Source organism: Mus musculus, chromosome 8, assembly GCF_000001635.26.
Source record: "Mus musculus strain C57BL/6J chromosome 8, GRCm38.p6 C57BL/6J".
In the NCBI taxonomy this organism is placed as follows: Eukaryota; Metazoa; Chordata; class Mammalia; order Rodentia; family Muridae; genus Mus; species Mus musculus.
The window spans coordinates 89,991,219-90,063,307 of record NC_000074.6 but is presented as its reverse complement, the minus strand read 5'-3'; the positions used below and the strand labels follow the sequence as shown (position 1 = coordinate 90,063,307).

Genomic DNA, 72,089 nt, shown 5'->3' with positions numbered 1-72,089 from the left:
CACACACACACACACACACACACATATATATATATGCACATACATATGGACCCAAGTATTTTGTACCAGTACATGCAAATAGGCTTGCATAAAACACAAATATATCTTTGTCTAACATATTTGTTCATACCATTTGCTAGAGGTCATACACACTTAAGACATTACTAGCCAACATCTAGTCTCTGGAGTTGTAAGGCTCCCTGTATATATTTTAAGGCTGACATTCATAACACAGTATGCTTGCAAAACATTCCTGTAAGAAAGTGAAGGGCCATGTAAGCCTGGTGTGGCAGAACACCCCTGCATCTTAGCCAAACACACCTGCATCCTAGCCATGGGGAGGATGAATCAAGAGGATCACACGTTCAAAGCTAACTGCAGCGAGAGAGAGAGAGAGAGAGAGAGAGAGAGAGAGAGAGAGAGAGAGAGAGAGAGAGAGAGAGAGAGAGAGAGAGAGACTGTTTACAAACAACTAAACAGCAAAACCAAGAGTAATCCAAACAAACAAACAACAACAAAAAAAAAACAAGAAAAATTCTATCAAACACTTTTACATCATTGTCTACCCTAAACCATATTTCTTTGGTCTTCATTTAAACAAAAGTATAGCAACAAACAAACAAAACAACAACAATAAAAAAACACCTAAAACAAAACAGAAAGCTACAACAGAACATTCTAGGTTGATAGGCCATACCCACATGCCGCTTGCTAGTTTGCTTCCCTTCCAGTTGACATTACCAGTGGCTTCTCTCTCAGGGACCCTTCTTCCTGACTCAGGTCTGCTGGGGTTACAGTCCAACTCAGTGCCCAAAAGGAGGCAAAACATTTTCTGCTATGGCTTCTAGCTTCATAGCACCTTTTGTTTTAAATTTGTTTCTCCTTTCTGTCAAAGTGAGATGAATCTTTTAGTCTCAGACTTTGTCTGACTCCCTCACCCCATTTTATGCTCTATTGCTAGGTGAAACTGATCTAATGGTGGAAAGGGGAATACAAGCTAACACTTCAAAATGTAACTCTTATTAGGATTGATTAGTTAAGAGCAACTCCCCCATGCTTCCAAAGACATAGGGTAACTGAGGATAGGAAAAGTTCACAGGAAACGTATGTCACACAAATTAAAAATAGAAGACACAAAACAGCTGAATGCTAAAATAATAAGCTTTTCCACGTCATTATCAAGGCAAAGTCTTTCTCTGAAACTAGAACTTGCCAATTCCAGCTAGTCTATTTAGCCAGCTTGCCCCCAGGGATCCCCTGTCTCTGCCTTCCAACTGACATGATTACATGTGAGCCCTACACCTGCCAGGCTCTTATCTTTCACTCGGGTCTGGGATTCAAAATTTAGCCTTCCTCCTAGCAGGAAAAGTGAGCCTGTCTTCCCAGCCTCCAAGATGGAGTAGTTCCTCTCTGTCTGTCTCTGTCTCTGTCTCTGTCTCTCTGTCTCTCTCTGTCTCTCTCTGTCTCTCTCATTCTCCCCTCCCCCGCTTTTGGTTTTGTGTTTTTTTAGACAGATTTCTCTATGTAGCCCCAGTTATCCTGGAACTTGCTCTGTAAAGCAGGCTAGCCTTAAACTCAGAGATTCTCTTGCCTCTGTCTCCTAAATGCTGGGATTAAAAGTGTGCACCCACCACCCTCACCTCCCCCCCCAACTGTGCTCCAAGGTGGGATATTTCAAGTGGACACTATGGAAATAGAAAACTGCAATGAGGAAAAAGCAACACTAGAACACATGGAACTTTGTTAACGAAATAGTTATTCTATCTAGCCAATATAAAAGACACAAGAACCTGGGCATTTATTTACAAGCTGTAAGCCCAGATTGGGCAAGTTCGATGCTACTGTTACCTCTATCCAAACCACATGCCCCTTGTTAATTGTCCTTTGAGGACTGCGTTTGCTCCCTCAATCTGTCCTCAGGATGCTGTACTCCTCTGGACCATGAGCTCCTGGTCCGTCTCATCTAATGGAGACCTCCTGTTTTTTCTGTCTTGTTTTCCCTTCTCTCCCAAGCCCATCTCACTCCTGTGGTCTCTCTTAAGCCCATCACTCAATTCTCAGGTCTCTCCTTTTTCTCTCTACTGCCCAATCCCAGGCTCTCGCCTTTTATTAACCAATAGCTTTAAATTGGGGGGCAAGGTTTACACAACAAAGGCCAGTGTACACGAGTATGTGTTCCTCTGGACTGCAACCAGATCTTGGGAACCAGTATTTAACATTCGAATACCTAGCAGCACCAGACCCACCGGATGCCAGGTGAACTCTTGAAAGAAGAAAGACACACATGTGCACACAATAGTACTGTGCTTTAAATTATTGGAGTATGTAGCCAACAATCTGTACAACCTCAGGATAACGAACATGGCCTGCATTGAGGAAGGAATTCATCTCGCAATGGCTGGTATATGTATAGTATGCCGGTGTGAAGTGTAATCACAGTGCCCACATCTTAAGACTCTAGGCTCAGCACTCTCCATCCTCTTGGAATTTTCCTCGTGAAAGAATGGAAGAAAGGAAGCTCATATAAAAATGATTAGAGCAACAAAGTCAAGGAAATGATGTTTAATTACAGCATGATTTTGCCTAAGGTTTTAGGCAGGGTTATGCACATATGCTATTTAATTCTTAACAGAGATGTATAGATTTGCTTACATTTATTGATGTTTGAGGAGAGAGTTTGGTTGTGTAGGAGAAGAATACTGGAGCTAGTTGAGAGAAGGAATGTTATTTCAAGGACGGGATAGCTGAAATCAGACATACCTAGCCCCATAGGAATTAGAAGTTAAAATCCAATAGAAGCCGGAGTCCCACCCTCAGTGTCAGAGGCTACTCAATCCTTTTTTTTCTCCCCGCTGGAAGCCACATGGTTTGTCTTAGCTTTGTTTATCTCGGTGACCTCTTTTTGAGTTAGTCTGTATGTTCACAACTCAATGATGTCACACATCATAAGTCTACAAAGTTGAGAGAGCCAGGACTGGTGACAGACCAGCTACATTCCCTGACTCTTCTTTCAAAGCCCCATGGACAAGAGCTCCATGTGTTATTGGCCTCAAGATCCAATCCATTAGCCAGGCTATCCACAGAGAAGGGTGTGTATCCACAGCCTCCCCATCATTCACTGTTATCCTCACCATGCTATTGTTCACTTTCTTTTCTGAGAAAGAGAAATACTAATTGGCACTACATTCGGTGCCATGGACACTATATTAATTCTAGTTGGCTCATGGTTGATCATGGCTCACTGCTGTGGTGGTTTAAATAGAAATAGGAATAGCCCTCAAGTCGTGTGCTTGAAGGCTTGGTCACCAGAGAGTGACACTATTAGGAAGTATGGCCTGGTTGGAGTAGGTGTGGCCTTGTGGGAGGAAGTGTGTCACCAGGGTAGGCTGTGAGGTTTCAACTACTCAAGTCAGGCCCAGTGTCTCTCTTTTCTTCTTCTGGCTGCCAATCTAGCTAGATGCAGGACTCTCAGCTCCTCTCCTTTATAAGCATCGCAGCGGCCATGCTGTCTTTTCACAGCAATAGAATACTGACTAAGACACCTGCCTCAGTTCCTGAGGGTTTTGGGTTTTGTTTTGGTTTGTTTTGGTTTGGTTTGGTTTGGTTTTTGGTTTTCATTTTGTTTTATTTTATTTTGTTTTTTGATATCATGCAATGAACCTCTAGCAGTTTGGCTCAGTGCCAGAAACATAATGGCTACACAGAAGACTGGTGATGTTCATCAAAAATACATTGTTACTTTAAATTAGGTGTTTTATTTTATGGTTCTTGGTGATCCCTTCATGACAAGATAGATGGGCTAACTTAAAGAACATGTCTGCATGTAAGCTCTGCATTTTTTTGGTAAGTATCCCACCTTCTTTAAAGGCACTTCCAGGCAAATGCCCTCTCTATAAATCCTTCTCAGTTTTCCAAGGCACAGTCCAGAGACACAGGGCCAATTCTCTGCAGGTTTCTTTAACCACTTGTGGAGAGTAAGGGAGGGAAGGAAGCTCATTTGTGACTTTGCCTTCTGGGATGCTGAATGACGGGGACTGGTTTCAAACAGTAATTGACATTTTCAAAACCAAACCAGCACAGTTCTGAGTTCTCAGACTGAGTAGCCCTGAGAGTTCTGGGTAGCAAAACATAGTTCATGGGATTTTTCAACTCCTCTGGACTCTTGTGACCTGTGCCGCACAGCACAGCAATCTACTGTTGATTCGGAAGGGTGAAGCGGCTTATTCTTGGACTGTTAGCTAGGGTAAAGAGCAGGTGTGCTGTTCCAACCCTACCCTGGATCTCCCTACAAGGAAATTTTCATCCACTTGCGTCTGCGCCAACTAGAGACAGTGTCTCGATCCAAACGGAGCAAACCATTTTCTGCTCTGCAACCACAGTCAAGGGGCTAAGGAGAAATTAACACCGATGCCATTGCTGACAGGATTCAGTGCTCACAGCCCAGGCCTGCTTATTACAGCCTTCCATTGTTTCTTATCTGACCCAGATTTTCAGTGCTGCTCTGAACTTAATTTAAGGAGTGGTTCAGTATAATGAGTTTCCAACTCTGTGCAGAAAACAAATTTGCATTTTTTCCAACTGATTAGTTTCTCTACTGATTAACTCAGCAAGGTCAGCCTTTGGCCACTGATGCTGACGATAGGCACAGCTGAAAGTTCCCAGTTTCAGAGTGGGGAGGTCTACCTTGAAGCCCTGGTTTTCATTGTTGACAGACAAATTACAATTACAGAAGAGAAAGAAGCAGTTGCTTGTTTCCATTTTTGAGGGGCTTAGTAAACCTGAAAATACCCCCTCTCTCTCCCCCCCCTCCCTCCCTCCCTCCCTCCCTTCCTTCATTTCTTCCTTCCTTCCTTCTTTCCTCCCTTCCTCCCTCCCTGCCTCCCTCCCTGTCTTCTTTCTTTCTTCTTCCTTTCTTTCTTTTCTTTCTTTCTTTCTTTCTTTCTTTCTTTCTTTCTTTCTTTCTTTCTTCCTTCCTTCCTTCCTTCCTTCCTTCCTTCCTTCCTCTCTCTCTCTCTCTCTCTCTCTCTCTCTCTCTTCCTCTTTCTTTGCTTTTTTTTTCTTTCTTAAAGGAGGGCAGGGTCTTCTATATAATTGAAGCTGTTCTCAAATTGGATCCTGCCTCATTCTTCCAAGCACAGGAATTACACAAGGATGTACTCACACCCATGTGTTCTCTTCATTCTTAGCATCAATCACAGAGTTTTTAAATGAGAACTGTTATCTCTGTTTTGCTGGAAATAGTGTGAAAAAGAGTGGACTCCAGAAACATAGGACTCTAGAACGAAACTACCATCCTATCATTTTCAAAGCTTGAATTGGTTTTATCTCTTGGTTTACTCATCTGTAAAATGGGGACCATGATAACTTCCTTATGTTTGTTAGGATCAAAAGGAAATGTTGAAATGCTTGGGACCTGATAAGTGAATGCTAACTTTCTGCCACTGTTAAAGTCCTAGATAGATAAACAGTGAGTTAATACAAAAGCTTCACACACTTATCACACATTCCCATGTTTGAACTCTTCTCTAAAAACAACTCAATCATTTCTGCTTCCAAGTCCAGCAGCTAGAGAGCTCTATGTAGTCAAAATGTTCTCAGCTCTCGACTGTTTTCCTCCAGTCCTACATATCATTCCTCTTCCCAATCACAAACAGCATGTCTGTGAGTTGAAGACACCCTCACCTGACACTCTGTTATCATTTTATTCTCAGTTATGTGTTGTACTTTCTACTCTCTGGCAGGTGATAGGAGGTTTCCAGTTTGGGCAGTGTTATCTAGCTTCCTCTGACTTGGGGGCTACTTAAGAAAAGAGGAATGGGGCTGGAGAGATGGCTCAGCAGCTAAGAGCACTGACTGCTCTTCCAGAGGACTTGAGTTCAATTCCCAGCAACCACATGGTGGCTCACAACCATCTGTAATGGGACCCAATGCACTCTTTTAGTGTGTGTCTGAAGACAGCTATAGTGTACTCACATAAATGAAAAAATAAATCTTTTTTAAAAAAGAAAGAAAAGAGAAATGATGTCATTCATAAGACACTGATGTGTAAGGAGACTGAGTGAGGATGGTGTGGGAAAGTGGCCACCGGAAACTCATCCGATTATGTATGTTAGTGAGAGTGAAGAGCGTGCTCCTATTTCACTCAATGGGCCTGTGCCTGAAGGGGCTGCTGTCTGTTTGTCCCACTCTGAGTCCTGTTTCCTCCTCAAATGGAAAGCATATTTCTTAGGAAAGAAGTTGTCTTTCTGCTTCCCACCCTGATAGTTGTATCACTCCATCTGCACAAAAATCTAGCCATTACACGATTTAAATAAGACTATGCAGGGGTGGAGAGATGGATCAGCAGCTAAGAGCACTGTTCTTTCAGAGGTCCTGAGTTCAATTCCCAGAAACCACATGGTGGCTCACAACCATCTGTAATGGAATCTGATGCCCTGTTCTGGTTTCAGATACATCAAATAAATAAACAAATCTTAAAACAATAAAAGATTACTCTTCTTGATAGTCCTATGTACAATGGCTTTTGCTCACAGCAGCAGCATCCAAAGGAACATGCTTATGGTGTGAACAATTAGAGATTATAATAAAACTGAGAAGTGTCCTTCACCCATGCCTGGTTTTCTTCTTTGCTATCATCTCTTAATGCTTGTAGAAAGCAATTTATAACTGAGATCTTAAAAATCATGAGAAGGGCTGGAACATGTTCTGAGTGGATAAGAGATTGAAAGCAAGTTTACTTTTAAGGTTCTGCCAACAGGGTCATGCCTTGTCACTCAGGCGTGACTGGCAGTTGGAGGGAGGAGCATTTTGGTGAGGTGACTCTCATGAGTTCCTATTCATCATTAATATCACTCTCTACTTGGCTATCATGGGAAGAGCTCTAATTACTGTGAGGTGCCAAAGACCATGCAGGAAGTCCTGTTAAATGTATAAGAGCATGCACTCTTACACTCAACAAGGGTTCTTACATCCTCTCCAAAAGAGGATTTGGGGGATAAAAGATTTTTTTTTTAAAATTTGGGTAAAATTAAGTATACTCCTGGTGGGAGGGATTACCTTCTGGGAGTTACTCTTTATGTCATGTGGACATAGCACAGTGGCAATATGAAAACAACCACTTTACTTAAGGTAGCCTTTCTAGAACTTTGTCTCAAAGGCAGGAGTGGCTACATCCTTTCCCTCCAGGGTGCTGAAGCTGGTGTTTCCATCAAGCTGGCTTGTAAGATGTTCTCACAGCATGCACACCCTGGCTGCTCAGCCTTCTCATTCTAGCATTTTGATGTATGTTGTTGTTGTTGTTGTTGTTGTTGTTGTTGTGCTAGGGATCTAGGCCTTGAGTTTGCTCATCTGGCACTAGGCTGCCCAGCCCAGCAGCCATTCTAAATGTATGATATCCTCTTTAGGGTTAGCGTTATATCCTACTCTCTTTTAAAGGTGGATGCAATCCCCTTGGTGTAAGATAGCAGAAAGGTCCTTTCGATTGATGAGCTTGCTTTGCTTTGAGCTGTGTGCTGGGACATGTTAGGAACAAGAGTCACACGGTACCTGTGGACTTGTCTAACTTATGCTTAGCATGGAAGAAGAAAACCATGATTCAAAGAGTGAAATCTCACTATATATGGAATATGAATCTACACCAGATATTATACAGTATTGAACTTCTTTCCTTCCTCCCTCCCTCCCTCCCTCCCTCCCTCCCTCCCTCCCTCCCTCCCTCCCTCCCTCCCTCCCTCCCTTCCTTCCTTCCTTCCTTCCTTTCTTCCTTCCTTTCTCTCTCTTTCTTTCATTCTTCCTTCCTTTCCTCTTTTTTCCTCTCTTTACACCCTAATATCAGACTCCCCTCTCGATTCAACACCCCTTCACACAGGACCTCCTCCATTCCTCCCTCTCCTTTCCCTTTGTGAAGGAGTATCACTTGCCCTACTCCCACTACCCTCATTTCCCCATCCCCCTGCACATCAGGTCACTGCAGGACTAGACAGAATGTTCTCCCATTGAAGCCAGACAAGGCAGTCCATTTAGTGGAGTGGGATTCACAGGCAGGCAAGAAACAGATTCCAGGAGAGCCCCTGCTCCTGCTGTGGGAGACCAAGCTGCTTATCTGATACATATGTGCAAGGGGCCTACATCCAGCCCCTGCTTGCTCTTTGATTAGTGATTCAGTCTATGGGAGCCCCCAAGTTGAGGTTAGTGATGCTCTGAGCTCCATCTAATGTTTGGTTGTGGTTCTCTGCATCTTTTTCCATTGGCTGTTGGGTGGAGCCTCTCAGAGGGCAATTCCTGTCTGTTGTAAATAGTGTCAGGGATTGGTTCTTGCCAATGGGATGGGTCTCAATTTGGGGCAGCCATTCCTTGATGATTCCTTCTGTCTCTGCTCTATCTTTGTCCCTGGACATCCTATAGGTAGGACACATATTGGGTTGAAGGTTTTATGAGTGGCTTGCTGTCTTTATCTCTCCACTGAGAGTCCTACCTGGCTACAGAAGTGCCACTTCCATATCCCCAACTGCTAGAGACACCCCCATAAACACCCCCTCGGTCCTCCTCACATCCCTGGTCTCTGGTACGTCTTAGAGATCCTCCCACCTCTTTTTCCTGCTCTCTCTACATTTGATCTCCCTAGCCCTCCCACCATCCCTTCACCCACTCACTTCCCTCCTTCCATCTACCTCCAATATTGATTTTGTTTCCCCTTCTGAAAAAGATTAAAGCATCCTCCCTTGGCCCCTCCTTGTTATTTGATTTCTTCATGTTTGTGGATTATAGCATGGTTATCCTGTATTTCATGGTTAATATCTACTTAAAGTGAATACATACATACCATGGATGTCCTTTTGGGTCTGGTTTACTTCACTCAGAATGATGTTGTCTACTTCCACCCATTTGTCTGCAAAATTCATGATGTCCTTGTTTTTAATGGCTGAGAAATATTCCATTGTGCAAATGAACCACATTTTCTTTATCCATTCCTCAGCTGAGGGACATCTGAATTGTTCCCATTCTGGCTATTACAAATAAAGCTGCTATGAACACAGTTGAGCAAGTTGTGGGATGGAGGCACATCTTTTGGGTATATGCCTAGGAATGGTATAGCTGAGTATTGAGGTAGAACTATTCCCAATTTTCTGAGAAACTGCCAAATTGATTTTCAGAGTGCTTGTAGAAACTTGCTCTCCCACCAACAATGGAAGAGTGTTCTCCTTGCTCCACAGCCTCACCAGCATGTGCTCTCCTTTGAGGTTTTTATCTTAGCCATTCTGATGTATGTAAGGTAGAATCTCAGAGTTCTTTTGATTTGCATTTCCCTGATAACTAAGGACGTTGAAAATTTCAAGTGCTTCTCAGCCTTTCAAGATTCCTCTGCTGACAATTTTAAATTTAGATTTAAATTGTGTACCTCCATTTTAAAAATTAGATTATGTGGCTTGTTGGTGTCTAACTTCTTGAGTTCTTACTATATTTCAGATATTAGACCCTTGTCAGATGTAAGGCTGGTTCCAATGTATAGACTATCCTTTTGTCCTAATGATGATATCCTTTGACTTACAGAAGCTTTTCAGTTTCATGAGGTCCCATTTATTAATTCTTGACCTTAGTAACTGAACCAGTGGTGTTCGGTTCAGGAAGTTGTCTCCTGTACCAACGAGTTCAAGGCTATTCTCTGGTTTTACCTTGAGGTCTTTGACCCATTTGGACTTGAATTTTGTGAGGGGTAATAAATATGGATCTGTTTGTATTCTTCTACATGCAGACATACAGTTAGATCAGCACCATTTGTTGAAGATGCTCTCCCTTTTCCACAGTATGGTTTTGGCTTCTTTGTCAAAAATCGGGTGTCTCTAGGTATGGGTTTATTTCTCTGTATTTGATTTGATTCCATTGACCACCCTGACTCTATACTAATACCATGGAGTATTTATTATTATTGCTCTGTAATACAGCTTGAAGTCAGGGATAGTGATACCTACAGCAGTTTTTGTATTGTTCAGGATTGTTTAAGCTATGCTGGGATTTTTTTACCTTTTCCATATGAAGTTGATAATTGTTATTTCAGGATCTGTAAGGAATTGTCTTGGAATTTTGATGAGGATTGAATTGGATCTGTAGACTGCTTTTGGTAGATGGCCGTTTTAACTATGTTAATCCTACCAATCCACGAGCATGGGAAATCTTTCCAACTTTTGATATTTTCTTCAATTTCTTTCTTGACAGACTTGAAGTTCTTGTCATACAGATCTTTCACTTGCTTGATTAGAGTTTCATGTAGGTATATTATACTATCTGTGACTATTATGAAGGGTACTGTCTCCCTAACTTCTTTCTTAGCCTGTTTATAGCTTCTATAAAGAAGGGCTACTGGTTTCTTTGAGTCAATTTTATATCTAGCTACTTTGCTGAAAGTGTTTATCAGCAGTAGTTCTCTGATAGAATTTTTGGGATTACTTATATATACACTATCATATCATCTGTGAATAGTGACACTTTTTGTCTTCCTCTTTTCCAATTTGTATCCCCTTGATCTCCTTTAGTTGTCTTATTGGTTTAGCTAGAACTTCAAGTATTATATTGAACAGACAGGGAGAGGGTGGACAGACTTGTCTCCAATGTTATTGGAATTGCTTTAAGTTTCTCTCCACTTAATTTGATGTTGGCTATATAAACAAAGGCTTGCTGTATGTTGCCTTTATTGTGTTTAGGTATGAACCTTGTATTGCTGATTTCTCTAAGACTTTTAACATGAAGTGGTGTAGGATTTTGTTGAAGGCTTTTTCAGCATCTAATGAGAAGGTCATTTATTCTTTTTCCTTCATTTTGTTTTGTGGTGGATTAAATGGGTGGATTTTCATATACTGAATCACCCCTATAGCCCTAGGATGAGGCCTACTTTATCATGATAGATGATATCTTTGATGTGTTCTTGCATTCAGTTTGGGAGTATTTTATTGAGTATTTTTGCGTTAATGTTCATAAACGGGAATTGGTCTGAAATTCTCTTTGTGTGGTTTTAGGTAACTGTGACCTTATAGAATAAGTTTGATAATGTTCTTTCTGTTTCTATTTTGGTGAATAGTTTGTTGAATAGTATTTGCATTGGCTCTTTGAAAGTCTGGTAGAATTCTGCATTAAAATCATATGGCCTCAGGTCCTTTGAGGGGATGCTTGGGAGACTTTTAATTACTTCTTTTTTCTTAGAAGTTATAGGGTTATTTAGAGAATCCATCTGATCTTGAGTTATCTTTGGTAATTGATGTGTGTCTAGAAAATCATCCCTTTCATTTTGATTTTCCAATTTTGTGGAGTATAGACATTTGAAGTAAGACCTAATGATTCTTTGGATTTCTTCATTGTCCATTTATATGTATCCCTTTCCACTTCTGATAGTTTGGGTACTGTCTACCTGACTTTGACTTAGTTTGTGTAAGGCTTTGTCTGTCTTCTCAAAGAACCAGCTCTCGGTTTTGTCTAGTCTTTGCATTACTCTCTTTGTTTCTAATTGATTGATTTCAGCTCTGAGTTTGGTTATTTTCTTGCCATCTACATCTCCTAGGTGTGCTTGCTTCTTTTTTTCTCTAGAACCTTCAGGTGTACTTTTAATTTGTTAGTATGAGAACTCTCCTATTTCTTTATGAGGGCACTCAGTGCTATGAACTTTCCTCTTAGCACTGCTTTCACAGTGTCCCATAATGTTGGGTATGTTGTGCCCTCAGTTTCATTGAATTCTAAAAAGTCTTTAATTTCTTTCTTTATTCCTTCCCTGGCCAGTTGATGATAATTGAGTAGAGAGTTGTTTAGTTTCCATGAGTATGTAGGCTTTCTGTTGTTTCTGGTGTTGAAGTCCAGCTTTAATTCATGGCGATCTGATAAGATTCATGGGCGTATTTCAATCTTTTTGTGTCTGTTGAGGCTTGCTTTGTGACTCATTCTATGGTTAATTTTGATGATGGTTCTGTGAGGTGCTGAGAAGAAGGTATATCATTTTGTGTTTGGGTGTAATGTCCTATAGATATCTGTTATGTCCATTTGAATAATAACCTCTGTTAGTTTCATTATTTCTCTGTTTAGTTTCTATCTCCATGTTGACCTGTCCATTGGTAAGAATGCAGTATTGAAGTCTCTAATTATTATTGTGGTGTTTGATATGATTTAAGCTTTAGTAATAGTTTCTTTTATGAATGTGGGTGCCTGTACATTTGGGGCATAGATGTTCAAAATTGAGATGGCCTGTTTGTGGATTATTTCTTTGATGGGAGTGAATTGTTCTTCCCAACTCTTTTGATTAGTTTTGGTTGAAAGTTTATTTTATTAGATATTAGAATGGCTATTAGAGTTTGTTTCTTAGGTATGTTTGCTTGGAAAACCTTTTTTCAGCCCTTTATTCTGGGATACTGTCTATCTTTCTTGTTGAAATGTGTTTCTTGTATACAGCAGAATGGTGGATTCTGTTTATGCATCCAGTCTGTTAGCCTGTGTCTTTTTATTGGGGAATTGAGTTCATAGGTTTTGAGAGATATTAACAACCAATGATTCTTACTTCCTGTTATTTTGATGTTTGTAGTAGTAGTAGTAGTATATGTGTGTGTGTGTGTGTGTTTCTCTTCTATTTTTTTTAATGGTGTGAAATTACTTCTTGTGTGTGTGGTTTTTTTTTTTTGAGTGTAGTTAGCCTCATTTGGTTAGAGTTTTCCTTCTAGAATCCTTTGTAGGGCTGAGTTAGTGAAAAGGTGTTGTTAAAATTGGTTTTGTAATATATATATATATATATATATATATTACTTAGCCCTTTGCTTTCACAGCTTTTAATATTCTTTCTTTGTTATGTATATCTACTCTTTCACTAATATATGATGGGAGGATTTTTTTTCTTGTCCAATCTATTTGGTGTCCTCTACACTTCTGTACATTTATGGGCATCTCTTTCTTTAGGTTACTGAGATTTTCCTCTTGGGTTTTCTTGAAGATGGTTTCTGGTCCTTTGAGCTGGGAATCTTCTTTTTCTACCCGATTATTCTTAGCTTTGGTCTTTTCAAAGTGTCATAGATTTCCTGGATGTTTTGCATCATGGACTTTTTTGATTTTGTGTTTTCTTTGACTGATTTCTTTGATTGTTTTCTTCTATCATATCTTCTACACCCAAGATTCTGTCTTCCATCTCCTGTATTCTGTTGGTGATGCTTATGTTTGTAGTTCTTGTTGTCTTTTTTAGGTTTTCTATCTCCAGGATTGCCTCAGTTTGTGTTTTCTTTATTGCTTCCATCCCCCTTTTTGTGTCTTGGACAGTTTTATTCACACCCTTTACATGTTTGATTCTATTTTTCCTGCATTTCTTTATATTTATTTACTTCCCTTTTTAATGCATTTTGTTTGAATGTATTTGCCTGTATTTCTTCAAGAGATTTAATCATGTCCTCTTGAAAGGCCTCTACCATCTTTTATAAGATTGAATTTAAGATCATCTTCTGTGCTTCCATTTCATTAGCATATTCAGGGTTTCCTCTAGCAGGATAGCTGAGCTCCGGTGGTGCCACATTACCTTGGGTCTTGTTGACTGTTTTGATTGCCCTGCCCTTTAGGCATCTGGATTTCCCTGGTGTTTGCTGAATGATCCTGATGACAGGAGAATTTCTCAGGAAGGCAAGGCAAGCTGTGGGCCAGACAATAGAGTTCAGGGTAAGTGACTGCTGGTTGGGCCTCAGTGTACCTGACTGGGAAAGAATTGATGAAGCAGGGTTCCAAGCTGCTTAGTCTTGAGGCCTCACAGACCTCCATGGTGAAGCAGGATGCTCTCGGTGTCCCATAAGGCTCCAGGAGACTGAAGAGTGAGCCCAGAGCGAGACAACAGAGTCCAGGGGACTGTGCACAACTTACCTCTACCAAGTAGGTTCCAGTGGACCAGTCTGGGAAGCGAGTATTGAGTTTTCTTAATCTTTGTTATTTGGCTGTTGATATTCCTCTATGGAGGACAGGAGCAACTAAAACCTCTTTAAAGCAAAGGCAGACATTATTATCAAGGGTGTTAATTTGAAAAGAGCCATGGTCAGTAATATTTTATGCTAATTTCAATATCCATTTTACACTGGCTTGCAACAAAATAGTGGTTTTCATGTTTTTTCTCTCTGTTTCCCCCACTTTAAGAATTAGCTCATATGGCTTATAGAGTTTAGGATCCTGGCATAAGCTAAGGAGAGACAAGGACAGAGCTTTTGTACTTTCCTATCTGTACACTGATGTTATTCTTTCCAGTTGTAAAGGTATACGAAGTCCAGGGACCATCTTACAGTTCCCTAGGGCCATGCTAGGGAAGAACGCTGACCATCCCTGCGTGGGTCACAGGTGTATTTTTGGTAAATCACTATGTTGATGGAGTCAAGGTCATTTATTTGAATGAACGTCACACTTGGAATACATACTTGCATGCTTTTCTCCTTTTCTATCTCCTTCCCTCCTTCCTTCTTTCCTTCTTTCCTCCCTTCCTTCCTATGATCCATCCTTCCTTTCTCCCTTTCTGCTTTCCTTCCTACTTTTCTTTCAATAGGGCTTTACCTTGCAACCCAGGCTGGCCTCTTACTTTCAGTGCTGAGTTTTTCCAGTGCTGAGCTTAGAGTCATGACCCCACCAAACCTGGCCTTGAAACTAAAATTCCTGGGGGGGGTGGTGAGAAGTAGCTGGCAAGAACAACAATAAACAAACAGATGAAAACATAATCAAAGGAAACATTTAAATAAGCCAAAATACAAATTTTGGCTGTGACATCCATTTGTATGAATCTTAGTGGATGGAGGGAAAAAAGAGAGAAGTTAGAATACTGAGGACATGGAAAAAACCAGTAGGGCAAAAAAATATGTGTTGATGCAGTGTCTACTCAGATCTAAGGTGTCAGTTGAAATGAAGCCTATATTTCTATAAAAAGGGGGGACCCTTAAAGGCAGATTAACTAGGTAGAAGCTCGTTTCTGTCTGTCAGTATAGTCTGGTGGATGTAAAGGTTTCTGAGTTCCGTGTTCAGTCTGTTCATCTAAGAACCAGAGAAAATTCTCTCTTGTTGTCCTGCCCTAGGTGTGGCTTCACAGAGTTAAATTCACATTCACACCCCAACCTGCAGGAAGGGTAAAGGGGGAAGTGAACAGGAACCACACACACACACACACACACACACACACAGAGAGAGAGAGACAGGTAAAAATCAAAATCTTTTAGTTACACACTCAGCTTCTGGCTTCATCTCCTCCATCCAAACATAGTCAGATGGCTACCATGATTTATAAGGGCGTCTGGGGAAAGTGAACTTTAGCTTAATCTTGAGCACAGGTAAAGTTTTGATGGTACTATTGTTACAGATTTTGGAACTCCTTAAGCACCTCTATTCCCAAAAGGTAAGAGATCTTCGAGCTAGTCTACCTTCAGGGATGGAGAAAGGAGAGAGTGCTCAATGTTGTGATTCTGATTAAAACACATAGGCAGAGAGGTGAGGAGCCTGCTGACGTGATGACATGAGTTTCTACACGGCTGTTGCTGGCCATCCCTCCTTGGGACATACACACTTTGCTATTGATGCTGCTTTTCTTTTGTTCTCTGCCTCTTGTATGTTAAAACATTGGTTGGATGGATCTATCTGCCCTGGTTTAGGTGTGAGTAATGCCAGGTTAATGGTGGAGAGTGGATTCCTGAGCATGGAAGCAATGACACACATCCCGGTATCTCTAATGAACCCATTTGGACCACTGTCACTTTTATGCCTCTTCTGTCATGTTTCCTAAGCATTCACCGCAGTTTCCAGGAGCAAGGGAACATTGCGCCCTCACAACCTCTCTCCTGTCTCAGGCGCTGCCAGCCCTCTCTTTCTGAGTCTCCAAGCAACAGAATCTTAAAAATGAAATATTCATTTTCTGAAACCTAATTTAATATCAGTGATGACCAAGTCACTTATCAGAATAAATACTCTAAAATTTTTTGAATTAATAATTCTCTGCTAATGATGGTCATTGTTTATTTTATTATTATCATCCCCCCCATACCTCTCCCCACCCCCGCACACACAAACCCCCCCTCCGCTGCCACCGATTTGTTAAAAATACACACACAGAGCTGTAGGTTTAACCTTGGTTTACCTGGTAGTGATTTCCTCATTTGAGATCTCGGAGTAATGAGAAATATTTCAGGCAATCACCGTCCTGTCAATAAATGAAATACATCACTACTTTTCTAAAACAAGGATTAGTGTTTCTCCCCAGTGTAGCTCCAATTCCGAGTGAGAGATAAGCTAATCTTTAGTTTTATTTTGGGAGCTTGTTCTAACGTCTGGTAGCGAGGCATTCATGTTTCATAACTTCAGGGCTGATGAGTCTTTGCTGACATGGAACATCCCGTTAGAGCAGTGACGGATGTAATTGTGTGCCATGCACCATGGGGGTGATACATTGTGCCGTTCTGAAAGGCGTGTTCTGGTAAATGCTGTTTTGCTGAAAGACTGCAATTACAGCTTGTTTTCAATGGGCTGCCTTTGTTTTAAACACAGGGTAATGGAGTTCTAAATAGAGAGATTGAGTAAAAAGGCATGTCAAAGGGGAGTTTAACCAGGATAGCTCACAACTGGAGTTTGGCTACCCCTATTATTTTCTACCTGTAGCTATTATCTATCCAAATGCCTTCCCCATGGTTATACCTAAAAAGTTTGGCCCAGATGCCTGCGGTTTTCTTGAAATCTCTGGGACCATTGGATGAGTACTAGCTCCTTGATATTATAAGCTCTCAAAACAAGATAGAACCTCAGGAGTCATTTTGAAAGGTTGAATCGATTCAGACAACCAGAAAGTTCTTCCGAAGTTGCCTTCTTCTAACCTGCTTAGCCATTAGATGAGCAGCTGAGTTTTGAACCGAGCAGAGACTTTTCCACCTCTTGGAATAAACCTTCTAGAGTTTTATGGCTGCCACTCTCTTATGTGTAGGTCTGGTCTAGAGTCCAGTCAATCTTGATTTTAGTAAGAAGATTAAGGTAAGTGAGTGAAGATTAAGCCCTATGCATTCTTCTCTTTTTCCATCAAACTAAGTGAAGAATGTGAAGCATTCTCAGACAACTTTAGTACCGAGCAGATGTTTCTTCTTCTTGACGATGGTCATCTTCAGGAAATATTATAAAACATTTATAAAATAATGATAGTAATAGGTTACACTGATCAGGAACCCTGCTATGCTGAAATGATGACAGTTTTAGTGTTTGAAAATTGCTTCACTAAGCAGAGTACATGAACCCAAATATCTCTATTCAGAACTCCACAGTCTCTACCTTTAAGAAGAAATAGAGTGCTATATAAAAGTGCACCCATGTTTCGCTCACAATTTCCAACAATATTCAGATACAAGTAGATTAGAGTCTCCAATGTATTCCTATCAGTAAGATGTTTACTTTGTCACTACGGAGACGGTTTTCACTTCTTGAGCATGGATATGTACTTCACACACAGATATCTAAGATAAGCTGTCTTATAAAGAAAGAAATTAATCTGGGTTCACACACCCTTGTGCCTTCTATCCATGACCGTTTAGCCACATTGCTTTGGGTCTCCTGCCACAGACTTAATTTTGCAGCCCAAGAGGTCCCAGGTATGAGAATGAGAAAGAGACCCAAGCCCCACAATCCTATTCAAGGACACACACTGCAGGTGGCCTAAAATACCTTACTAGGTCCCATCTGTTAAAAGTTTTTACCCCTTTCCCATAGCACCAAGCACCAAGTTCACACGCGATCTAAGCCACTGTGATGAAGGAAAAGATATGCCCATGTACTTGAACAATGAGGAAAAGATGAATGTTTTAGACGATATTGATTTGAAGCGGTCGGAGAGCTTCCAAGGTGGACAGGATTCAGGGATTGATAGTCTGGTGAAAAGGAAGTACAGAGAAGTAAGTCCGTAGTTAGGGCCACTTTTCTGTTCAAAGCAATTCCTACTTTGAAATCAGTGCAACTCAAACAGCAGGAAAAACAAGCAGGAGGTGGCAGAAGGAAGCTTCCACAAAGAGAAGAAGAGGGAGCACTGGACGATTTGCACAAAATGGACAGATTTATAAGAAAATGAGTCATTAAATTTTACTTCAGAAGAAAAAAGATCCAAATAATCTTAAACCTAATAAAGTAAAAATCTTCCCACAAACAAACTCTGGCCCCAGGGTCAGAACCTGACTATGAACTGGTCAGATCTGCTAAGGAATAACAAATACCAGTGCTCTGGAAACAGAAGTAACCCAGCCTGCTGACATCAGCATGACCTCAGGAGCAAAGTGTAAGGAAGCATTACAAGAAAAGAAACAAGGATTAATTTTTTCAAAACCACAGAAGCAAAAAGAAAAAAGAAAAAAAAACTTGATGTAAAATTCTAGCAAATGACGTCAAATATTAAATACTAACAATGCTGACTTTATTCCATGAATTAAGGTTTAGTTTACCATTTTAAAGTCACTCTTAATTACTATGGGAATTAGAAGGAAAAAGTGATAATTTCAGTAGATTGCACCATTATCTCAACAGAAACAAAAACTACTTAATTAAATTCAGCATCTATTATTTAAAAGGTAGTAGGAGAGAAATGAATACCTAGTAAAAGGTATACATAAAAACATGTGTATCAAATATGGGATGGAAGGACAAATGTTAAATTTTTTTCCCGTTGTCAGGAATGAGACAAGAATGTTGATTGTCATCTGCATGCCCTCACTGCAGCAGCAGCAGAATGCCGATGCAGCAAAGGAAGATGGGAAAATCTCAATGTTTGCACTGGAGAAGTTGAAATAAGGGTAGCAAGACATTCTGTTTTACATCCATTATATTCAAAAGTGGAGCAAGAGTCCAGAGCTCTCCATAGATTGTACTCTTAGCATCTCATAAGCACTGGGGAAGAAGCCACTTTGTCCAAGAAGATACTCCCTCTTAGAGCAGCTATGTCCAGTGCTATGGACATTGTTAACCTATGTTATGTCCAGTGTTAACCTATGGCTAGCAATTCTAAAAGTCCTGGCATTCTTTCTTCAATATCTTCACCCACACACAGTTGCCCAGGCCTTTTGCTGAGACCACATCATAATATCCTTCCTTATTATGGCTGCCTATCCCCAAAGCTGCCTAATAAGCCTCTTGCACACTAACCTCCACTTTAGATTTATGCCTCCTGGTGAACAACACCTGCCCATTGGTACTAGAAATGCCTGCAGAAATTAGATACTAAGATGGGATTTTTGGAACTGGGTCTCTTGAAGCCTAAGTGGCCATGAGGACTCATCACTGGAGGCAGGAAGAACAGAGGACATCTGTCATCAGAGAATGATTAGATGAGTTTGTGGAAACAAGGGGTGAAATACTAGCTGAAGGGAGTCTATACATTGGTACAATGGCTGATCTCTGAGAAATGTGGGGGTAGCTGCAATATGGTGTCTGTAGGTGACTGTTGCTAAGTTTCACTGCTGTTTTGGAGACAGTTATCAGAATGCTGACATAGTGAATTGTCCGTTAACTGTAATTAATGTGGAGTCATTCATTGTCAATCAAAGGTAAAATATCCAGAAGGCCTTGTGGGTAGTAACTATAGAGGCCTTAATCTCATAGAAGCTAAGCACAAAGAAGGCTAGAGAGCAGGCCCAGGTCATTAGGTTTAGAGAAACCTAGGAATGCTTGTTCTGGTGAGGACCTGGTTAGGGAAGAGAAGGATGAAAGCCCTCTCCCTTGCAGGGCATGTGCGACCTGTCCTCAGGAATTTGCTCTCCATTTCTGACCAATAAGCCTACAAATAATGAGTTGTGTTTCAAAATAAACTGGGCAAAGAAGCACTGGACCTGCTAAATCAAAAAGCTAGATATTCAGAAATGTAAAAATCAACATGTATCAGAGTGCAGAAACCAGTTTGCATCTGCAGGAAGCTGCACTGTAAGGATGCTGGATCCATGAGAACTTAGCATTTAGAGAAGCTGTGTTTATAAAATCAGGAACACCATCAAGAGTCCATAGCTTACCATCCTGGCAAAGGACCTAAGAAAGATGGGATGCTATGGAGACTTTTCCTGGTACATGGAAAACTACTTGACAGATGCTACCTAGGGGAAGAAGGATTTGGTTCACAGTCTCAAGGAGGGAATGACATGGAGGTGCTTGCACCAGGAGCTGAGTGTGAGACTCCGAGCTCACATCTCTTTGAGAGAAACAGAGCCAGTAGGTCAGAAGAGGAAGGGGTTTACCGCTACACTTCTATGACAGCCATCTTTGACCTTGTCCCAAAGGTCCCCAAACTTTCTAGAGCAGCACTATGAACTGGGGATTAATAGCTCAAACACAGAAGCATGTAGGGTACACTCCATATCAGACTACTGCAGAAGGAAAGAGAACCATCTCACACCAAAGTGGAGAGAACAGACAGTCCAGCCACAAACACCAGTTACAAACTGCCAAGCTGTAAGAAGAGGAGGGATAAATGCTTACAGAAACCAATGCGCTAGGTAGGTATTCAAGACTGGTGTGAGAGATTCACAGCATGTCTGGGGTTCCAACCAAGGCCTGGTACATACACAGCTTACAAGCGAGACACATTGCTCTTCTAAATGCACTACTGTGCATTTAGGCTGTTCTTCCAAATGCACTACTCTGAATGCCAGTTACAAAAGGTTGGTCATCTCCAATCTGCAAATCACAAACACAAAATGCCATGTATCAATTGCTGATAGCCTCTGGGTTAGGAGTAGAAACCTGGGTCCACTTCTCCTCTCAGTGAATAGCAATAGTTTTAATAATTAAAAAAAAAAACTGGAGAGGAAAGATCAGCATGGAGTAATAAGACTTCAGCATATCTGGTTATGGATTACCAACTCATACCTTGTTTAGAAACCATGTGTCACTGTAGTAGCCCAGACTAGTCTTAAATTCATGGTCCTCCTGCCTCAGTCTCCCAAATGTGGAATAACAGGCATGTACCTATGGCTCCCAAACACTACTTATGATTTCATCTATATAAATTAAAAAAAAAAAAGACAAACTGATGTGTAGTGGTAAAATAAAAAGGCTAAGTAACATGTACCAAGTGGACTTCTTGGGGGAGGGGTGGCTACTGAGAAGCTCAGGTTCCTGGTCGGTCTGGGTAGATAGGCAGGTGTGTTTGCTTGGAAGAAATCACTTTTGGTTGTGAACATTTCTGGAGGACACATTCTAACTTAAGTGTTAAGAGTAAAGTTAGGCAACCAGCAGAATCTAGGAACTATCAGCACCCACTTAAGTAGGAAAACCAGCAGTTTTACTTACTTTGTGTGTGGGTGGCTTTGGGCATGGTCTTCTGTGCGTTCAGTTATCCCCTTGGTCATGTGCACAGGTGTTCTCTAAGCTGCTGGGCCTTTTGTCCTTGGGGCTCTAATTGCTCTTTCAATTTGTTTCCTTGTTCTAAGTAAGGCAGACTTGAGGTAGAGATATTGCCTCTGGCTTGTTTCTATGCCTTCTGCACCTATGTCAGTAGGTGTACCTACACACAGTAGGAACGTAGACATTTCTGCTGAACGATTCAATGCAGGAGAAGGTGAAAAGACAAAGGGCTTTAAGCAGGAGTTAAACTCGCTCCACGGTCACATTTGCTCAGTGGTATTTACATTTTATAGCCATGCACATCTGTTCTTACACTTGTGCAGGAGCTGAAACTTCACTCCTGCAACTATGAAGCTCTTGATCTCATAATTCCCGTGCTCTGCATCAAAACAACGTGTTTGAAACAGTACTTTCCATAACGATAATTTCTTTGGGATGCAATCGCACATTAAAGTAGAAAAGAGTGAATGTAGTAAGGTGTCAAAGTGGGAGGGATGGATTATAAAGACCATAAAACTTTAGAGGAGGAAACAGTAGGTCTGAGGCAGCCAGGAAATGCCACAAAAGATTAATAGAACATGAGGAGGAAGAGGAACTACCAAAGGTGCCATGCCTCTTCCCTGCGGCTGCATTCAGCATGAACTTCCAGGGTAGAGGTCAGTGGTAGAAACCCAGAGGAGGAGAAACAAATGGCCTTCAAGAGCTCCACATGTATGTGTGGGGACCAGTGGCTTTCCATTTTCTCTGTCCCTAGAAGCATACTCTGTAGTGTTCTTTATAAATAACCTTGGCTTTTTCCATCCCTGATGGGCTGACCGCAGGATCTTCTGTGATAATGATTAGATTTTCAGAGGTACACATATTAGGTACGCACACACACACAAACACATACACACACTCCCACACACCACACCACACACAAACATAAAATCAAGTACAAACACACAAACTTACACATATGTACAAACATAGAGTCACATACATACACACATGTATGCACACATACATATAGACACTGACACACAGAAATGTACACAAACATACAAACACAAACATGTACACAGACACACACGTATATACACATACAGGAATACACATATAGATATAGACACTGACACACACAGACACACAAACATACAAATACAAATATGCATTCAGACACACATGCACAGTCATGCACATGCACAGATAGGCAACACATATACACAAACAGACACACACACACGCACACACACACACTCACAAAAGGGTGCATGCTAATTTTGCTGACAGGGTTCATAAAGAGAGTGAAAACAGCGGTTATCATTGAAAAGTGGGCTATGGCATAAAGCTGTGAACTAATTGTCTCTTGAGATAGGGCAGACCTGGCAGCACCACCCTCATTTTCGTTTGGCACAAAATGTATCTGGCCCTTGGGCTTGCCACAGTCTGACTTAGCCCTTGCCATGCAATTGTTCTTCCCCGATGGTCCCTGTGAGGATTTCAACTTGATCCTTATTTAATGAGAGGCTGGGGTCAAAGAGCAGCTGAGGGGATGTGTAACATATGATACCAAGTAGCCAAAAGCTATGCTTTGTATGTAGGTCCACCAGGGGAGATTTATTATACAATAGCATGTCAAAACGTGAAGGAAGTCCACACTGGACTCATGCGTCTGCAGAGTAATTAAGACATACACTTAAAGAATACGTGGCAGCCTTCTGAGTGGCTGTAGGGACCAAAGTATAATAACGAATGAGTTCTGTAGGGCAGAAGTGGCTTACAAACATGGAAAGAGTGAATGAAGTAGAGGGACATATCTAAACACTGATGTGTAATATAGAAACTGTCATGCTACAGGGTGGGAGGTGGGGGGTGACGAGGCGGGGGGGGAGGTAGAGGTCTCCAGGCAATGTTCTTAGAGTCGCCTTCAGTATCTAGGGATGGATAGCAGGAGTGACTAAAATAGTCATCTTTGTTGGTTAATGACCCCAAGCCACATCCAAGGTATTCTTAACTTTCTGTAGACCCACTCTTAACAAATTGAAGCATTTCTCCAGACTGTGGGGCAGTAAGAAAACAACAGTTTTTTAAAAAACCAGGAAAATTAGCAGGCAAAACAGTGTTATCAATCAAAGCAGGTTAGAAGCCCCGCAGAGATGTGTCAGCCCCTGGGAATAGATGGAGCTTCCCAATCAATATGCAGGCTAGATAGATTCACCTCTTCGGTGGGCCTAGGGTTCTTAGATGCTAAAGTTTTGTGTCATAATTACAAGAGCTCATGCAAACAACGGTGAAGTGTGTCTCTGGAACCTGTGAAAAGGGGAGCCCTCCTCCCACTGGTGAAAAGGAACAGAAATGAAATTGGTGAGTAGGAAGAATGAAGCTGAGCATGCTTTTCTGAGCATGTGATCTGCCAGTCTCGCCTTTGTAGCAGTTTTCTCTGTAAGCTTGTGTGATGACATCCTGCTTATTGAAGTTCAGATACAAGATACCTGAGGGGGTGATGTGAAGGCAAAATGGCCCAACGATGAACTTAGCATATCCTGACTATTCGTATACACATCAGTCCATGTCTTGTCATCCAACAGAACAGACTCCACTTTCTTCCCGAGCTTGCTTTCCTGGGACTCAGTCCTGAAATGGGGAAAATGGAATGGCTGACCAAGATGAGGATTCTTGAAAGATGAATGACCCCCACCACCCTCTTCAGAAACAAATGTACTAAAACCGTGAATGCAGATGGATGCCCCAGGACAGAGGGTCACAACCATGACTTACAACAGAGTCATACCCGAAGCCTTCCTTTTCCAATTAACACATGGAACTGGAACTCCACATGAAGATGCTTGTGGTGATTTTAATGTACAGTTAACCTGAGAAGGAAACCAGCTTTGAGGTTTTGGTGTTTCTCAAGTCCTGGTGATGTCATAGGGGTCAGATAGCAGGCTTCTCTAGAAACACCAGGAAAGCATCAAATGGAACCTCGAGGAGACAGCCCTGGGCCCCTCCTTCTTTTCTCAACTTTCTGCCTGTTTCTTCTCCTCCTTTGGACCTCCTGGGCAATACCCACCCACTCTTTTTGTGTTAGTATCTTAGGCCTTCTTTGCCTACCCAAATCTTCTCGAAGTTACTACTCTTTGAGTTGACATTCAGAGAGCTCTGACTTCACCCAAGCCATTCCTAATCCTTTGGCACCTCAATTTGGTCAATCAGAATATTCACCCAGAATAAATGGAAAATAGAGGGCACAGTGGTCCCTAGCCAAGGATCAGCAAGTTTCCTGGATCCCTGAGGAACTTCTGCCAGCCTGTACTTCTGTCTGTTGCCTGTACTGAGTGTCAAGAGAAAACCTTACACAATAGGGATCTACCAGTAAGAGATAAAGGCATCCTGCAAGTGCCCAGGGTCATGCAGTGAGCCATATTCAAGATGAGAGTCACAGGTGAGCTTTCTGGTTATACAAACACTGAGCAACTTTTGCTCCTTCAAGTAATGTGCCTTGCCCTCTGTCACAGTTCTGCATCTTGGTGGAACTGTCTCTTTTTTGAAACATATCAGTAAGTTCTTGTTGTGGGCAGTCATTGCACTGAAGATAGAGGTTAAAGGATCCTTCCAAGGGAATGTCCTAGATGATGCACCCCCACATTCAAGCATAGTGGGGTGTGGGCTCCACTTTGGGAAAGGACTGTGAAGTCTAAATGGAATCATTTCTATCAACTCTGGCAAGTAAGTGCAAGCCATGGTTATAATCTGTTCTTGCATAGGAGTACCTGGTAGTAACTCTCATGAAAGGCAGCTGATAGCACAGCTGCACACAAGGGCCTGTGCCACCTGATATGACCAAAGAATATTTCAGTGAGACACCACTACAGACACCACCTACTCAACATCAGACAGTCACCACTACTGTTAGAATCATGTAGCCAAAGATAATTGTATCAAACTACCTGATGCAATGCATCTCACTGCCTTTAAAACTGTCACTTGTCTCAGCCTCTTTGAATACACCCAATTCCATATCTAAACGTGTGTTTAGTCCTATTGCCATCCTCTGCCAGCCCAGAATAAATATCATTATCCTTTGGGGACTCTCATTTTGATTTTTCTTTTAGGTTGACAATTTTTGATTTTGTATTTCTTCCATCTTCCTGGGAACAGTACAACCAACCAGAGGTCCTCCTGAACACAGGTAGCCTCTCATGGAGGACACTGAGAGCATTGTAACTGTCCCCCCAAACAGGTTGCTTTGACATTTCTTTGCTGAGAACCAACTGAAGCTTGGTCTCCCCTCATGGTCCAGTGTCTCAGAGGGTGACCCAGAGAAGAGCAATTTTCAGCCTCTGACAATGACCAAATTTAATAGGAAGCAATACTGTGTGAGACTTTGTGGGCTCTCAAGAGGTTGTAGTTAACAGGTATTGTGGAAATTATAAGTGATAGTCACTGTATTTATGTTTATGTATACATATCATACTTTATAGTATATGTTATAGTGAATAAGTGAAATATAGTATTCATTTTATTTGTGCCATGTCTGTGAAAGGTTATTCTTGGTATTTTGTTCATTTCATGCATGTAAAAATCAATATAAAGGGACTTAAAGGCTTTGCTCATAGTCACAGCCATAGGGTTCCAGAGGTGGGTTTCCAACTCTTAGAATCTAGGTTCCAAGACCAGCAGGATGCTGCATCCCAGCCTTCACAAGGGTGTGTGCTCAATACAGGATGGTCTTCTCCATTTGGTGGAAGATGAACAAGTTTGCAGAACACAGGACAGTAGATGGTTGCTGCTAGCAGGTGGCTTTCACACATGTAAGAGCATGTAGTTACCCTTTCCCTCCTGAATGGAATGTTTGCTCCATTGGACTTGGGCTTGGCAGTATAAGCATGTATTGATTTAGGGCTTTTCCAGGGGTCAAAGAGCCCAATAACTCAGGAATCAAACTTTCTGGCCATATGGCCAACTTCAAGCACAGCACCCCTTCACCGAATCCTCCAAAGGTGCTTTGCTGATAGAAGGAAATGTTTAGCGGCAGTTCCTCTTTTAACTGACTATGAAAGCAGCCCTTGATTCCCTGGGCGTTTGCATGTCTAACTAGAGCTCCAAATCACAACCTAATTAGCACCATTCACTCCAAAATGGAAGCTTTCCTCTCTCAGGGAATGGAGAGCCATCAGAGAGGCTTCCTGTCCAAGGTCCCTCATTTGCTCTACACTGATTTCAGTTTGTTCAACTTCTGCCTCCTGGTTCCAAACAGGCCCCCAGGAACAAAGAGAAGATAATCTCACTTCTAGCCACACCTCACATTCTGCTCCTTTTTCCTACTTCTCAGTAAAGCTGAAAAAACTCTAAAGCGTTTCAATGTGGCTGCTCTCTCCTGTGGTTGGAGACCAGCCCTGAAATTTCAAAGACACCTCCTTTGTTCAAGATTTAAGGAAACAATCACCACATAGCAAATATTGATATGACTTTTAATGGCCATTTACCTGATTAATATCCTTTCATGCTACGAGGCAGCATGAGACCCAGTGCTTAAATGAAAGCCAGCTACAAAGCGTGGACCAGGTGTGTTACTAAGAAACAATCTTTTGTGTGATTTAATTAGTCAAAGCTTCGGCTGGAGCAATTATAGGCAACCTTAGCGAAGTGGCAGCAGTGTGGAGCCCTTTTCGATAAATTGGTTTTTTAAAAAGAAAGACATCATGGTTTAATAATTGCACATCTTGAGTGAAATAAGGAGCCCACTTTTAATTGGGAGCACAGAGGGAAGAAAGGAGCATGCTAATCACAACGTTTAGATCTTCCATGTCCTCTTCATTTTTCTTGGGGAAAAATATAAACAACTTCCAGTTATTTTATTTTGGGGATTTGACAGTGATTGTTCCTGTTCCATTTCCTGTTCCCTTGAACTCCTCACTTGGTAACAGTTTTTGAAGCTGGCCTTCCCATTGGTGTGGCAACTCTGGAGAAAATGAGATAATTCACCTGGTCAGGCTGAATGTCGGACATAAAAGTTCCTTTATTGCCTCGTGACTTATGAAAGGATTGGCATTGGGATGCTTTGATGGGGCTTTTTTTTTAATCCTCATGGTTTAATGATGTGTCAACCTGCCACCAAAAGATTGACTGGCATAATGCTTATTACTTAAGATAAAGATAGATTTCTTGTGTGATGCTGGGGCTTTGCAGTAGATAGGGTCTTATCAGGAAATTCTGCCTAACCCAGGTAGGATCTTACTTCTACATTTCAGTGCTCTATACATCTACTTAAATTCAAAGACAAGCACTCACTATAGAGGGAAATAAAGACTCCAGATCCAAACGGGAAACTTCTTCTCTACCAGGCTCCCTTGATGCCAGTTTGTTGTTGATCTTTTGCTGTTGCTGTTGTTTTGCTTTGTTTTCTTGGTGTGGGTAGACAGAATTTGTACATACTCATATTTCCTTAAAACGTGAAGAACTGGATATCATATGTTCTCAGAGCATCTGTTATCTCGGGTCACTGGTAGGATCACTTTGTCTCCTTTTGCGCTATACAGATAACTTAATGTATATGACGATGCTATTTAGAGTTCAGGAGCTCCACCTGGCCCTGAGGTTTGGGAATCTTGGGCCAATGATGAGATAAAGAGATAAGATATCGGTAGTAGTCTTCAGTCCCACCTGAGGTAGTGTTGTCAAAGAATGATTGTCACACAGCTACACTGTCACCCATATTGCTGTTTGTGTGCTACAATGGTCTAGTTGAATGGCTTCCCTATCTGTCCCACAAACCATAAACTGTTTACTTTCTAGTTCTTCAGGACTGGTCCTTATGTGTTGCCAGAGATGATTCTGATCAACAGTCCTTGCTGAAGTAGACTGACCCTAGCGGCATCCACTTCAGTGTTTCTCAGTGCCTGTCTTAGTTATGATTCCTATTGCTGTGATGATGCACCATGACCAAAAGTAGCTTAGGGAGAAAAGCTCTCGATCACTCACAGTTCCATACAACAGTTTATCATCCAAAGCAATGAGGGTGGATACTTAAGCAGGGCAGAAAGAAAGGGACTCATAAGAAAGAGGCTTACGCTTAATCATCAGGGAAATGCAAATCAAAACAACCCTAAGATTCCACCTCACACCAGTCAGAATGTCTAAGATCAAAAATTCAGGTGACAGCAGATGCTGGCGAGGATGTGGAGAAAGAGGAACACTCCTCCATTGTTGGTGGGATTGCAGGCTTGTACAACCACTCTGGAAATCCGTCTGGCGGTTCCTCAGAAAATTGGACATAGTACTACCGGAGGATCCAGCAATACCTCTCCTGGGCATATATCCAGAAGATGCCCCAACTGGTAAGAAGGACACATGCTCCACTATGTTCATAGCAGCATTATTTATAATAGCCAGAAGCTGGAAAGAACCCAGATGCCCCTCAACAGAGGAATGGATACAGAAAATGTGGTACATCTACACAATGGAGTACTACTCAGCTATTAAAAAGAATGAATTTATGAAATTCCTAGCCAAATGGATGGACCTGGAGGGCATCATCCTGAGTGAGGTAACACATTCACAAAGGAACTCACACAATATGTACTCACTGATAAGTGGATATTAGCCCAAAACCTAGGATACCCAAGATATAAGATACAATTTCCTAAACACATGAAACTCAAGAAAAATGAAGACTGAAGTGTGGACACTATGCCCCTCCTTAGAAGTGGGAACAAAACACCCTTGGAAGGAGTTACAGAGACAAAGTTTGGAGCTGAGATTAAAGGGTGGACCATGTAGAGACTGCCTTATCCAGGGATCCACCCCATAATCAGCATCCAAACGCTGACACCATTGCATACACTAGCAAGATTTTATCGAAAGGACCCAGATGTAGCTGTCTCTTGTGAGACTATGCCGGGGCCTAGCAAACACAGAAGTGGATGCCCACAGTCAGCTAATGGATGGATCACAGGGCTCCCAATGGAGGAGCTAGAGAAAGTACCCAAGGAGCTAAAGGGATCTGCAACCCTATAGGTGGATCAACATTATGAACTAACCAGTACCCCGGAGCTCTTGACTCTAGCTGCATATGTATCAAAAGATGGCCTAGTCGGCCATCACTGGAAAGAGAGGCCCATTGGACACACAAACTTTATATGCCCCAGAACAGGGGAACGCCAGGGCCAAAAAGGGGGAGTGGGCGGGTAGGGGAGTGGGGGTGGGTGGGTATGGGGGACTTTTGGTATAGCATTGGAAATGTAAATGAGCTAAATACCTAATAAAAAATGGAAAGAAAAAAAAAAAAAAAAAGAGCATTAGCTATCCACTAATAAAAAATATATAACCTAAGAAATTTATTATTGATAATTCAAAACAAAGAACTCACTCCAAAGATAATGTTTTCTTTTATTATTTTTGAAGAAAAATGGATCTTAATTTTTGAGAAATAATTTTAAACATATAAAATAATTTTTTTCACTTTTTAGAATAATTTTTGACATTTCTCCCTTCCCTTTCTTTCCTCAGAGCCCTTCCTTGTACCCTTCCCCTTTCTCCTTCAAATTTGTGGCCTCATTTTTAATCAACTGTTATTGAATGCATATATAAAATTGTATATACATATATATTCCCAAATATAAACTCTTGAGTCAATATAAAAAAAAAAAAAAAAAAAAAAAAAAAAAAAGAAAGAGGCTTACGAATTTCATAAATTCATTCTTTTTAATAGCTGAGTAGTACTCCATTGTGTAAATGTACCAAATGTACCATATTTTCTGTATCCAAAGAAGTGGGAGTGGGTGGGTAGGGGAGTGGGTGGGGGAGGATATGGGGGACTTTTGGGATAGCACTGGAAATGTAAATAAAGAAAATACCTAATTAAAAAAAAAAAGAAAGAAAGAGGCTTACTGGCTTGTCTTCCATGGCTTGCTTAGTCTGCTTTCTTATAGAACTAGGGCCATCAGCCCAGGGGTGACCCTACCCACAATGGGCTGCCACCCCCCACCTCCCCATCAATTACTAGTTAAGAAAATGGCTGATCTTATGGAGGCATTTTCTTAACTGAGTTTTCCTCCTTTGAGATAGCATTAGCTTGTGTAAAGTTGATATAAGACCATCTAGGACAAGTGGCTCAGACTGAGGACTTGACTCAGAGGACATGAGTCTATGTCAGCACAATGAGGGCGTCTTTCCAAGGCTGAAGCTGGAATTCCAGATGCAGTTTGCGTCCATCCGGAAAGATCATGGCAGGCTCCCTTAGCTTTAAATTATGGATTGTGAAGTGGATTCATGGATACGTCTCTGCACTGCAAAGCCATATGCTCTGAGCTCTTTTTGTAGTGAAAATACATATGCTTTGCACATATAATTTTTTCTTATGTGTAACTCTTTAATTTCAAAAGAAACATGTGAATTTGTTTTTCTAAAATCTTTTGAATAGTAAAGACAAAGCTGATGATGACATGGGATGATCCTCAAATACCCAACAACAGCAGGCCCATGTACTGGGCAATCAGATGGATACCAGCTCTTAATAGTAAGTGCTTGCGAATGGGCTGTTCAAGTGCAGTGTGTACTTCATGAATATCCCCATTCCACCATACACCCCTGACCCCCATTCCTTTTGTTTCTTTTCTCTTTGTTCTTGGTTTGACACATCACTCTTCAGAGAGGGTTAGATCATGTAGACTCTTAGTGAATTTCAAGTACTCAGAGGTCAGTGTTTTAATAAACAGTATTGTTATACGATGTATTATTTAGGAACTCATTTTTAAGTAGATTCTTTGATACCAATAGATAAGGCTATCCCATTCCTTTTAGTTATTATGTGGTACACAAAAGATAGGTGCTTTTAAGAACCCCAAGTGCATTCTTTTCAAATGAATGCAGGTGTTAATAGTAAAACATTTATTTATTTAAAACATCATTATGTTAACTATCTTAACATGGGAAAGCAAAAAATAGCAATCATTCTTTTCATGGTCATTTAGACATGTTCTTTGTTAAAACAGAGTGGCAGGAAATGAGCAGGCATTGTGTATATTCACACACTAGCCTGCTTGGACCTAAGACTCTTTGGAAGATTCCAAAATAGCAAACTTGGAAAGAGAGAAGACTATTGCTTTTTTTTTGCATAAATCTGGGGATAAAAAGTAGGGAGAGGTTCCTTGGTAGATGGGGGGACTTAATTGTGTGATTCTCCATTTGTTTAAATGGGGAAAGCAAAATATACCAGGAACAAAAGGAGAAGGAAGTGTCTTGGAGTAGATGTGGTGATTGTCTGGTCAGGTCTGTGACCCCTGACAATTGTTCTGAAATCAGACTAAATCTCCAAGCATTTATATCGATATCAATAACCCCTGGGGAGGGCAAGGGCTTTCCTGAAATAAACTGCAGATTGAATCTTTTCTGGAAAAAAAAAGACACAACTAAACATAGAATATAGATCCACCAAATTAAGATCACTTTATTGAAACTTAAACAAGCAATTCCCAGAGGACTCAGTTCAGCCAACAGCAGCTGCTGTTCCTTGGGTCCCTCCCCTTCCCAGCCCATGTCTGACCTTTAGGTCCCAGGGGTCACCCATTCAGATGTACCTCCCCTGACCCATCCAGCCTGTGAGTGGCAGGCAATGGAGGAGCAGCTGTTTCGGGGCAGTACACCCAAATGCCAAGGCCAGGACTCCAGGCTCATTCCCAGCCTCATCCAAACAGCAGGGCTGATTAGGGGCCTTTGTCTTCCATTTCATCACTGAGATCTGTATAGACTCCAGAAACTCTATTAGCTAGGTTGGGAGAAGGGCTTTGTGTGCACTTTTTATCAAGGAGAATTTCTCCAGTTAGCAGCTAGATTCTTTTTTTTTTGTTATTGTTGTTGTTATCTTGTATACTAGCCAACATTTATTAACCATTTATTATGTGTCAGGCAGTTCATTGAGTGAACTGTCGAGTTACCATTGGGACATATAATGATATTATACCCATGTTACTAACAAAGAATCTCAAAGTGGTTAAAAAAATCAATCATGTAACTAGTCATACTTTCCTCTGTATCTCAAAGGCTCACTCTCACATTTCCTTGGAAGAATAGATACTCAGGCTTCTGTGACAACACAGGCAAGATGCCTGGATAATCTCACACCAGGAGTTGCCAGATGTAATGACTGGCCCTGTGATGGAATTGTTTAGAGCATGAAAACAACCCATAGGAAGAAGTGATGTGCTCAGGCATGTTGAGAGTCTTCCAAATTCTGGAAGTTGGAATCTGACAAGCTGGGTATACAATTGTAGACCCACAGAGAGACAGCAAAATTACAAAACTCCTACGACCTAACAGTGTCATAGTAGTAGGAACGTCGTAGCATAGTGCAACACCTTACTCAGTTGACTATGAGGCTAGTTCTGTAGAAAAACCTCTTCTCTGCCTGTTATATATAAGTAGAACACATCTGATTGTGTACAATATGCAGTGCTTCATAATGCTCATAATTAACTCGGCTACTGGCTTAAATACTTATTGTCATCACTTTAGCGTACCTTCCTGCTCATTAAGAAAAAGGCAAAACAGTATGTTGTGTCACACAGCCATTGCTTCATACATACCATGGTTATTGGGCCTCCTGGACAAACTAGGAGACCACACCAAGTAACTGCACTGTATTGGTTAGGTTTGTATAAGGTACGTTTGATGATGTCAGCACAACAAAATTGACCAATTACTAGTTCTCAGAAAAAAAAAATCACAATCACTAGGCAACACATATAGTACCTATTGAGCACTGTAGTACATTCTACTTCACAGGATCCAATTATCACATGGATTTGTAATCAGCCATCCTGTGGAAGAGAGCTGTTATTTCTCTCTTCTTATAGATGAGGAACCAGGGGCCTAGAAAGATTCAGAGTCTCTGACAAGACAATTTCAGAGATGGGAGTCAGATTTTAATGTTTTCTGAGATAATATGCTCTGCTGTATGAATCATACTTATCCTATCATGTCCTATCTTATTGATCCATCAGTGGTGATGTTAATCACTGTGAGTTCAAATATCTGATATGTTCTCTGCTGTTTGCCCCTTCTCATAGCCTATAATTTGTAAGTAACTAAATCTAGCTCACCATCACAGAGAGATCTACACATCAAACCTGGACCCCTTCAGTGTAGAAGATTCCCCCCCCCCCGCCTTTCTCCATGTATTTCCCTATTCAAGAATTTACTTACATCTGCATGGACTCATGTGTATGTGTCATACACTCCGTGGTAAGGAAAATCTATCTGACTGTGGTGCTTAAGTTGCTCAGACATGGATTTGGGAGTCCTTCAGGATTGGTTCTTTTGCTGTTTGGATATGGTTTCTACCATATTGTGTTTTGGACACTTCCTTAACTTCGAGAATTCATGGTGGTCAACCACATCTTGTAATTTCTGTGCCTAATCTCTAAGATCATTTGTTTCTCTAGGAGCCCTTTCAACAAATAATCTAGCAGTCAAGGTCTGGCATCTGGGTGTGCTCATTGTTATCTGGATTGCCTCAGCTTGTATCTGTTCTGAGTAGGCAGAGCTAGAAGATCAAATATATGTATACATATGTATGTATACATATATATGTATATATATATGTATATATAATATGTAATCATATATAATACATCAATGTATATGCTACTGTAAGTCTATACTAATCATTGTATAGGCACTTGTGTTTAATTATTTCTACCTCTATCTAATTTGGGAGTTTAATCTGTTACCTCTGGTACTAATTCAGCACCATTAGCTTTCTTCCCTTATTTATTTGTAAACTTCATTTTTTCAGAGACTGAAAAAAAATCTGTCCCCCATGATTCACACTTTTATTCTCCTTGTTGCACTTTAATCTGCACGTAGGCACAGATTTGTAAGTCTAAGAGCACAAGAGCAATACATTCCCATATGAGTACAATGATTATACACAACGCTTTTGGTCTTTAGCATAAAGCTTGCCGTCAAAATACCATTCTCTCTGGCTCCTCAGCTCAACCATATGCTCTCTTTAGGAATAAAGAAGCTATGTTGAGAAGGCACACCGAAGCTGGCATTGGTGCTGCCGCTGATGTTTTCAGTGCTCTTCTCTAAGCAGCATGGGAGGTTTGAATTTCCCTGCCCTCATTTAAGTCAGATAAGAACATGTTTCCTGTTTTGCCCATGCAATGGAATAGATGATGGCTAGTGCTGTTTCTAGAAAGGAGACGATCACTTGTTACTAGAGTCTCTGGACCCCTCTTCTCATCTTACCGATTATGGAAGGATCCTCTACTGTGAAATTACAGGATTTTTCAAATGGAAGATAGCAACCCAAGAGGACATTTAAGAGACTCATAATGGACCTTAGATGGAATTGTACATTTGTTGTTTTAAATACCTAAAATTTTAGAGTTATTAAGGCAGAATCATTATGGTTTCGCCCAATATATAAATATACACAAGTAAGGATAATCAAACATGAGAAATAACTCTAATGGGTTCTGTGGGGGAAATTAGGAATGTGGAGATACACTCTGAATTATGGTTTTAAAGCTATCTCTGCTCAGTAATTCTTTTGGAGATCCAATGAGCATAGCTGTTCTTTCCAAGTACAAAGAGTACTGTGATAGGTGCTTTCTTCATCTCTGTGACAAATCGCCTGACAGAAACAATGAGAGAGGGGGGATTTATTTTTGGCTCATGGTTTGAGGAGATACCATCATGGTTGGGAAAGACCTAGCAGCCAGGAGCTAGGCCTCTGATGGCGGGACCTTGTGATGCTTGGTTACAGTCAGGGATAGAAAGTTTGACAAGAAGTAGGGCCAGCCTAGAGCCCTCAAAGTCTACCTATTCACTACACAAGCATCTAGGTCCTATGTCTCTAAGGTTCCAGAAATTCCAGTAAGAGGTACACATTCCATTTTGGCTGGTTTTGTGAATTTCCAGAAATCTGTCTAGGTCATAGGCCTTGTCTCAAGCAGGTCTGTCACTTAGCCAGCAGCTGCCATGGGTTGGTATTGGGCTCTAAGTTGTATTGCTATCTTGTGCCCCTCAGATTCAGGTGGATCAGGATGAAGGGACAGGGACAACAGGGAGATGATTCTTGGGGAAGTTCCCGCTACTGCCAAACCTTAAAGGAAGTGCTAAGGAGATATGGAGCCAAATTTCAGATGGGTCATTTGAGCCGGAAGTGGAAGAATTCTTTAATCTCAAGGCCATCATGTTTTGTGTACCATTCTAAGTGTCTCCATAATGGTGGTGTTGGCACCATTGAAGTACTAGTCTCTCCCTCTCTCCCTGTCTCTCTCCCCCTCCCCTCCCCCTCTCCCCCTCCCGCTCTTCCTCCCTCTCCCCCTCCCCTTCCCTCTCTCCCCCTCTCCCCTCTCCCTCTCCCCTCCCCCTCTTCTTCTCCCCCTCCCCCCTCTCTCTTACTTTCTTCATCAAGGCAGGATGGACTCCTAAGCCTGATGAAGGTTGAACAAGGATTCCAAGATCCCCAGAGTAGCAAAAGTTCAAATTCCTCAACACTCATCTGGTGGTAGACACAGGGAATCAAGCAGTCTGAGGTGAACTAAATGTCAAATGTGTGGCCATCTCAAATGGATACTGTGCAATGTCTTCAGCAATTGCTGCCATGAGGGATTGTGAATAATGTCACATCTTTCCAGGTCTGCAAGAGGAAACGTCTGTATTGTGGGTTTTGGTGAACTATTCTGATTTCTCAGAGACAGACCAAATCAGAGTTGTTGGCACCCTGAGCCACCAGGTACAGTGTGGATTCTGGAGAACAGGTCTTCCCAGAGGAAAGGATGTTTGGTGGTAATCCACACATGTGTATACAGAGGGCTGCTGAGACAGGATCAGTCAATAACCAAGGGACCTCCATTTACTAAATACGTCAAGGACATCTTATTTTCTATGATGCCACCAGTCTTCCTGGAAGCTAGGAAGAACCATTCACAAGACACATCTGGTTCACAAGAGCATACCCTCTTCCCTGCATATGAAGCCCATGTTCCACAATGGGGTGAGGAAGCTATTAATGGTGGTTGCTTTGAGTTCTAGCTGCTGTATACTTCTAAGCAGATACTATGTACCTGTTCCTGTTTTTATGAACAACAGCATCCCCTGCTTTTCAGGAGTTCATGCAAATCTGATAACATAATTCTTAACTCAAAGGCAGGAGAAAAAGAAGCATGGTGAAGTTATCTATCACAAAGACCCTCTGCACTGCACATATGACACCAGGAATTTGGAGGGGAGTGAAGAGTCAAGCTATCATTAGCCACCCTGATATATAGCTCTAGTCTGTATCACATTCCAGGAATCTATCCTTGCTGGGGTTTTCTGTTTACCTCTCCTTTTCTTGGATTGTATAGACTTGTGTGAAGGTAATAGCACTGTTTCAATTTTTTTTTTACAGCAGCAAGTTGCACACCCCCCTCCCCTGCCCCCTGGCTTCTGAGAGCTGTAATCAAATGAAATAATCAGAGCAAGATGGTAAACTCGAGTGCTCATTCTGCCCCATGGGAAAGAAAGGATTCTCTGGACCAAAGGACCTAGAGCCACCTTGAGGTGTTGAGAGGGCACGTGACATTAAAGGATTGTTCCAGAATCAGGAGATCTCTACTGATCCAGTGAGCCTCAACTTTGTGCACTGAAAGTTCTCCAAAGAGCTTGAGTCTCAGGGTTTTAATGGGAGTGAAGCTCCTGTGGAGCTTGCAATGGTCAAAAGCAAATCTGGCAGCAGAGTCAAAGAAGACACGTGAGTGTAAGACTGATAGATAACTGAACTAAAGATGGAGCAGAAGTGCAAACAAACCAGGGAGTGATGTAACAGACTCAGGAAACTGCAGCATTACAAAATGCAGCCGAGTTTCACACAATTCCCTCCACCAGCATGTTATTGATCTGTGAGAGCACATGGTGTCCTTCAGTGAAGGGCTGCTTGGGTGGATTGTAGGTGTGTGCACACTATCTCACTGCACTGACTCATCTAATAAGTATGGCTCATGAGTCCTTGAAGCAGCAGTGAAAAACAGGTGCATGGTCCACAGATGTATATGTCCACACACACATATACATACCTATAAGCATATACACATGTGCATGCATATATTCATGTATATGCATGTATACACTGGACAAGCACATGTACAAACACAGACACATAGATACATATATGCACATATATACACAGCACACACAGAGACACACATACATGCACATACATGTACACACATATAAACACACATGCATATGAAAACAGATGAATGCTCACATGTACACGTGTACACACATACACATGAACAAACATATAAGAACACATGTACACACAGGTGCATACACATATACACATGTATATATATGTATGTATACATACATACATACATATATGCATATATATGTATATATACACAAACATATACACATATATATATACATGTATGCAAACATGCACAAACACATATACACACACACACATATATATATATACACATACATATATATATACATACATATATATATATATATATATATATACACACACACATATACAAACATGCACAAACACATGCGCACACACTGTGATAGCTAATTTTATGTGTCAACTTGGAGAAGAGAAGTTCAGAAAGCTAGGAAATGTTACTGTTGTGTGTGTCTGTGAAGACGGTTCAGGTGAATTTGAACACTTAGTAAAGAAGAGTTCTAAACAGTGTGGTTTGCACCCTCCAATTTGTCAGATTCCAAAAGGACAAAAAAGAAAAAGGAAAGCTGAATTCTCTTCTGATCTGGACATTGGGGCTTCTAGCCACAGACATTCAAGGTCTCATGTTTTTGGCCTCCAGGGCTTACATCAGCAGCTTTCTTATCCCGATGCCATCCAACCCTGGCTTGCAGGTGTTTGCTTAACACAGAGTCATGAGAACCTGATATATGTATGTGAATATCAGACCAAAAAGAAACTACTAATCCATACACACACACACACACACACACACACACACACACACACACACACACACACACACACACACAAGGCATGCCACAATCATTTGGCAACTTTTTTCAAGAAGTCACAGCAATCTGAAAAGCCTATGCATCTCCTAATAGTAGATAAAAGCACCACTATAAGAAGAGAGAACAAAGAGAAACTGAGAAATCCACAGCCAGAGCTGGACACCTCAAGCTGCCTTCTCAGTGGACAGAAACAACACAAGTCTGGTTATAGGATGTTCTCTCTTAGAACACCAGACCAAGTAACTGTGGACACCAACCCCACAAACCAGGTACAAAAATAAGTCCTCCCTGTAGTTATTTCTGTCCCAGTTGTGATTTGCCACAGCCATGAGCATAGCAACTAATACAAGCATAAGAACAACAAATGTGGGGCTGCTGTCATGGCTCAGTGGGGAAATGCAGCCTGAGGCCCTGAGTTTGATTCCCGAATCACACAAAAGGCCAGTGCTGGAGCACACATTTAATACCCAGCATTCTTATAGAAAGCTAAGACATAGAGACAGAAGTGACTGCAAGTTTGATGGCCAGCTAGCCAGAAGTACACAGTCTGCAGAAACAAGAGAGACACAGCCTCAATAAACAAGGTAGGGCCAATTCCTTAAAGTTGTTCTTTGACCTCTATATGATCATCATGGGGCCTGTACTTACACACACACACACACACACACACACACACACACACACACCAACTACTACCACCACTACCACCACCAATAAAACCTCAAACCCAAAACAATACATTTCTAGAAATAAAATGAATGAAAATATCAAAACAACCCTACATTTAAATCTAAACAGAACTATGAGGAAAATGGAGACTTAAACAAAAAATGATTTACCTGCTCATGTAGGAAGACTCAACATTTGTAAAGACAGTAAATTTTACAAAAATTAATTGATAAAGATTGAATGTAATTCCAATCACAAAGCATCATGCTTGTTTGATAGGAATAGGTAAGCTGCTATTAAAATTTACACACAAATGTAGAAAAAAATTCCAGATAGTCAAAATCACATTGGGAAAGAATCGATTTGGAAAATTTATTCCATCTTCTTTTAAAACTTACTATAATTCTACAGTAGCCAAGACAGAGCAATAGTGACTAACAAAGAGACAGACAAGCAGTTCAATCAAATAAGAAAGAAGGTTCCAGAAAAGATACATAGCACAGTTGATTGATTTTTTTGAAGCAAACACAAGTAAGTTTCAAGGTGCTGGGAACACCTTTTCAACAAATGGCATTGGATAGCTACCTGCCAACACAGGTTGAAAACCAATCTTCAATGCATGGTTCCTGCCATATGCAAAATTGTATTGCAAAGAAATTACTGAGCAACATGCAAAAACTGAGCTGTGAAAGTTTCAAGTGGAGAGTGACTATTTGACGACCTGGCTAGATAGGAAAAGACATTTTTAGAGCGAATGTGAAATGTAAACTTAAAAAAAATGAATAAGCATGATGTCATCAAAACTGCAAAATGTCACTATGAATAGCTGCCATTGCAGAACTAGGAATGCTCAACTGCAGACTGAAGAAAACATCCACAGTGGTTTGCACAAGGAACGCCATCTGTAACAGTGAACTTGTATACAGAATGTGTGAAGTCCAGGAAATGAAAAACACAGAGATAAATGACCCAATATATAACAGACAAAAGACTAGACCATTCTTCTGAGGATGTATTAATGCCACTAAGCACATGAACAGATGTTCAGCAAGTTTATATGAAAAACATAAGAAACTACTAAAAATCTAGACAATTGAAAATAACCAGTCTTAAAGGATGCAGAACAACTAAGATGTTCATGTATTTGAAACGTAAAAATATACAATTATACAACTACCTTGGGAATCTGGCACTGTATTGTAGTGTTGAATGTATACCAAACCCTATGATTCAGCGATTTTACTTCTGCCTACTTATCCCAAAGTGTGTGGGTTCATTTATGTGGTGTTACAGGACAGACAACATAGTGGGCAGGGCCACAAATCATACCACAAAGTATTTGCCAATGATAGAAAGATGGGCAAAACTGGATAGGGAGAAACAAAGTGGGACTTTCTGAGAAGATATTTTCCGACACCTTCAATGATGGTAAACACATACTTAAATGTTCTTCTAAATGAGTGGTTCTCAGCTTTCCTAATGCTCTGAACCTTTATTACAGCTCCTCGAGTTGGGGTGACCCCCAACCACACAATTATTTTTGTTGCTACTTTATATCTATAGTTTTGATACTGTTATGAAAAGTGGTATCGATATTTTTGGTCTTTGTTTCTTCTTTTTTTTGTAGATAGACAGTTGCCAACAGGGTCATGCCCCACAGGTTGAGAACTGTTGTGTTGAGTGTTCACAGAAGAGCTGTGCACTTGGTTGTGTGCAGTGACATCTGAGAAAGCAATGTATAGATATCCAGGATGTGCTGGGCACTGTACTCAGCTCTGGGATGCTAACATGGCTTCATGGAGTTCAGAGATGAGAGGAGGAGAAAGGCATCAGTGGGGGAGAAGAACATTCACTGGAGAAGTTGAAAACATGAGAAAGTTAAAAGGTAGAACCAAGGGATGGAATTTGGCTCTGAAATTAAGCATGCATACTGCTCTTGTGGAGGATCAGAGTTTATTCCCAGTACCCCACTGGGTGGCTTAAAACAGCTTGTAACTGCTCTAGGAGATCTGATGTCCCCGTCTGGCCTCACGGGGCCATTTGAACTCATATGTTCACATGCACACGTACAAAAAAATTTAAAAAGTTAGAACCAAAAATAGAATTTAAAAAAAATAATTTTAACAGTAATCCCTAAACTTGGGCATATAAAGCCTACTGCCTGCTTCATTTCAGTTCATCCTGGTTCTTGCATGTCTGGGCAGCTATGAAGTTCTATTCCCACCCACGCTGGAGCCACCTCTGATTGCTGGTTACCTTAGATCCAGGCTGTTCTAATATATCTGAATAATTAAGAGTCCTTTGATTTCCATACCTGATTGTGATCAGTTGCAGTCGAGTCTCAAAGGGCACAGATATGCTGCTATTGGCCTTGTAAGGAAATCTCTAGAAATACTGTGCAAGCTCCCTTGGGTGTAATGCCGTTTCTTTGCCCAGGAGCAGAGGCTTCCACAGCCTAAAGGGTTTCTTCTGTTCTTGTTCATACTCACCCCATCCATCTCCTCTGAGATGCCAAGGCTCCCTTGTCCCTGGGACTGTACTGCTTTCAATGATACTTTTGCTTTCTAGCCTACAAAGGTCGATAAGGTAAGGAAAAACAAAAATCATAGACCTGAAGCGTGAGAAAGAAGCAGAGAGTAGTATGTGTGTCAGATACATTTCAGCTAATCATTCTAGTCATGATTATATACTGGTCTGATGGAGGAGGCTTCTCTAAAGAAGCCATGACTGAACTGGAATTTGAAAGAAGAGGCATAGCAGTGGGCAAGGAGGAAAACTACAGGAAGTAAGACCCAGAATGCTCAAAGGACGAGTTTCATTAAGTGACGGGAAAAAACGGCCACTCTTGTACAGTGGTCACAGCCAAATGACACAGGACAAGGACAGACGGGTATGAAGCAGCCTTTCAAAGGCTAAGATTTGTCTTAGAAAAAGTGGGAACCCCTTTGGCTCCTCCCCCATTTAAATATGTGTGCCTGTCAATTTATATGGGGAAGGGTTGGTCCTTAGTTCTACGCACTTCTAGGACCACATCTAAATGCAAGAGAACCCTTTGACAAAACATGACGCTACAGACTCAGAAGGAGCGCCACCCCCAGAGATGAATATCCACTTGCCAATGGATAATGTACTCCAGCTAACTCTTGCTAGAGCATATTTCAGCAATTTGGGATATGGAATCATTTTGCCGTTTGATTCAGAGTAGTTAGGCGAAATGGCTGGAGAAATAAAAGTAATTTAGGTTATAAATGAGAATGCTAACCACATGATAGGTTGCTATAAAGGAAGACCAACATTAACGTGCGGTAATATGCAACTTGAACTTAGGGAGGAATGAATTATGTTCGGCAATAATAAGGAGGCAGAAAAGTTACACGAATCCTTACTGTGGAGACAGCAGTTTCCACGGCGAGGTTCTCATCCGGGCCCATGACCATGCATAATTTCCTTATGAGTCTCAGATATAATATGTTATATCTAGAGAGAGAAAGGGGTTAGTGTCCAGGGGAGAAAAAATTACTATTAAACTCATTAATTTCAGAGTTCTGGCTGTAGAACGATTGAGAGAGAGAGACAGTCATGTCTTGGCTCAAATGTGATCCTGCGCTACAATTCTAAGTGTGAACTTGTGAAAATATTGAGTGCATGTGTTAAAAGAGGTAAAATGTAGGGTGAAACCTTGTTTATTTAACCCCGTTTTGTCAGTAATAAAGGGAGTGTATGAAGCCGTGAAGGGTTTTTTTTTTAAGACAGAACCCAGAAGAGAGAATAAAATGGAGTGATATGTTTCAAATACTGAATAGAGGCTGTTTTACCTTCTCCTTTGAGTGCCTTCTATTACTTCAGAAGCACACATTTACATATCAGTTATAAATCAGGGGCTGATCCTGACAGCATTTTTATTAGGTGATGGTTTGAACGTGCTACATCGGCTTGAATAACTGCGCTTCTGAAAGGGGCCCTCACAGCTGTGCTTTCTCTAATGTAAATTCCCTAAGCCAGGATGAACAGTTTTCTTTGCCAAGCAGTCCTACTGCTGAAGCTTTGGTGGCCGGAGGAGATTCTAACCTCACATCATTGACTGGGACAAGGTTGGGCAATCGGGAGGTGGAGATGGGGATGTACAGGGCAGGGCCACGGAAAGCCAGAAGATCCAAGGGATGGGGCTGAAGGAAGAGCACTGGGCTCAGGAACAAGAATGTATGCTCCATTCAACTAGTGACCCCAGAGGAAAGTGACCTCACTGGCAGAGCAGTGCCATCATGGTCCTTCAGCATCTTGGAGCGCATGAAAGCTCCCTCATCAAAAGAGACTCTACCGATAAGTAGAGTGCTCTGGCTGTCTGGCCTTTGCTTCATCATGCCTGCTCATCAGCCTTTACAGACAGGGAGTGGTAAAGGAGAACCCCTCTTTAGACACCCTCTTCTTTATGGCATGGTATGAGCCATAGCTTCCTAACCTTACTCAGTCTCCCAGCCTCCGCTCTAACTGGCTCTTTTACCCTTTTCTACTTAGCTCACAATTACTTTGTTTTTATTGGTGATGTGTTTATTAGCATACATTGATATAATAATTTATTGGAATAATTAATTAACATACTAATAAGACAACAAACCTACATTGTAACAGTATAATAAATAACATTTAGCATACATTAATTACACACAAAATGGGGCTCATTTTGACGTTTTCATGTGTATACATTATGCCTTCTGGTCATATTCCCTGCCCCTTGTCTTTCTCTCATTCCTGTTGATTTCTTCTTCCCAACCAGTTTCCTTTCCACCCTTCTTCCTGTGTTGTTGTCCCACTGAGTCTCCTTAGGGTCACAGGACCAGGAGCATGTTTCCAGTGGCCACACCACTGAAGAACACATGACTACCACCTTCAGCAACCACTGTCCATAGCTCCTCTGGAGATGGGGGCCCCATGAATCCCCCTCCCCACATGCACTTTGCAATGACAGGGTGCTGATCATGAGCAGATCTTAAGAAGATAACCTCAGTCAGGCATGGTGGTGCACACCTTTAATCCCAGCACTCAGGAGGCAGAGGCAGGCAGATTTCTGAGTTCGAGGCCAGCCTGGTCTACAAAGTGAGTTACAGGACAGCCTGAGCTATACAGAGAAACCCCTGTCTCGAAAAACCAGAGGAGGAAGAAGAAGGAGGAGGAGGAGGAGGAGGAGGAGGAGGAGGAGGAGGAGGAGGAGGAGGAGGAGGAGGAGGAGGAGGAGGAGGAGGAGAAGAAGAAGAAGAAGAAGAAGAAGAAGAAGAAGAAGAAGAAGAAGAAGAAGAAGAAGAAGAAGAAGAAGAAGAAGAAGAAGAAGAAGAAGAAGAAGAAGGAAGAAGGAAGAAGGAAGAAGGAAGAAGAAGGAAGAAGGAAGAAGGAAGAAGAGTTTTGGCCTTATCTCGCTAGGAACACATCATTCTACAATGATCCACCCCTTGCTCACACCCTTACACTCTCTGCCCTCTCTTCCACTACATTCTCTAAGTCTTGGGGGAAGGGTGGGACACAGATGCTCCATGTTTGGCTGAGGTTTTGACTGTCATCTATTCTCAGCACTTTGACATGTCTCTGCAGTTGCAGTTGCCCTCTGCAGAGGGAAGCTTCTCTCATGCAAGCTTGCTCAGTTTCCCTTCAACTGGAGAGACTTCTGTCCAGTGGAGTTCCTCTGCTGTTCTCACCCTTGGCAGTCTTGCTCGTTTACATCCTCTGTCCATAGGAGCAGAGGAAATATCCTCCCAGTCAGGGCCTGAGTGGCTTCAGAGACTCTGGCTCTGCTTGTCCTCTGTTCCCTAATTGTGAGTTTGAATGCCCAGCTGTGCTACTGGTTGCTGTTGGAGCCTTGGGTATGTCATTAACCTCTATAATTCCCGGTATGTACTCACTGATAATTGGATATTAGCCCAGAAACTTAGAATACCCAAGATACTGTTTGCAAAACACATGAAACTCATGAAGAAGGAAGACCAAAGTGTGGATACTTTGTCCCTCCTTAGAATGAGGAACAAAATACCCATGTAAGGAGTTACAGAGACAAAGTTTGGAGCTGAGACAGAAGGAAGGACTATGCAGAGACTGCCTCACCCGAGGATCCACCTCATAAACAACCACCAAACCCAGTCACTAGGCAGATGCCAACAAAAGCCTGCTGACAGGAGCCTGATATAGCTGTCTCCTGAGAAGCTTTGCCAGTGCCCAGCAAATACAGAAGTGGATGCTCACAGTCATCCATTGGATGGAGCACAAGGTCCCCAATGAAGGAGCCAGAGAATTATCCAGTGAGCTGAAAGGGACTGAAGCCACATAGGATGAACATCAATATGAACTAACCAGTACCCCCAGAGCTCCTTGGAACTATACCACCAATCAAAGAAAACACATGGTGGAACTTGTGGCTCTAGTTATATATGTAACAGAGGATGGCCTAGTTAGTCATCAGTGGGAGGAGAGGCCCTTGTTTCTGTGAAGGCTCTATGCCCCAGTATAGGGGACTGCCAGGACCAAGAATGGGAATGGGTGGGTTGTGGAACAGGGGGCGGGGGGGGGGAGAATAGGGGATTTTCAGAGGAAAAACTAGGAAAGGGGATAACAGTTGAAATGTAAATAAAGAAAATATCTAATAAACAAATAAAATAAAATGAAGTAGCACAAAATAACATCCCTGGGGTTGTAAAGATGACTGGTGACATTCACAAAGTGATCAAACTATAACTGGAATGAGGCTCTTCTTCATTTGTTTTTTCTGTTTTGTTTGTTTGTTTGTTTGTTTGTTTGTTTGCTGAGACATAGCCTTACTATGGAGCCTAGACTAGCCTAAAACTTTTCAGGTAGCGTAGGTTAGTCTTAAACTAGTAATCCTCCTGCCTCAGCCTCCCAATTACTAGGAAAACAAATGTGTACAACCATAACCTGGTCAAAAAAAATAAAAACAAGAATGAAGACACAACCCCTCAAAAAACAATAAAACAAAAACCAAAACCGATAGTAAAGTGCTATTATTTCATTTATAAAGAGATGGGATTTTATTAAATACACAACTTTACAACTTGTCATTTTACTGAAAATATATTTTGATCATTTTTATGCCACCCATTTAACATCAATAGATTAGCCTTTTAAATGTTAGTTTAAATGGCTATCTAATGCTCCATTGTGAAGTTTAACTTGAGAGGATTCTCATTAGAGGAACTGTTTTCAGTGGTGTGCATCTGAAACAATGAATGCTTCAAGATGCTTCCTCACCAAGGCCTCCATCTTTGTCCCAGTGCATGGTTTTGAAAATGGAGCACATGGGTCAGCACATGAGCACATTTTAAAGACTCTTAAAGCGATGCCCTGACTTTCACTTTCACTTTCCATCAGTAAACATAGAGATGTTTTTATTTTGATTTTATATTTGTTGTTTCAGGTACCCTGAAGAATTTGGATCTAGAATGTTTCATTGTGTCCCTCATGGTTGGTTCTTTTGCATGTGTGTGCATTTTCCTAATAGATACTGTGCCAAACACAGATTTGACAGGGTGTTGAAATTAAAAGCTTCAGGAGAGTGGTCCCCTGGATTAACTAATGTCTTCAGGAAGACTCTGCTAATTCAGCTAATCCCAATATATTGTTCCTAATAAAGAGGTCCACACATTTTTGTTCATGTTACAGTATTGGGGGAGGGGAAGCAACATTAAGAAAATTATCAGAGCTTGAGCCCTGCCTCAGTGGGTCTGGGGAAGTGTCCAGGTGCTGAAATCCTGTGAAGACTCTGCAGGAGCTTGTCATGCATGGTTGGCAGTAAGAAGGGATGAAAGGCCTTTAATTACAGGTGGGGAACTGTAAATGAGCCACATCTGTTTTCTTGCACCTGCTGGGGTGTCATCTGATTTCAGGGCCACCGTCTAGTCACACCCACTCCTTAAACACATGAAGAGAATTGCTTCAGAACGGGAGTAGGGGGGGTGCAGTGTGTGGAAGCTCAGGTAAAACACAGAGTTAGCAACCACTTTCAAGCATGCTGTGAGGAGCATCCCAAGAGTAATCTGCAAAGCCATCAAACCAGCTCTCTGTGATCAGACCTCTCCTCTCCCAGGACATTAACTCTCTTTTGCGGTGACTCTACCTACTCTTGTGTTTCACGAGTTAAGGGGAATGGAGAAACTACTGGTTCTTACTGTATTTGTAAGACAACCTTAGCCTCATGTGTGTTGGGAATGTGAATTCTTGATGCAGTTCACTGAATTTGGACTTTTGCAAGCCCCGGGGAACCCCTAAGTAATAGTTTTCCACAGACAGCATTTGATGGAGTTTCTGCACTAGCATCTTCCTGAATTCACACAGGTTTATTAAAAAAAGAAGTGTGTCTGGTTATGGCTATAGTTACGAGGCTGAGGCAACACAAGTTCAAGTTCAAGTTCAAGCTCAAGTTCAAGGCCAAACTGGGCTATACAGAAAGACCTGCCTCATACAAGCCAGCAAAAGCACACACAGACAAAAGAATAAACTTAAGAAATAAAATTGAAATCCTCCTACAAGAGTCAGCCATACTCTGCAATTAAAAACTCAAAAACTGACAAAGACAGATGGCTGCCCTTACCAGACTAATGAGATATGGTCACAACTTTTGGCAGAAGTTGAAGCTGGTAAGGCCATTTTGAAGAGATATTTAGCAATATTTCCTACAATTAAAACTGAATATCTCCTCTGACTTAAAAATTCCAGATCTAGGAATTCATAATGTGGATAGTCTTATAAACAGGTTCCAATGCATATGTAAGAGGTTGCTCATTTAAGCGTGAGTGTAACACCAAACCATCTGTGATAGCCCACATATCCATCAATGGGATCCTCCTGAAAAGGCAGATCCACCTGGCTGTCAAAAGTAGTGCATTAGTGAGGGAAAGGCAGCCTTAGAGGACTCTCACCATGTATGACCAAGTAAAATGAATGAATGAATAAATGAATAAATGAATAAATAAATAAATAAATAAATAAATAAATAAATAAATAAATAAATACTCAAGCAATGGGACATTCTCCAATGGGACATTCTTCATGATTCTACTTTTTTTTGTTTTTGTTTTTGTTTTTGTTTTGTTTTTGTTTTTCAAGACAGGGTTTCTCTGTATAGCCCTGGCTGTCCTGGAACTCACTTTGTAGACCAGGCTGGCCTCGAACTCAGAAAGTCGCCTGCCTCTGCCTCCCGAGTGCTGGGATTAAAGGCCTGTGCCACCACGCCCGGCTCTGATTCTACTTATCTAAACTAAAAATCAAAATCAAAAATCAATTAATGTATTTTACATCCTGACCAGAGTTCCTCCTCCCTTCTCTTATCCCAGTCCCTCTTCCAGCCTCCCCTCCTCCCCATCCATTCATCCTCCATTTCTCTTCAGAAAAGGGTAGGGTCTCCCATGGATATCAACCAACTATGGCATATCAAGTTGCAGTAAGAAGAGGTGCATCCTCTCCTATGAAGGTAGACCAGTAGGAGTAAAGGGTCCCAAAGGTAGGCAACAAAGTCAGAGACATCACCTGTCCTTAGAGGTCCCACACGAAGACCAAGCTACACAATGGTAACACATGTGTGGAGGGCCTAGGTCAGTCCTGTGCAGGCTTCCTGGTTGGCTGTTCAGGCTCTGTTAAGTTAACTTATTCTCTGGGTTTTCTCATGGTGGAGGCCTCTTGATTTTATACCTTTATTTACTCTCATATGTTAAGACCACATTTATGTATTGTTCATAACAGGAAGTAAGATCATGGTGGTTCTGGTGTCTGCTAGGACACAGTTACTCAAAAATGACAGAACTGGAAGAAGGTGAGACACTGAGAAGGTTTGTAAGTCCTTTGAGTTTGTTTTTCCCCCTTTTGTTCTTTTTAAATTCTAAAATAGGTTTTACTGTGTAGGTTAGGCAAGTCTTGGACTCGGCTTCTTCCTGAGTGTTGCTATTGAAGAGTCCTATCAAGCGGTGCCTCCTCCTCCTCCTCCTCCTCCCCTCCTCCTCTTCCTCCTCCTCCTCCTCCTCCTCCCCCTCCTCCTCTTCCTCCTCTTTCTCTTCCTCTTTTTTTTTCAAACAGGGTCTCACTATAAAGCCCTGACATGCTTAGCTCTTTCTATGTGGTCCAAATTGTCCTTGGTCTCACAGAGACCTCTCATTTCTGTCTCTCAACCTGGATCTAAAGGTGCTAGCCAGCACACCTAGATAAACACAGCTTTTGAAACTTTTTTATTGTCTTGCAGTCCTAGGGACAGAACCTGGGGGCCTTGTGTATGCCAAACAGACACTGCACCCTCCCTCCCTCTCTGACTAAGGAGGAGACATTATTAGTACGCTGACATCAGCTCAAAAACCCCCAGCACTTGACATTCTTCCCCTATCTGCAGGGTTGTATGTAATCTGTCTCCTACACAGGAATGCTCTGGAAGAGCTCTTTTATGGAAACAGTGGCGTCTCCTTACTTTGGGCCTCTTCCCCCATCCCCACCCCAGCACCATGAGTACTTTTGAGAACAGTTACTGGTAACCTAGTAACCTAGGCCCAGTAGTGTGTGTGTGTGTGGTGTGTGTGTGTGTGGTGTGTGTGTGTGTGTGTGTGTGTGTGTGTGTGTGTGTGTGTGTGTGTGTGTGTGTGCCAATCTGTAAATCCTAAGGCAGGGGAGCTCAGTTACTAGCAGCTCCCAGGCAGATTCTCTCCACAGGAAGAACATCCTCTTGGGCCCACTTGAGGAAGCAGGCCTGTGCTTCACGGCTTCCTGCACCAGGTGACCATCTTTGGAATTCACCATAATGGTCACCAGTCTCAGGACAAAAATGCTTCAATCAGGATGTGAGCAACCCCCATGGAGCTCCTCAGATACTTTTCAGTGTTAAGGAAAGGCCAATAGCAGTCTTCCTTGTCTAGGGATACAGCCCAGAGAACTTGCCTTGCCTTCCCAGGGTTCTAGGCTAAATCCTCAGCATTGCCAAATATAAGAAAGATAATAGTGTATGTGGCCCTGTAAATGCCACCTTGCCTTGCCCTGAGATGGGGCCCTGAAATGGGGCAGTATGCGGCAGACAGTTTCTGAAGATGTGTAGTTTACAAGGGGAAAGTAACAAGAGATGGAGACCAGTTGTCTATTCTAGGCATCCTTGACATCCTTTCATTCAACCCCGGTCCACCAAGTCTGCAGTCCAAGCAAAGTCCATGCCTTTTATTCTCTCTTTTGTCTATTAAGAGCAAAAGTTGGGTCTTACTACTGGGGAAGTGTCCTCAGCTGGCCAGCTGCCCCACCAGAGTTTTCAGAACCAACCACAAACTGTGATTCTAGCAGGTCTCTGTTTAAACCCAGACATCAGAAAATGCTCAGGTTTATGCCTTTCCTGTGAGGGTTGGATCTGTCAACTGTTTCAGGTTGTTTTGTTTTTCTCACTGTTATTACTTCTCATCGTCTTCTCCATCCGTTGTAGGCATTTTCTTGCATCTTTCCCCAAAGCTGGGCATGTGTTAGTCTATGATCTCTGGAGCCCAGCTTATCAGCACCGTGGTCTTACAGCTTTTCTTCACATGCTCTTTCCCTGGCTATCAATCGTCATGGATGCACAATCCTCTTGGAGCCTTTCGTGAAATTGCCTCTATTAATATGATAAGTGAATACTGGCAAATGTAGTTCAATTAACATTTTGTAATCAAGAGCCTACTGCAAAGTGTCAGCTGTTGCTCCCTCCCCATAAGGATAAGCAGGAGCCTGTTCCGTTGTGTTACAGTTAGCTGCATGAGCGCTAAACATTGCTTTTAATTAAATAATAAAGAATGTTACAACCTTTACAGTATCATTATGAATTTTGATGTGGAACAACAATTTGATTCTTTAAAAATTAATTGCCTAGGAGTATATTTAAGTAGTATTGATTATGTTTGTACCCCGTGTTGATCTGTGATACTTAACCCAACATTTAAAATATCTTTTTTCCATTATATGTTGTGATGCAAGAATAAAAGCAAAGTAGAAAACAAATAGGCACTTGAATTCTAATAGCAATAAGCAATAAATGTCAGGCATCTGGAAATTATGGGTGCAATTTCGTCAGGGTACACTTTGTTCTTCTATTATGCCTGCATGAATTTTGCTACAGGCAAAATCTATTACAGATAACAGTTAAGAACCTTTCTAATCTACACAGATAGTCATGGCAGAATGCTAAAAAACTAAATGTTGGAAAATGTAATATTGCTGGGGAAAATTGACACTTGTAGAAAATAATGTGGCCCTATTTAGAACCACAAATGGCAATAATTTCTTTAAGACCATGGCGTATTGCATGTTCCCGTGATGGGTGACCCAGATGAAGGACACAGTCCTGGTAATTTATCCTGTTGTGGATGTGTGTATGTAGGGAGATGCTTATCTGGAACCCGAGAGGTGGGGTTTGTGCTTAATGATTGCCAACCATGTTGTAATTACAAAGGCAGGTTGCATGTGAGAAGCCTGGGTTTTTTCCACTGCCCTTGGGTGCAATGGGGAGGAGTATTTCTATTCTTGGCACACTAGAACCCCTCCAGAGAAAGATTAGTTGGTATTAACCTCTCTTGACGGCACGCAGTGACCCTGGGTAGTTGCTAGGTAAACTTACTAACTGGGTTTTAGGGAAATTGACTCCTGGCTATTAACTGCCAGAAATTGTTTTTCTTCACTTAACTCCAGCTAACCTGCCACTTTTAGGTTTCAGAGAATTAGAACATGTGTTTGGAAATGAGGAGTCTGTCATTTACTTTATTCCCTAATGTTCTTTATTTTTCCCATCCACTCAGTCTATAGGAGTGTCACCACCTGGATTAATTATCTATCACAGTGTAGCCTATCACCCTCAACTTCACAGCTGATTGCAGCAGATGCTCACTGTCTTATAGTACATGTGGTCAGGGATTTGGAAGCAACTCTGATAGGTGGATCTGGCATGATGTTGGTTCTGGCATCGGTCAACTATCCGATGTCAAACTTCGGATAAGGGCAGCTCTTTCAGAAAGTTAGCTGAGGCCAAGAGATATCCATTTCTTGCGGTGATTGAAAGGAGACCTCTGCTTACCTTGTGGGTTTATACATAAGACTGTTTACATGAACCGACAATATGGAGGCTGGCATGCTCAAGAGCAATTTAAAAAGAGGGGGAAGCCACGGTGCCTTTGAGGACTGATTCTGAGAAGTGACAACTACATCTTCTCCCATAGTTTAGATTTCACTTGTTAGGGACTCAGTCATTGATTCCTATTCAAATTGAAAGTGCTCTACTTTTTGAAGAAGTACTGAAGAATTCATTAAAATGTTTACAGAACACCGTATCAGGACAGACTCAACTTGTTTTCCAGGCCTGAGTGGATGACAGCTTTTCTCTCTCTTTCTTTCTTTGATTTTTCAGAAACATATTCTTGTAACTCAAGGTAGTTGAGCACCTTGCCTCTTAGAGCACAGGCCTTTGAGTACCAGTAATTATTATTTCATGCATTTTCTCAGCTTCTCCCCAATAAAACATGAAGCATTTATAATTTTATTTTCTTTAGGGGTCAATCCACGTTAGGCACACAGCAGGTGCTTACTCAGTCATTATAAAAGGGAAGCCATAGTTCCACTTTAGATCCATGGAGTCCTAGGTCAAACTCTGACCCACCTTGATAGAACACTGAGAAACCTGTTCTATAGAGATGCTGTTAGAACAGAATCCACAAGCTAGTTGTGAAGATGTGGTGAGTTAATGCATAGTGAGAATGTGGGAGGCATTGCGATTTGAATCACATCCCATCCCCCACCCATTGGCCCTTCAGATCATTTACCACAAATATCCAGGGAGCCTCTGAAAGGTCTTCAGCTTGCATCATCCCATTGCTTGAAACTCTCCTATCACACTCTTTATCTCTCCACAAAGGAAAACTAAATATTTGTTTACTGAAAGACTGCACAGCTTAATTGCGTGTGTATGCTTTAACTGTAATGCTAGACTTCTGTTCCCCGAAGTAATTAAGGTACATCCTTATTGTAGGTTAAAAGGCTATGACATATTTTCTTTTACCTGAATGCTTCATTCCAAGGCAAGTCTAAACTAAATGAGCCTAATTGCAGCCTGCAACATTCTAGTTTTTTGGAAATACGTTTCTTCTTACCTTTTGACGGCTGCCTCTTTGGAAATCAGAGTTAGACAACTTGTTTATTGATAAAGAAAAACATGAAAAACTTTAAAAAAACAAGTTCATGTTAAGCCATTGTGCATTAGAATGTTTTTTTATGATATGAATATCATATGGTATCAGGGCAAAGCCCTAATATCTCATGGATCGGCATGCTATAGATGCCCTTCTATCTCAGCTGTCCACCTATGGAGACAACGGACTTCTTTCACCCCACAGTACAATGACATGGTTCTATTTGGAGGATGAGGATCCGTATACACTTGTCCTTTCCTCCTGGAAGGCTCTGATGAATACCTTGACCAAGCTGCGCCTTCATCATTGCTGCTTCAGGTCTATGTGGTCTGGAAGAATATCCCAAATCATGCTACCTGTGTGACCATTAAAACCATGGTGATCATCTTGTTCATTTATTAATTTACTGCTTTATTATCTCTCTCCTTCCCTTAAGTGTCTGCTTTGAGACAGCAGAGATTAGAGCCTGGCTCATTTGTTTGTTGTTGCATCCCAGGGCCGTGCCAGCACATGCAATGAGCAAATGTTCCCTGAAGAAATGAAGCAATCTTGGCTCTGCCAGTTGCCACCTGTGTGACCTTGGGCAAGCCACTCTCCTCCATGTTAAATTACACTATGAAATCTACTTGTTATGAAGATTAATAATACACACATAAAATGTTTAGCACCATGCCAGGTGCATAGAACATGTTTGATAACTGAAATTTTGCTTGCCTGAAGGGCCTCATCAGTGTGCATGTGTGTGTGTGTGTGTGTGTGTGTGTGTGCGCGAGTGTGTGCTCATGAGCACTGAATGAATATGTGTCAATTGAACATAGGAAGTTCTCCAGGTTGTTGGATTGCACAGTTAGACTGTCAATCAAACTTCTCTGCTCCTTGCTTGGGATTTGATGTGTCTTTGGTAATTCTCAAGGCCTCTGGGTTGGGCTTCAGAAAACAGGATTTATGGAGATAGGTGTTTTTCTGGAGCCATTGTTTCTGAATGCAGGTCTCCCTCTAGCTGAGTTATAGGGGAAGCCACATCATGCCTACTGACCAGGTTTCTGCTATGGCAAGCTGAGATCATAACGCCAGGCCTCCTCTTCCTTTCAGCAGATTCTGTCACCAGCTCTGCATCAGGAGGGGAGGCACAGCTCTGCCCACACATGACCCGTGCTCTGGCTGGGGAGATGGACTTGGAGACACTCATTCCCAAGGGCAACACAAGACCTCGTCAACAAAGGAGGTCAGGGGTCAGCTGCTGGTGCCCACAGTCTTCTGGCAGAGAGGCTTTCGTGCACTCACACGGGACTTGCCTGGATGGATGGTGAGATGATGAAGCACAGCGAGCTTCATCTCATCTGAAGTTACTGTAGCTCATCCTAAGGCAAGGGGTCTCTCGTGCATCCTCTCCCTGCTTCACACCTTAGGAAACAAGTGAGAATGAAGCCTTCCTTTCTTCCTGTTCTATACAGTACAATACAGCAAGGCCGCAGAAGGATCACTGTTTGGGGCAGACACTTGAACTTGTGCCAAGACTGCTCTGCTCACTAAAGTCTTAGAAGAAAGCTTTCCATAAGAAGCATGATCCCAGGAGGCCTATGTCTTTTTTGTGGAAAACCCTACAAACTTGTAGAATCATGGTGGATGACCTTGTACAATACAATGAAGATATACAATTTGGTTCGGAAATGTTGCAAACTATAAACAATGTGGTTTTTTGTTTGTTTGTTTGTTTTTTTTTAGTGCATGGAAAATTCCTCAAAGGTAGATTCTACAATACTTATTTTTTTCTGATTTGCCTGCTCAAGTGTTGATTAGTTCGTGTTCATATGAATCTTTTTATTATTATTTTTTTGAACATGCCTGTTCAGGTCCAGATTCAGACAGTTTTGTTTGTTTGTTAGGCAGGAGCACAGGGTTTGTGTGTGAAGGTGAAATTTGGTAAATTATGGGCACTTTCTCAACACTGAGTCTTGAGGAAAACACTAATTTTCAGAATTGGCCACAGTAAATGGGTGCTTATTAGTTGAGAAAAGCTGAGGCTTGGAAAAATTCACAGGGGGTTCTCTAAGAGCTTCACTCGTCCTTCACAACACCACTGCTCATTTCTTCAGAAGTTCTCACAACTAACAAATCCAACCTCATGTGCTTACCTGTACATCATTCTATTCTGTTGTTGGAGTTGTAGGCCAGTGTGAGTCAGAGCCTCCTTCCTTTTGTAGCTCTAGACCTACAATATCTCCTTACATCTGGGTAGTGACTAAGAGAGCCCTTCAATCAATTCATTATCAGTGAGTGTAGCCACTGAGCTAGACACCGACCTCTTGCTAATTGCCTTGACTCCAAGTATGACCTTCCCTACATTCAAGATGGGTGATACTTGAATGTTTCATGTTTATTCTGTGAAGATGACAAGCAGCACAGGTGAAATATAATAACCACAAGCCCCACTCATACACAAAGCCAGCCAGAAGCCATATACAAGGCAGGATAATGTCTCAAATGGTAGAGATATAAAAATGGACTCCACAATCCCCACTTGGAAAGCTGTCAGGTGCAGCAATTTAGATATGCTGTTTCCCATCTCCTCCTGTTTATACGTATTTCTCAGGAGAACAATGGCTTAGGAAAGACAGCTAAGTGTCTTCCTGTTGAGGACAGACTGCGGGAAGCTCAGTAAGAGCCGTACTGGAAGGTGAAGAGATGAAACTTTCCAAGCAAGAATTCTTGTAGCTGGCCTTTGGCTGCTTTCTGGGATTTCTTTCTTCTACCCATCTCCACCCTTTTAACTCCCTTACACTAGATAGTAGAAAACAAAACAAAACAAAAAGGATAGAGGCAAAAAGGGGCATTGTTATCAGTAGACTACTTCCTGCTGATTAGGAGTGTTGAGTTCCTAGGGGAAAGTTTAATCTTTGCTGTCAGAATACCTAATTTCTTTTTCTTCTTTCCTCTTTGTGTACAACTACGTAACTACAATCACAACCAACAGCAACCAACCAGCAAGCCACCCTATCCTGTATTTTGGGATTCTGGCGTTTATATACCCTCTGAAAAGTTCCCAGAATACCAAACATCACACAACCACAGAAGCTATCTGCAGCTGGCAAAATCACACCCCTGCTATAGCACGAGGCAAGTCACAGTCAGCTGCTGTGACTGAATCAGTTCCACATCCCACACCTTGAATTACAACAAAACCCATACTTTTATCATATTTTCATGCATCTTAAAGAAACCAAAATTCCAAAATCATTATTACAGTGTCTCACTTTCCTTCCTGCAGTAGTTGGTTGTACTGCACTCAACCTTCAAGATCAATGAACTCTTCCTTGGGGATTTGAGTTTGTTATTATTAACTAGATGGTTAGCTCACAACTAGTTAGAGTGGTAACTTCTATCTTCATGCTGAGCACTTCTTTGAGTAGAATAGCAGTAGCATTTGAAGCCTACCTCTGAATCCTGATTGTAATATCACTTTGATGCCTGACGTGAATAACCACTCAGAGATGTTGATCATGGACTGTATTTTCATGTAAATTTCAGAAAAATCCCTTGCTCTTACATATTTGACATTAACATCGCTGGGTAATTTTGAGATCAATTTCCAGAGGAAGGATGTATTTTTCATCAAGCTAAAGACCAGGTGTGTTGTAAATCTTAGAGAAAGGCCACCTTGCTGTTCTGCTGCTCATGGCTCTCCTCTGAAGCCTCCAGCTAAGCCTCATGACAGTCCCCTCCCAATGTTTATCTTGTCTATCACTCCTGGCTCTATGCAGCATTTCCTCACCTAAGGCCCACGAGATTTGAGATGGAACTATCTTTGTGCATTGCAGTCCACTGAGCTTCCATTTGATGCCTTTGAATTAGCTGTTCTAAGAGGAGTAGGGAGGCCAGAGAGAGATATGTAAGCCAGCAGCACCCAGACTCATTCTTGTTGACTGTGTTCAAGTCAAACATGGAAGAGTCTTTCAACATAGACATCCTGGGGCTCCTGCTCCCTGGTGTGCTTACTTAGAAGAATAAAGCGGATCCTAGAAGGCCATTTTTAAAAATCTGACAGATACCTGGGTTTGAGAATAGAGTGCTTCAAGCTCAACACTATGATTTAAAAAAAAAAATAATGAAATGAGACCCAAGAAGGATGGAACACAGCTAGCCAGTAACAGAAAACAAGTCACGTTGTCAGTAAGGATTGGTTGAATGGGCAGCTAGAAGAGGAGGCAGTGGGCTGTGATGTCAAGCACGGCCAGGAAAGGCCTCGGGGGATCCACATTCCATCTATGTATTTTTCCTACAGCTGTTTATAGGCACTGAACAAATCTTCTAGGAGCTGGGTACATGGTGGTCATCAAGGCCAATCTAGTTCCTTGTCTGTGGAGCAACCATCTTGAGGAAGGAAGCAGAAATCAAGGATGCAAAGAGCTTGTTAAGTCAGACTGTCATAATGATGACCAGAAAGAAGGTTGGTGGGGGCCTAGATGACCACCGTGGTGGCTGGACTGCTCTTCCCGCAAACAAATGAGATAAGCAGAGTACTCTAGGAATTCAGGGAGGTCTAGGGAACCATCGTAGACATGGCTGGGGGAAGAGTATGGATCCAACGGGGTTGTCGGGGAGAGAATGTCGTTTAATGAAGAATGTATAAGGATGCCTTTCTTGCCTTCCTGTTTTCTGTTGGGAAGCTAAAGACAATGGGGAATTCAGTGGAATGTGGTGCCCACGGGGATTTGGATAGGACTGGCTAAAGAAGTACACCATTTCTCTCTCTCTCTCTCTCTCTCTCTCTCTCTCTCTCTCTCTCTCTCTCTCTCTCTCCCTCTCTCTCTCTCTCTCTCTCCCCTCCCTACTCCCTCCATTTCTCTTTCTGTAAGGTGCTTCTGTGGCTTTCCTTCTACAGGCATCAATCTATTTTTCTAATTTACCTTGATATTGTAGAGACAGTACCTTGCTGTATAATCTGTAGTCAAGGCTGGTTTTAAAATTCGCCATCCTCTTGCTTCAGCTGAGGGTTAGGATTACTCTTATGCTTGTGAGGAGGGAGGGGAGGGAGCCCCGAGTCTGTGAAATCCTGAGTGTGTGATGTCAGCATGAACTGGCTATGTCAAGGACTCTAGCCACAGACCCATGAGGAAATGACAAAGCTGTTCCCCTGAGGTGAGGCTTGGAGGGGCAGCAAGACCTTGCTTGGGGGTCAAGGTGCAAATGTCTATAAGAAGGGAAGAACTTGTTCCTGGTATCTTTCCCCCCTAGGATATTTACAGGCTAAAGACTGTTCCCTATAGATTGAGCCTAATGAGATTAGCTAAACTGGTTTCCTTTTCGGCTGTATATCGTAAACCCGCCTGCCTCCTTGTTTATCTATATATAATGACCATACCTTCATGTTCAGCTGTATGCAATAACCCCACCTCTCTGTTCAATTGTGTTTCCTAAATATGCTAAGCATCTGGGGTGTTGTGTCTTTCCCATCAGAGAGTGCAGACCAACCGATCCCAGCTCCTTTGTCTATGTGTATCTCTGTCTGTGAGTATATGTGTCTGTCATTTCTCCATTCCCTCCCTGCCCCAATCAGGACTGTTCCTGGCAGCCAGGACAAGAACTTCTAAAAGCCCAGCTGAAGAATCACTGGTGTGTATGGACTTCAGGAACATAGATCAGAAGTAAGGTTAGCAACAAAGCCGTCAGATAACAGAGGGTGCCCAGGCAAACTTGGATTCCAGATAAACAGGTCATTTTTAAAAGATAGCTGTCTTGGGCTGAAGAGATGGCTCAGTGGCTAAGAGTACTGGCTGTTCTTCAGAGGACAGGTTCAATTCCCAGCACCCACACAATGGCTTACAACTGTCTGTAACTCCAGTTCCAGGGGATCTGGCACACACAGACATGTGGGCAAATATCAATGGACATAAAATAAGATTAAATAACTTTTTATAAATAACTTATACATTTATAAATAAACTGTAGATGCCTTGATAATTGTATGAGTGTGAAAGTCAAATTCCACTGGATGGTCTACATTTCTCACCTCTAAGTCGTGTAATACCTATCAGAAGAACTTCAAGGGTGGAACCAGATTTTTTGTGTCATCTCCCAGAGGCTCTTGGTTTAACATGTTGGAGATGAGTCCTTGCCCTGTTTTGCTCCTATTTCTTCCAGGACAGATTTGTTTATTTGCTATTGGCTTTTTCCTCCTGAGGATCTGAGATGCCATAATAATTGTTAGTAGAGCTGGAGAGATGTCTCAGAGGTTAAAGCTGCTTGCTGCTTTGGGAGGATCTACATGTATTCCTAGCCCAATGTCAGGCAGTTTATAACCAACTATAACTCCAGCTCCAGGGGACCTGATGCCCTCTTCTGGCCTACATAGGACACCTGTGCATACACGCATGCAAGACAATGCATACATGCATGCAAGACAATGCATCCACGTAATAAACAGGAAAAGAAATCTTTAGAAATGAAAAGATAATGATTAATGAATGCTTAATAGGGTAACAAAGAGCCACTTTCCTTTAGATAGCTTCTATAAGGGACAATAGCTCAGCAAGGCTTCATGGCTGGAGGAGGCGTAATGAGGCCTTTCTAGAGCTACCTCTTTAGAAGTTAGGCTGGTGTAGGAAGAGGGTCACAATCCACTCAGCCCAAGGCAATCCAGACTTACTGCTCTCCCACAACAGTTACGGATTATACCCACCCCCTTGCTCTCATAAGTATCCTGGTTTGAGATGACATGGTCACTCCATGATGTGCAGGAAGCTCAGACCAGTACGTCCATTTTACAGACTGGTTTCTGCTGGTCTTCTCTTGCTTCACAGGTAAATGGGGAACATCAACAAAACTCTAAGCTTCCCTCCAGAAACTGCTGTCCATTTCTGGGCAGGGCTGGCAGTCAGAAGTAGGCAGAGGTTGCCTTTCCAGTTTGGGAATTAATTGGTAATCCATGTTTCCATAAGCTTTGTTTGTTTATGCTTAGCAGACTTAAAATCTAAACCCCAAAACTCTTTTCTTGTCTTGGGGATGTGTAGCCCAAATGCTAGCTAGAGCCTGGAGCAATAGCTTTAGTGCATGGCAGATCATAAGAGACCAGGCATGACTCGGCTCATCAGGACCAACTTGTATAAGCAACTTTATAGACTCTTTAAAAAGGAATTGCACGATGTGATAGCAGAACATGGTAAAAATTTCCACCTTTTAACTCCTCTGTTGGATTTACAACATTTCCCTCAAACCAGTTTTATGTGAACCCTTTCAGACCTTGTAAATGGAAGTCTGTGTTTGCATTCATTTATACCCCTGTGCTTTGAAATGAAAAATGTCTATCCTGAGTTACTAAATAAATTGCTATCTGTATTTTCTAGCCACCCCTCCCTTTTACCAAATGCATGTCTGCCTCGTTATGTTTTCTTCCTGGTGTGGGGTACCAAGCCTAGTACCTTTTGCATGACTAGCAATTTTGATACCACCAGCTTTAGTTTAGGTTCTTGTTTTTCTGGTTTTGGTGGGTTTTGTTGTTTTTGTTTTTGTTTTTTAATTCTGTGGTATTTTATAATATGGGTATACTTAAGTATATGGAAATGATTCCCTATTGGTGGATATTGAGGTTATTTCTAATTATCTGTTATGTCTAATTATTAATGTCTCAGTGGATGCTTTCATACTGTCATACATATATGAATTTATGTGAGATAGATTCCTAGAAATAGAATAATTAATTTTATTAGCGTGAGTATATGTGTGTACGAGTATGTGATTGTGGATTGTGTGAGTTTGTGTGAGTGTACATGTTTGTGTGTGTGTGAGTGTGTGTGTGATTGTGTATGTGTGAGTATGAGTGTGTGTATGTGTATATGAATGTGTGTGTGATTGTGTATGTGTGTGTGTGAATGTGTTTGTGATTGTGTGTGAATGTGTGTGATTGTGTGTGTGTGTGTGTGTGATTGTGTGTGTGTGTGTATGTGTGTGTAAAACCCATGCCACAGTGAGCAGGTAGACACCAGAGGACAACCTCAGATGCTGGCCCTCACCTTCCACCTTGTTTGAGACAAGGTCTCCAGCTCACCACTCAGTATAAGGATGTCTGGCTTGTGAGCTTCTGGGGGTGAGGGTGGGGGTGGAAGGCTGTTCTCTTGTTCCCACCAGCCACCACACAGTAGGAGATCTTGGGAGTTTCTTTTTCCCCACTTCCCACCACACAGTAGGAGCTCTGGGATTTCAGACACACCTGTCCTGTGAGCTAGGATCTGGAATCCTGTTGTTAGGATTGAGCACCAAACAATTAGCTCATTGATCTGGCTCCCAAAGCAGGATTGACAGATTTTATTAGCAATTGGTAAATTGACATCTTAAAAGGACTCTTTTCAGTTGCGTGTCAACTTGGAGGGACTTTCCATGATTTGAAGTAAACTTAAGAGTGAAAGCAAGGTTTCAGGTGTAGGCTCTCCCAGCCTATGTGCACCTTTGTCGTCGTTTGGCAGTTATCCCCTGACCCTGCAACTAGATCAACCTGAAGCAAACGGAATCTTACTTATGTAGACACTTGGTCTCCATGACCTTGTGTTTAGGTACTGAGTGATTCCTTAGACTGGGCTACCGTCCAGCCATGATCGGCCCTGATGGGAGAACACTTTTATCCCTCAATCTATAGAAGCTGAATTGGACTTACTGGGATTAGCCGGTACTGATGGACTTGTTCGGCTACTTTAATTATCCTTCCAATGAGAGCTTTTCCCCAGACTGGATTTTGAATCAGAATGAATGGCAGCTGGAGCGAGATCAGCTAAAGATCTCACGGAAAAGGTGCCCAGGAGCAAAAGCTCTAGCCTAAAATAGATAGAAAAGACTTAATTTTCTAAAAGAGAGGGCATTTTCTGAGGATTCACATTAAACAGGCAGAAAAAGAATTGTTTTAAATTGAAGAATTGTTTGTTCTAAAACCAGCCAGACTGTCCTGTACTGAAACTTGCTCCCATAAAAAGCCAAAAGTTAACAAAAGGATGAAAGCTGGGGAAATTGAGGGAATTTGAGAGCCGGGAAGACAAAGGCTGGACAAAATGGTCCTCACCAGCAACATGTCCTCTGCTGCTCTCTGGTGGCCATGTGCGGGAGTTAGGCGTAAAGCGGTCTTAAGTTCGTCTTCCCTAGCTGACCTGTAGTTTGTTCCTCCTACACCCAGCCTGTTCTCTCACAGAAGGCAGAAACAGTGCTGTTTCTGCCGCAATGATGTACACTAACAGTAGAGAGCGAAAACGGAAGGAAGCAGGAGTCATCTGCCACGTAATTCAAGGCAGTCTTTTATGTTCAGCACCAACTGTGCCATATTCTGCGCCCAGTACCGGAGGCGCAGGGCAGAATGAAACAGGACTGCAGCCTTAGAAGAGATCCCAATATAGACGGCAGTGCACAAATAATCGAGAGAGCCAACCGTATGAGCAGCAGTTGACAAGATGTAGGTTCTTGATAGCAATTCTCAAGTCAGATTGACATTGCTTGCTGAGAGCTTCCATTTGCTCCCAAATAGAAAAAACAACAAAAGAAAACAAAAACACCCCACATTCTTGTTTTAGAGTAGAAATGATGTTCTGGGGGAATGGATGTTTTCTTTCTTCCCTGACTCTGTTAAACACTGGATTTGGGACGCTGACATGGCACGCTATGACAGTTCAAAGTTGAAGCCTTGGTTTGAAGATGAAAGCCAAACTGTGTACATGAGTTTTTTTATTCCCCAGCAAAACACATTGCTCTGTGAACAGCAGCAGAATGCAAGGCTCTGTGGAGGCTGATGCCACACCACGTGCAGCAAGGTCAAAGATGGTCACCTGGCCTTTTCTGTGGGGATCACTAAGGGTGCAGGTTCCTCCCCTGAGTAATTCTAAGAAGCCCTCTGTATTCAGGGATACCTGGTGGAGCTAAGAATTCTTGCTCTTGATAAAGCTGTAGGGTTAAATTTATAGGAACTAATCCATTCTTTGTGTTAACCAAATAGCCATAGAGGGTTGATGTTGGTATAGAGCTCTCTTACCAGTGTGTAGACGTGCGTGTGTGTGTGTGTGTGTGTGTGTGTGTGTGTGTGTGTGTGTGTGTGTATGATGCAAGAACCTGCATCCCATCCATTCCGGGTTTTCTAAGGTAAGATGGCTCTTTTGTTCCTTTTCCTTGTGACTCACATGTTCAAAACTCCCCTAACATGTAAATGATAAAATGGCCACTCAGCCTATGATAACACCAGAAAAGAACACAAAGACCGAGCTGCTCTCTCGCTCTCTCTCTCTCTCTCTCTCTCTCTCTCTTTCTCTCTCTCTCTTTCTTTCTCTCTCTCTTTCTCTCTCTCTCTCTCTCTGTTTCTCTCCCCATCCCCAGGGTTATCAAGGAGATGGTAACATCCTGAAGCTGGTGACATATTGTCATGATAGAGAATGCGGCCATTAAAGAGGAAGGTGACCAATGGGACACTGTGAAGGCAATGATGCATGAACTCCTGGACCCAGCCATATTTGAACCATTACATATAGGCTTAATATTCCAGTTATGTGAACCAATCCATTTCTCTGTCTATTGCTCAAATCAACACACCCTGCGCATATCTTAAATAAGTTTAAATATCTTAAATAATCGACGGGGCTTATGTAGAGGTGGGTTTCTGTTCCCTACCTTCATGCAGCTGTAGGCTTGAGTGATTTCCATGGGTACCTGCTAGTCTGGCTATCATGCCTTGAGAATTATTGGCTTAGAAACCTTCTTGTACTTTCTCCTGCTTATTACCTAAACTAAGTGGCTTGATAGCAGAAGACATTTCCTCATGGGGGTGAGGGGATCTTGGGGAAATTACCGGAAGGGGCCCCATCATTTCGGGACCCATCTTAGTAGGTTTATTTTGTTTTATTTTTTTTTCTGCTCACATCCTACCCCCCTTTGTGGTTAGAGGCAAAGCCAATAGAGTAGGTGACAAATGATCCCGAGCAGCAGGACTAATGCGTGTTTTGTCAAAGACTTAAAACGCACGCATTGAGAAAATGCACATTTTTTTTCTTCACTCTGATCCAGTCTGTCAACAAAATGCTTTTCAGGAGAAACATCAAAGCCATTTCATCTGCAAATTTCATTTTTTCCCCCGGAATCCCTTAATCTACACTGTTGACAAAAATTTCTGTCAAGTGCCTCAAACCATTGTATTAACAAATCTCGTTTTGTCAATCATGATTTAGGCTGCTTGCAAATGCGTTTTGCAATATTCCACTCTATCCTGCAGGAAGAATAGCTCACAGTCAATGCCTCAATCTTAATACTGAAAGCGAATGAAGAAGGAAAGGAGAAGTGCTGCGGAGCCTGTTCGTTCAGCTTCTCCTTTGGATGTCCCCATGCGTTTCAAGTAAGGGTAGCGCGTCTGAAACCTTCCCTTAGCAATGTGCGGCTGGGGAGACTGAGGCCATGAGCTGCTGAAGGTACATGGTTCCCATTTAGTGTATTGTCTGTGAATACCAGCCTTGCTGTCTTTTCCTCTGAGACAACTCACTGTGCCTACCACTGGTGGCTCCCACACCCGTTTCTAATACCCTCCCTGATTATGAATTCAAGAGGATGGTGTGCGTGCACATATCAGTGTGTTTAGATTTCAGTGTATCTTTGCTTCAGCTATCACACCATGGTGCCGAAGATGGTCACCACTGTCTGTCCAGCTGCTCAGAGAATATCTAGGGGTTTCTGCTCAAAGAGGAAGCTATTTGGGGTGAGCTCAAGCTTGAGACATCTGTCTTCTGCTTGGCTTATCTCTGAACTCTTCATAGTGGGATGGCAGAGAGGGGATGTTGCAGGGGTCCCTAATAGCGCCTGACATATGAAGTTACTAAGTTTTCTTGGTGAGGGATGTCACTATGGCTACCAAATTATGATGGAGTAGACACTAGTTACTGCAGAAAACAGGTATGTTAGGTTTAAGTGTTAGGGAAATGTGAATCCTGACTCTCTCAAAATAGCTACTAGATTTGAGATGTCACTGTTTATTTTTGTCTCCGAGTGTCTCCTCATCAGCTTAATGATGCTAAGAGAAGAGTATTGGGCTTTTAGGAAGAGCCAGGGAGAGAAGCTTATAAGCTTGAGGTTAGAACGATGGTCAAGCACAGATAACATTGACGGCAAAGAGTACTGTTTCAGAAAATCCTGGCTACCTCGGAGGAGGTAGATTCTTCTGTGTTGTAAGCCAAAGAAGACTGGTGATGCAGTATGGGATTGTGCCTCAGATGGCTTCAACCCTGGCCTTCTATCTGGCCTAACCACGAATTCCTAGGGACCAGATAGGTAGTGTACCCTCAAAGGTTGATATGCTATGCACATGTGAGTTCTTCCTCAGCTTCTTGTGTAACGATTTGTGGGAACCCAAACAGGAAGAGGTGAGCACGCTAGAAGTCAGAAGGCTGGCCTTGAATAGCAGGCAGTAGGAGGCACTAGCAGGAAACAAGAGGGGTCCTTCTGAAGCCCAAGGGAGAAGGCTACACCAAGGCTAACTATTGTTTGATCCCCACCACCAAATCTTGCTTCCATTCAGTCTATCATATATGAAGAATGATTTTATCCTCAAGAAGGTTTAGATCCAGGCAGTGTCTAGGGACCCTGGTGACTGCCACTCTGGCATAGTGGCTCTGACTTCCATCTATAAGTCCCATGTTCAGTACTGTGACAGGGCCAGTGACTTCTGCATGCCACCATCCGTTCCTTCCTGCCTGCCTGAAGCCCTCCACAAACTTCTCTTCTGCCAGAAAAACTATCCCAGTCCCACCTCACTCTTCCCAAGGCCTTCATCGTCTCCACAGCCACCCAGATCCATGCTCTTCCCCATGACAAGTGATGTGCCACTATCGATAGGCTTCCTGGAGCTCTCAGCTCTGGGTTGTGCTGCCTACAGCTAAGGGAATCGAGACTGAGTACACAGTTAGAGAGAAACAAATCAATTATAATAGGTGACAAACAAACAAACTCTCTGGTCCCTAAGAAGCCAGAGCTAATGTATTGAGTTCACAAACAAGGTTCTCCTGGGGCTGGTGCTTTCTGGAGAATCACCCTCAGAATGGATGTCCCCAGACTCTGGAGGGAAAAAGACAGTGGGCAGCCCAAGGGTAGACAGAAAGACCAAAGTTGTAGCCTGTGGCCATAAGCTCTGCACATTCTATTGCACATAATTGGTTTTTCCCAGGAAACATTTGCACTAACCTTTGGCTTCTGGAAGCAAAGACAGGCCGACAGAATAAATGAGTCCGGTAGGCAGTGTGACAATCAGTACTTTGTAATCCCAACTGATGGATAATGCAGCCCCAGCCTGTTTATAGAAAGGGAGAATTGTGCAGCAGCCTCTTGGTTTATGGACCCTAATCAGCTAAGTGTAAACCTTAGTTTAGGTATGGCTGGATTCAAAATCTCAATACTGCAGAAGTGGCTTCCTGTTCTTCATCGTTTCTCTTTGTGGAACCCACTTTCAGATGGTTTAGCCTCATGGATGCAAAATGATGTTTCTGGTGCCCAACGTCGCAGCGCACTAGCTTCAATTCTGAGAGAACAGAATTCTTATTTCTCTCATTCCTAGAAACCTCCTGAGATTTAGTATGGCCAGGAACCCTTGAACTATCTGCTTAGCGATGAAGTAGGTACTGGCCTGAATTGAAGGAGCCTAGAAGGAGGAAGGTGAGGTAGGTTGGAGATGCAATTCAAAATAGAAACTGATGGCGGGGAAGGACTTCTTAGTCAGGGCTGGGTGGAAAAGACACAGACTGTTGTTTTAAGCTGAATATGATGGGATTTTCCATGAGAAGGGTCAAAGTCAGGTTCATCAATGACATCTAGAAAAGTCATCCAGAATTGATTCACACAAGGAAATCAGGAAGCCAGCAATTGAGATGTTCCACCATATCTAGACTCTTGGAACATCACTTTTATGTGATCTAAGGATCAAGAGTCTCCATCAGAGACACTGGCTCCAGAAAAATGGTGTCCTAGTTACTGCCATCTACAAAGTAAGTGCGGTCTTTTGTTAGACCCCTGATAATCCCACGAAACCCAAGAATCATTGTAGAAACACTAACCAACAAAATCATGCTCTCTGCCTCCCTGCCCATTCTAACCTGTGTGCCATACTGACGAAGCCTAGAACCTGGAGCCATGGGGAGTTTGAAAAGGAGAACATTCATCTTCATAGAGCTTAAAGGCTCTGGCCACTGGTATAAGGGTAGGACAGAAGTTGAATGGCTCCTTTCATGACTCCCATAAAGAGACAGGTAGAAACAGCAGAGATTCTAGCTGTACACAAGGGAGGTCTATATGTATGCTCAGTACTTCCTGGCACAAATTCATCTTACTAGAGCAAAGTTACAGAGACCCGTGTGGACAGGCATGCTGCCTTAGAGTCACCGTAAGTAATTAGCAAAGAAGTACATGGCTATGAGGATGGATGAACATAAGATTCGTGCAATACTGGGACAGAGGCCCTAGCAGCAAGCCATAGGATAAAGAGGAGTCTAAGAAGAAATGATAACTCCTGACTCTCTTGACTATACCCCCATGGAAGTTCCTGGTTCTGCAGACCCAAACCTAAAGCTGTCATTGTGTACTGAGAGTCAACGACACCCCTCTTCTCCTTATTGACATTGTTATAGTAGTGTTGTTTCCTGTATGCATGCCATGTATAAGCCTATTCAATGGAGGGTAATTGTTCATTCATTCAGCTAACACTTGATGTCTACTTACTATGTAGTGGGCCCAGTCCTTTGTAATCGTGTTATAACCAACTCACAAAGCAGACAAAATTCACACCCTTTTGGTTCTTACATCCTGATGGTGATTTATATTTCCTTGATGAGAGCAAGTTGAGGGCTTCTGGCCAGTGGCGACAGGTAGTATTGGAATTCTGGCATTATGGCAGCATGGCTGTTCCTTACCTAGCATATCATCTATGCTCCAGGGTTCCCTTGAGGGAAAGTTCCAGAGCAGGACCTTCTTCCCATCTTAATGGTAGGGGAGCTGAGCCTCTGGGCTGCTGGTTGCTGCAGCCTGGGTGACAGGAAAAGCATGGGACAAAGCTGGAGCTGGGTAGCTGTTTGGAGCCGCAATGAAATCTGTTCAGGTTAATGTTCTGCCCCAGGGCTCAGCGTGCTTTCCTCCTTGCATCGTAGGGAGGAGGGGGCCAGATTGCTGTTGCTAAAGGCCGACACTAAAGGGGAAGCTGCCTTAGACTCTGATTTCTATACATTATCACCTAATCTAATGTGAGGTACATGCAACTGTGAGACCCACTTAAGAGAGAGTAAGAAAAGTCACTTAAAAAATAGTCTTCCGAAGGTCACACAGCTTGAAAATTTGCGAGTAGAAGCTTGAGCCCTCTTTCCCAACCCATCGCCATGTGTAATTGTGAAGGAAAGGTCTTCTAATGCGAGAAGTATCTTGCTTTTTAAAGATGTGCTCATTTATGTAGAGACTTATTTATGTGTGTGTGTGTGCACATGCACATATTTGTCTGTGTGAAGGTATGTCACGTAAACATGAGAGAGCGCTCTTTTGTTGATGCACTGGGGTCAAAAAGAAGGCATTGCATGTCCTCTGTCTCAAGAGAGATTTGTTCTCCACTTGTTCCTGTGAAGCAGGGTCTTCCTTTGAATGCAGGTTTGTGTCATCAAGCCCCAGAAATCATCCTGTTTCGGCCTCTCTCAAAGTTCTAGTTTCCAGTAACACTAGGCTTGTTCCCTGTGTGTTGAGTCCACCTAGGCCTCATAATTTTGCATCAGATGCTCTTAGCTACCAAGCCATTTCTCTATCACAAACAGCTTACTTGTTATCTGTGCTGTCCTTAAACCAGTTCAGACCCACAGCCAGGCTTCTGGACATTACTGGACCCACAGTGTCATCCTTGCATGGGAACTTAAGTGATACCAAAGCAGAGAATGGTTCCTTGATCTGATGTCCTTGGGCTCCCTCACCACCAGCCTTTGCTGTTTTGCTTAAAGTTGATTCTTGGCTTGACTGACATTCTGGATATTTTCAGTATTACTGGAGGATAGATTTTTTTCAAGCAATACTTTCTGTTGTAAATAACTTGACACATTTCCTTTTGCATTAAAAGGGGAAAAACATCTTGTGCCACTTAAATTCAGCCATTTCATATCAACATTGGAGACTGACCCAGTAGGTGACTTCCAGAGGCCTCCTCTTATCTGGCAGAGATGTTAAGTGCAGAGCTTTCTCAGGCTGGGCACTGGCAGCATGAGAGGACAGGTCATTTTTAGCTGTGAGATTGTTCTGTGCATTGTAGACATGTGGCGTCATCCTTGGCCCGGTTCCACCAAATGCCAGTTCTAGACATCGAGCTGGCCTCATTTTACACTTCAGCACCAGATGCCAGGCACTTGAACTCAAGCTTACTACAAAGGAAGCTGGGAAATGTACATCGCCAGTTTTGGGCCCTCAAATGGAAACATCTAGAATTATTGCTGAAGATTCATAGCTCATAGTGGAGTAGAGAACTGGCCCTTGTCTGTAATGCTATGTCTAAGAAATCAGGAGTTAGGGAGACCTGAGTGGACCTGGAGAATTTGTTGATTTCTTAGAGACCAGATGTCCAATGGGCCAGGCAGTGGTATCACCTCATTCAGATGTCAAAACTGAAGTTACATGAAAAATGAACAACTGCTATTGCTCTTTAATATCCTTTCTCTCTTCTTCTTGGACACACGAAGCAGTCTACAGTTCCAAGATTGGAATAAGTCTACAGTTCTTATTTCAAGGGATTGCAATAAGACAGGATTCAGCTGCCTGTAATCCTACAATGGCATATGAATGTACTTGATGAGTACCAGGCCCACATGATTCTCTTACAGGCAAACCTACCTCTGTGATATTCCCATGCCTGGATCTATTGCCGAGGTCTCTGATGCTCCAAGAGAAGGACAAGATAACCTAAAAAGTCAAGCAACTTGTGCCTTGATGTGGCTACAGAGAGTACAGCCATGTCATGTCAACATCGGGGACTTTGCCTGCCTCTGCTGACTATGGACTCTATATCAGGGAAGCAGCTCTGATTGTGGAAAGCTATTGAAAAAAATGTAGAAGTGGATCTGTTAAAGCAGCTAGCAAACCCTGATTTCTATCTGTACAGAACAATAGATGTAGCCTTTGGTAAATATCAATAGATGTTAGAGAATTCTATTGAAAGGAACAATGGGTTTTTGAATTTGACAGACAGCTGGAGACTAGTGAGGGGAGGGAGCAGGAGTTAAACGGATTGATGTACATCACTATGTGTCTTTCACCAAGTCATGACACTTGATGGATGGATCAGCATTGGCTAATGCCATACTTCCAAGAGTAATATCATGATCTCTGTGGAGCATCTTTAAAACTAGAAGCCCTGTCTCCTCCCAGGGCATGGATCTGACTCATCTAAGAAGAAACTGTAGTGTTCTTCTCAGAAGGACGCAGTAATGAGATCCAAGTAAAAACCATTATGTAAGGGATCTGAGAAAGCCTTGCAGGTTCTCAGATTCACTCCTTACCAATGTGAGAAAATGATCTTTCTGAAGAGATGCACGTGAATACTGTTCATTGAAAAAAGGTAAATCTTCTTCCAAGAGTTCATAGGGGTAAAATGAAAGCAGAGATGGAGTCCCAGAGAAAGGATCTACTAACCATGTTTTCTTTCTGTTCTCTCTGCCATAATTTTGTCTTCTCTAATATTTAAGATACTTATAATATTGGGCTTTCAGAAGACCATAAATATGCTGTACTGCCTAGTTTTGTGTCAACTTGACACAGGCTGGAGTTATCTTAGAGAAAGGAGCTTCCATTGGGGAAATGCCTCTATGAGATCCAGCTGTAAGGCATTTTCTCAATTAGTGATCAAGGGGGGAGGTCTTCTTGTGGGTGGTGCCATCTGTGGGCTGGTAGTCTTGGTTCTATAAGAGAGAAGGCTGAGCAAGCCAGAGGAAGCAAGCCACTAAAGAACATCCCTCCATGGCTTCTGCATCAGCTCCTGCTTTCTGACCTGCTTGAGTTCCAGTCTCTACTCCCTTTAGTGATGAACAGCAATGTGGAAGTGTAAGCTGAATAAACCCTTTCCTCCCCAACTTTCTTCTTGGTCATGATGTTTGTGCAGGAATAGAAACCCTGACTAAGACATATGCTAAACATTTCTATTTTTGTGTTGAATAATGGACCTACAAAGATACCTATATCTTAATCTATGGCATGTGTGACTATGCTACCTTCCATGATGAAGAGGGCTTTGCAGAAATGATGCATTGCAGCTCTTTCCCCAGTGCTTCCATGGCCATCAGCTATCACTGATCAGAGGCTGCTGTGGTGGCCTACAGCGTACCTTGGTCCAGTCATTCTAGCAGCAATGGATAAACAAAACATTACAACAAAATCTAGCTATAAGAGTGATAATGAAGTTATTAGCATTCCCTTGGAGAGACACTGAGAGATGATCACCAGATCAACAATGGGATTCTGGCCATTATGCCTTCCTATCCCTGACTGTAAATAAAGGTGGTGGAGAACATAAGAGGTGAAAAGTTGGTTGATGGTAGAACTATGTTGATGGGTGGTAAAGTTTTTATGAACTATTACAGATGCTGGGGTAGGACTCTTCAGTAAGGAGGTTGCTTTTGACTTCCTAAAGTTCCAATCAATAATTGTTCACCAAATCTACTGTAACTTCAATAAAGGCACTGGTTTGCCAAGATGGACTTAGATGGAGTCATTTGTCTTAGTTAGGTTTCTGTTGCTGAAATAAAACTGGCCAAAAGCAACTTGGGGAAAAGATTTTTTATTTACTGGTTACAGTCTTTCATGAAGGGAAGCCAAGCCAAGGCAGCGCTGGAAGCAGAAGGCAATGGAGCAGTGCTGCTTACTGGCTCTCTCTCTCTCTCTCCCTCTCTCTCTCTCTCTCTCCCTCTCTCTCTCTCTCTCTCCCTCTCTCTCTCTCCCTCTCTC

General features: G+C 42.1%; 1 annotated feature.

Moving 5' to 3' along the window:
• Window positions 67,858–70,625: an enhancer, noted in NCBI's record as "VISTA enhancer mm1385". NCBI's record gives its function as "enhancer in: heart[3/5]" and the evidence as "EXISTENCE:transgenic organism evidence [ECO:0001131][PMID:17130149]".